The sequence below is a fragment of the Arachis stenosperma genome, chromosome 2, assembly GCF_014773155.1.
Source record: "Arachis stenosperma cultivar V10309 chromosome 2, arast.V10309.gnm1.PFL2, whole genome shotgun sequence".
Classification (NCBI taxonomy): Eukaryota; Viridiplantae; Streptophyta; class Magnoliopsida; order Fabales; family Fabaceae; genus Arachis; species Arachis stenosperma.
The window spans coordinates 36167465-36239553 of NC_080378.1; the positions used below are offsets into that span (position 1 = coordinate 36167465).

Sequence of the window (72089 nt, forward strand, 5' to 3'; positions counted from 1 at the left end):
AAACATCCCTAAAAGTAACTAGATCATACTAAAAACTACCTAAAAACAATGCCAAAAAGCGTATAAATTATCCGCTCATCACAACACCAAACTTAATTTATTGCTTGTCCCCAAGCAACTGAAAATCAATTAGGATAAAAAGAAGAGAATATACTATAAATCCCAAAATATCAATGAATATTAATTCTAATTAGATGAGCGGGACTTGTAGCTTTTTGCTTCTGAACAGTTTTGGCATCTCACTTTTTCCTTTGAAGTTTAGAATGATTGGCTTCTATAGGAACTTAGAATTTCAGATAGTGTTATTGATTCTCCTAGTTAAGTTTGTTGATTCTTGAACACAGCTACTTTTATGAGTCTTGGCCGTGGCCCTAAGCATTTTGTTTTCCAGTATTACCACCGGATACATAAATGCCACAGACACATGACTGGGTGAACCTTTTCAGATTGTGACTCAGCTTTGCTAAAGTCCCCAGTTAGAGGTGTCCAGAGCTCTTAAGCACACTCTTTTTGCTTTGGATCACGACTTTAACCACTCAGTCTCAAGCTTTTCACTTGGACCTGCATGCCACAAGCACATGGTTAGGGACAGCTTGATTTAGCCGCTTAGGCTTGGATTTTATTTCCTTGGTCCCTCCTATCCATTGATGCTCAAAGCCTTGGATCCTTTTTACCCTTGCCTTTTGGTTTTAAGGGCTATTGGCTTTTTCTGCTTGCTTTTTTCTTTTTCTTTCTATTTTTTTCGCCAAATTTTTTTTGGCAAGCTTTTGCTTTTTCACTGGTTTTTCTTGCTTCAAAAATCAATTTCATGTTTTTTCAGATCATCAATAATATTTCTCTTTGTTCATCATTCTTTCAAGAGCCAACAACTTTAACATTCATAAACAACAAGATCAAAATTATGCACTGTTTAAGCATTCATTCAGAAAATAAAAAGTATTGTCACCACATCAATATAATTAAACTAAATTCAAGGATGAATTCGAAACTCATGTACTTCTTGTTCTTTTGAATAAAAAACATTTTTCATTTAAGAGAGGTGAAGGATTCATGGAATTATTCATAGCCTTAAGACATAGTTACTAGACACTAATGATCATGTAATAAAGACACAAACATAGACAAACATATAGCATAAAATCGAAAAATAGGGAATTAAGAACAAGGAATGAGTTCACCTTAGTGATGGTGGTGCCTTCTTCTTGAAGGGGCAATGGTATCCTTGAGCTCCTTTATGTCTCTTCCTTGCTTTTGTTGCTCCTCCCTCATTGCTCTTTGATCTTCTCTAATTTCATGGAGAATGATGGAGTGCTCTTGATGTTCCACCCTTAATTGATCCATATTGTAACTCAAATCTTCAAGAGAAGTGTTGAGTTGTTCCCAATAGTTGTTGGGAGGAAAGTGCATCCCTTGAGGCATCTCCGGGATTTCTTGGTGATGAGCTTCCTCATGCGTCTCTTGGGTTCCATGAGTGGGTTCTCTTGTTTGCTCCATCCTTTTCTCAGTGATAGGCTTATCCTCCTCAATGGGGAAATAAGATAACTCCAGCTAAGTAACATAGATGGCAAATAAGATGAGGAAAAGCTAGCCTTGCCAAAGTAGAGGGCTTATCGACTATTTTGTAGAATTCAAGGGATCGACTTCATGAACTTCTACTTCGTCTCCATTCATGATGCTATGGATCATGATGGCCCGATCCACAGTAACTTCAGATCGGTTGTTAGTGGGGATGATGGAGCATTGGATGAACTCCAACCATCCTCTAGCCACAGGCTTGAGGTCTAGTCTTCTTAATTAAACCGGATTGCCTTTGGAGTCTCTTTTCCATTGGGCTCCTTCAACACATATGTCCCTAAAGACTTGGTCCAACCTTTGATCAAAGTTGACCCTTCTTGTGTAGGGGTTTGCATCTCCTATCATGGGCAAGTTGAATTCCAACCTCACATTTTCCGGACTAAAATCTAAGTATTTCCCCCGAATCATTGTAAGATAGTTCTTTGGATTCGGGTTCTTACTTTGATCATGGTTCCTAGTGATCCATGCATTGGCATAGAACTCTTGAACCATTAAGATTCTGACTTGTTGGATGGGGTTGGTTAGAACTTCCCAACCTCTTCTTTGGATCTCATGTCAGATCTCCAGAAACTCATTTTTCTTGAGCTTGAAAGGGACCTCGGGGATCACCTTCTTCTTGGCCACAACATCATAGAAGTGGTTTTGATGGGCTTTGGAGATGAATCTTTCCATCTCCCATGACTCAGAGGTGGAAGCTTTTGTCTTCCCTTTCCCTTTTCTAGAGGTTTCTCCGGTCTTAGGTGCCATTAATGGTAATGGAAAAACAAAAAGCTTATGCTTTTACCACACCAAACTTAAAATATTGCTCGCCCTTGAGCAAGAGAAGAAAGAAAAGAAGAAGAAGAAGAAGAAAATATGGAGGAGAGGGGGAGAGCTGTACTTGGCCAAGAAGGAGAAGAGAGGTTTATGTTGTGTGAAAATTAAGGGGAATGGAAGGGTTTATATAGGGAGAGGAGAGGGGGTAGGTTCGGCCATTTAGGGTGGGTTTGGGTGGGAAAGAAATTTGAATTTGAAGGTAGGTGGGTTTATGGGAAAGAGTGGAAGGATGTGAGTGGTGAAGGGGATAATTGGGAAGAGAGATTGAGGTGATTGGTGAAGGGTTTTTGGAAAAGTGTGTTATAGGATTATTAGGAGGTAAGTTGAGAATATGGTAGGTGATAAACCCCACTTTTAGGGTTTATCTTGTATTGATTTCAAGGGTTTTATCAATGATTCCACACGCTTTTCATATGAAAATACATGACTTTGTGTTCCTTTCCTAATTTTTGCCTCACGGATGAAAACATGCTTATTTTTCACTAAATTAGATACATTTCTAATCCTCTCTTGGTTCAATTCGATGCCATGACCTGTGTGTTAAGTGGTTTCAGAATATAGGGCAAGGATGACCCGGAGGAGAGAAGGAAAGTGGGTGCAAAGGAAAGGAGCATGAGAAATTGAGCTTTAGAAACTTCAGCAAGGGCGCGTGCGCGTACTTGGCACGCCCGCGTGGATTGCGCAGCCAGAAGCCAAAGTCAGCAGCCAAGCTACGAGCCGGCACGTGTAGCGGCTAAGCCATGACCCCCATGGGCGTGTCCGCATACGTCACGTTTCCGCACAAATTGCAAGACGCCCAGGGGCGCGCGCGTGTACTCTGCACGTGCGCGCAAATGCTCGAATATGATTTTTTTAGGTCACGTGACCTGGGCGTGGAGACAGTTGGAGATCCCATTTTGGAAAAGTGCCTTGGCGGGAAAAGCTTAAAAAAGACCAAGGGTTGAAGGGTTAGGGGACTTTTGCTCATTTTTACATTGTTCTAGATATTTTTCCAACCTCTCATTAGGGTTCATCTTCTTCAATTTCTCAATTCTCAACCATTCCTTGGTGAGATCTATTGCAACTCTCAATTTACTTTGTTCATGTTATAGATCCTCTTCTCTAATCTCACTTAGTGCTTATAATTGTTCAATTCTCATAGATCTTAGATTCAACTTTGTAGTTTTGGATTCTATCAATTCCTTGAAAAGTTCATTTCTATTGTTGTTCTTTGTTGATTGTTGTTAATTTCTTGTGTTGAAGTACTTTTAATTCTAATTTCTTCTCATTCTTACTATGTCTTTCATCCTTGCTCATCAATTGTTTGATAAAATGCCAACACCAGTTATGGAGTAAAAGTTTCTTATTTGGCATAGGGTTTGGACCATTAGAAAAGTTGAATAGTTAATGTCAATTGTTGATTGGAAAAATTAGGAATTGCTAATTGACTTAGAGTGCACTAAAGCTAGATTTCCCTAGGGTAAAACTAGGACTTGTGACTCAAGTTAGTTACCCTCATTTGACTTTCCTCTATACCGAGGGGTTAACTAAGTGAAGCAAAGCTTAATTGTTATCATCATTGAAGAAAACTATAATGATAGAATTTCTAATTCCAACCCTAGGCCAAGTCTTCTAATATTGATTGTTTGTCATCTACTTTCGCTAAACTCTAAAAGAATCATAACAAGGCTTCCTAATCAATAATATGCATTCTCTAGCAATTCCAAGGGAGGACGACTCGGGAGACTAGTACTCTCGGTTATAGATTGTAGGATTGTTTGATGCAAAGTTTGAATGTCGATTAGACTATACTCACGATTATATCCATTGTTGAATTCTATATCGGCATGCTAAATTGCGTTTATTAGTAGGTGGGGATCCTGTGGGGTACACAGATCCTGAGATGATCCTGTAGGGTCCACAGATCCTGAGGTGTCAATGATTTACATCCCTGCACCAATTAGGCATGTAAAATGCCTTTGCATGCAATTCTGGCATTTAGACGCCGAAGTGATGCTCATTCTGGGCGTTCAACGCCCATGTGTAGCATGTTTCTGGCGTGAACGCCAGTTCCATGCTTGTTACTGCGTTCAGCGCCAGCTTTCCTCAGGGCATATTCCTGGCATTCAAATGCCAGGATGTTGCTTGTTTCCGGCATTCAGCGCCGGATCCATGCTCTGTTCTGGCGTTGAACGCCAGCCAGATGCTCCTTACTGGCGTTTAAACACTAGTAAGTCCTTCCTTAAGGGTGTGATTTTTCTTCTGCTGTTTTTGATTCTGTTTTTAATTTTAATAATTTTTTCGTGACTCCACATGATCATGAACCTAATAAAACATAAAAGAACAATGAAAATAAAATAAAATTAGATAAATAAAAATTGGGTTGCCTCCCAACAAGCGCTCTTTTAGTGTCACTAGCTTGACAGTGGGCTCTCTTGGAGCCACAAAGGTGATCAGGTCAATGTTGTGGACTCCCAACACCAAACTTAGAGTTTGGATATGGGGGTTCAACACCAAACTTAGAGTTTGGTTGTGGCCTCCCAACACCAAACTTAGAGTTTGATTGTGGGGGCTCTGTTTGACTCTGTACTGAGAGAAGCTCTGCATGCTTACTCTCCCTTGTTACAGAAGGATAGCCGTGTGCCTTAAACACAAGGTAGTCCCCATTCAATTGAAGGACTAATTCTCCTCTGTTAACATCTATCACAGCTTCTGCTGTGGCTAGGAAAGGTCATCCAAGGATGATGCATTCATCCTCCTTCTTCCTAGTGTCTAAGATTATGAAGTCAGCAGGAATGTAAAGGCCTTTAACCTTTACCAACACGTCCTCTACTAATTCATAAGCTTGTCTTACTGACTTGTCTGCCAATTATAGTGAGAATAAGGCAGGTTGTACCTCAATGATCCCCAGCTTCTCCATTACAGAGAGTGGCATAAGATTTATGCCTGACCGCAGGTCACATAGAGCCTTGTTAAAGGTCATGGTGCCTATGGTACAGGTGATGAGCGGATAATTTATACGCTTTTTGGCATTGTTTTTAGGTAGTTTTTAGTAAGTTCAAGCTACTTTTAGGGATGTTTTCATTAGTTTTTATGTTAAATTCACATTTCTGGACTTTACTATGAGTTTGTGTGTTTTTCTGTGATTTCAGGTAATTTCTGGATGAAATTGAGGGACTTGAGCAAAACTCTGATAGGAGGCTGACAAAGGACTGCTGATGCTGTTGGAATCTGACCTCCCTGCACTCGAAATGAATTTTCTGGAGCTACAGAACTCCAAATAGCGCGCTCTTAACGGCGTTGGAAAGTATACATCCAGAGATTTCCAGCAATATATAATAGTCCATACTTTATTCGGGAATTGACGACGTAAACTGGCGCTCAACGCCAGTTCCATGTTGCTGTCTGGAGTAAAACGCCAGAAACACGTCACGACCCGGAGTTGAACGCCCAAAACACATTACAACTTGGCGTTCAACTCCAAAAGAAGCCTCAGCTCGTGGATAGATCAAGCTCAGCCCAAACACACACCAAGTGGGCTCCGGAAGTGGATTTATGCATCAATTACTTACTCTTGTAAACCCTAGTAGCTAGTCTAGTATAAATAGGATAATTTACTATTGTATTAGACATCTTTGGTCTCAGTTTTATTTTATTATTCATCTTAGGAGACTATTGATCATGTTTTGGGGGCTGGCCATTCGGCCATGCCTGAACCTTTCATTTATGTATTTTCAACGGTGGAGTTTCTACACACCATAGATTAAGGGTGTGGAGCTCTGTTGTACCTCAAGTTTCAATGCAATTACTATTATTTTCTATCCAATTCGATTTATTCCTATTCTAAGATATTCGTTGCACTTCAACTTGATGAATGTGATGATCTGTGACACTCATCATCATTCTCACCTATGAACGCGCGTGATTGACAACCACTTCCGTTCTACCTTAGACCGGGCGTATATCTCTTGGATTCCTTAATCAGAATCTTCGTGGTATAAGCTAGAATTGATGGCGGCATTCATGAGAATCCAGAAAGTCTAAACCTTGTCTATGGTATTCCGAGTAGGATTCTGGGATTGAATGACTGTGACGAGCTTCAAACTCCTGAAGGCTGGGCGTTAGTGACAGACGCAAAAGAATCAAGGGATTCTATTCCAACCTGATTGAGAACCGACAGATGATTAGCCGTGCTGTGACAGAGCATTTGGACCTTTTTCACTGAGAGGATGGGATGTAGCCATTGACAACGGTGATGCCCTACATACAGCTTGCCATGAAAAGGAGTAAGAAGGATTGGATGAAGCAGTAGGAAAGCAGAGATTCAGGAGCAGCACAGCATCTCCATACACCTATCTGAAATTCCCACCATGGAAATGCATGAGTAACTTTATCTTTATTTTATGTTTATTTACTGTTATTTGATTTTCCAAATTCCATAATTTATTTAAATCTGCCTGACTGAGATTTACAAGATGACCATAGCTTGCTTCATACCAACAATCTCTGTGGAATCGACCCTTACTCACGTAAGGTTTATTACTTGGACGACCCAATACACTTGCTGGTTAGTTGAACGGAGTTTTGTCCACACATAGCAAAGAGCCATTATCATGAAATAAATTCCATACAAAAACAAAGAGTACAACATTGATGATCACAATTTCGTCCACCAAGTTTTTGGCGCCGTTGCCGGGGATTGTTCGAGTTTGGACAACTAACGGTTCATCTTGTTGCTCAGATTAGGTAATTTTCTTTTTATTTTCTTTTCAAAAAAGTTTCCAAAAATCATTCAAAAAAATTTTTCTTTATTTTTCGTTTTTCCAAAAGAATATTTTCGAAAAAAAAATTTTGTGTTCTTGTTTGAGTCTTTAGTCAATTTTTAAGTTTGGTGTCAATTGCATGCTTTAAAAATTTTTCTTGCATTTTTCGAAAATTCATGCATTCATGGTGTTCTTCATGATCTTCAAAGTTGTTCTTGACAAGTCTTCTTGTTTGATCTTAATGTTTTCTTGTTTTGTGTTGTTTGTTGTTTTTCATATGCATTTTTCGTTTGTTAGAGTCCATGCATTAAAGATTTCTAAGTTTGGTGTCTTGCATGTTTTCTTTGCATCAAAAATTTTTTAAAATTATGTTCTTGATGTTCATCATGATCTTCAAAGTGTTCTTGGTGTTCATCTTGATATTCATAGTGTTCTTGCATACATCATGAGTTTTGATTCATAATTTTCATGTTGTGAGTCATTTTTATGTTTTTCTCTCTCATCATCAAAAATTCAAAAAAATAAAAAATAAATAAAATAAAATAAAATACATCTTTTCCTTTTCTCTCCAAATTTTTGAAATTTTGGATTGACTTGGTCAAAAATTTTTTAAAATTAGTTATTTCTCACAAGTCAAGTCAAATTTTCAATTTTTAAAAAAATCTTATCTTTTTAAAATCTTTTTCAAAAATCATATCTTTTTCATTTTTTTTCTTATTTTCGAAAACTCCAAAAAAAATTCTTTTTCAAAATATTTTCAAATTCTTTTTCTTATCTTTATATCATATTTTTTTTCGAAACTACACTAACAATTAATGTGATTGATTCAAAAATTTGAAGTTGTTACTTTCTTGTTAAGAAAGGTTCAATCTTTAAATTCTAGAATCTTATCTTTTAGTTTCTTGTTAGTTAAGTAATTAATTTTAATTTTAAAATTAAATCTTTTTCAACCATATCTTATCTATCTTATCTATTTATCTTATCTTTTTATCATATCTTTTTCAAAATTTTATCTTTTTCAAAATTTGATTTAAAAATATCTTATCTAACTTCTTATCTTCTTATCTTTTCAAATTTGACTTTAATATCTTTCTCAACTAACTATTTGACTTTTTGTTTGTTTCTTATCTTTTTCAAAACCACCTAACTACTTTTCCCTCTCTAATTTTCGAAAATACCTCCCTCTTTTTCAAAAATTCTTTTTAATTAATTAATTATTTTAAATTTTAATTTTAATTCTATCTAATTTTTAATTTTCGAAAATCACTAACTGTTTTTTTTAAATTATTTTTGAAATTCTCTATCTCTCCTTCTTCTATTTATTTATTTATTTACTAACACTTCTCTTCACCTCTCTTCATCTCAAATCACTACCTCTATCCTTAACCATTCTTCTTCACTCTTCTTCCCTTCCCTCTTCTACTAACAACAAAGGACCCTCTTTACTGTGACATAGAGGATTCCTCTTTCTTTTCTTGTTCTCTTCTTCCCTATATGAGCAGGAACAAGGAAAAAGACACTCTTGTTGAAGCTGATCCAGAACCTGAAAGGACTTTGAAGAGGAAACTAAGAGAAGCTAAATTACAACAATCCAGAGGCAACCTTTTTGAAATTTTCGAACAAGAGAAGGAGATGGCAGCCGAACCCAACAACAATAATGCAAGGAGGATGCTTGGTGACTTCACAAAACCAACGTCCAAATTTGATGGAAGAAGCATCTCCATTCCGGCCATTGGAGCAAACAATTTTGAGCTGAAACCTCAATTAGTTGCTTTAATGCAACAGAACTGCAAGTTTCATGGACTTCCATCTGAAGATTGATGATTGGATTTTTGATTGTTTAGAATTTCACTAATGAAATCTCGTTGTAAAGTATAGTTTCTAAACCAAACAATAATCCTTTCATACAAAAAGTTGTTTGTCACTAGTACAAACCCCTAAAATTTATAAACCGAAGTATTGGACCTTGGGTCATTCTCCCTAGGAATTGTAATGAAGTGTCTTGTTATTGGTTGTGAGTTATTTGGGGTTTTTTAAGATTTTGGACAAGAAATATAAATGGCAAAGGAAATAAACTAACAACTAACAAAGCTCTTGGCAAGATATGAGAACTAGAAGTCCTATCCTAATTATCCTCCTCAATTGTGATAACAAATTGTCCATTGCTCCCACTTAGTTAACCTCTAACTATGGAGGAAAGTCAAGTGGATGAATCAATTTGATTCCTCAAGTCCTAATCCACTCCTAAAGGAAAGACTAGCTTTAGAGGCATTCAAGTCAATTAGCAACTTCTAATTATCAATCAACAAAAGAATTAGATTACTCAAGAGTCACTAATTACTCTACCTAGGCCAAGAGGAACAAAACCTACACTAAAATCCAACCAAGCATTTCATCAAACACTTGGAAGGCACAAAAGAAAAGCAAAGCAAATTGACAACATGAATAGAATCTAACAACATTCAAATGTAAAGAATTAAGAACAACAATTAAAGGAAACAAGATCTACATGAATTACCTCTTATTGAATTGAAAGAAAATGGAAGGAACAATAGTAGATCTACAACAAAACATGAGAACAACATAAAGGAAATTATAACAAAAGAATAGAGGAAGATGAATGTAACAACAAAGAATTGAAAGGTAGAAGTAGAAGAAAGCAAAGATTAAAACCTATATCTAAGAACTAATCCTAATCCTAATCCTAGAGAGAAGAGAGAGCTTCTCTCTCTAAAAACTAACTAAAAGCTAAACTAAAACTAATGGTTAAAAGTTAGTTGATTCCTCTTCAATCCTTGGCTTAAATAGCATCAGAAATGAGTTGGATTGGGCCCACAAGGCTCCTAAAATCGCTGGCCACGTTTTGCTTTAAGTAGACCAGGTGGCAGCAACGGTGCGTGCGCGTACTATGCGCGTGCGCGCCACCATACGTGTAGCAACTATGGCAAATCTTATAACGTTTCAAAGCCCCGGATGTTAGCTTTCTAACCCAATTAGAACCGCATCATTTGGACCTCTGTAGCTCAAGTTATGGTCGTTTAAGTGCGAAGAGGTCGGCTTGACAGCTTTCTGGTTCTTTCATTTCTTCATGAGTTCTCCAACTTTTCATGCTTCTTTCTTCATTCCCTTGATCCAATCTTTGCCTCCTAAACCTTAAATCACTTAACAAACATATCAAGGCATCTAATGGAACCAAGGAGGATTAAATTTAGCTATTTTAAGACCTAGAAAGCATGTTTTCACTCTTAAGCACAATTAAAGGAGAAGTTATGAAACCATGCTATTTCAATGGATAAATGTGGGTAAAAGGTAATAAAATCCCTTAAATTAAGCACAAGATAAACCCTACAAATGGGGTTTATCAACTTCCCCACACTTAAACCAAGCATGTCCTCATGCTTAAACCAAGAATGAAGTAAGGGATATGACACTTATTCAAAGCAAAGAAACTATATGCATGCAACTAAATGCAAAATGATTCTACCTACTTGGTTAAAAAAATAAATCAATCTCCAAGACATGCACAAGTAGGGCTTAAGATCATATAACGATTGATGAGTCCTACCAATTTAAATATAAAAGTGAAGTTCAAGAAGACTTGCAAGAAGAACGCTCATGAAAGCCGGGAATCAAGGAATTGAGCATCGAACCCTCACCGGAAGTGTTTGCACTCTATTCGCTCGGTGTTTGGGGTTGATTCACTCAATTCTCCTCTAATCATGCTTTCCAAGATTTGTTTTTCATCTAACAATCAACAATTATTCAATGCATACATACAATTATTATGAGGTCTTTTCTTTAGGTTGTAATGGGGCTAGGGTTAAGGTAGGATGCATATTTGGTCAAGTGAGCTTGAAGTTTGAATCTTTGATAGGCTTAGACTTCCCACCTAACCTATGACATCCTATACAATTAAGTTCTAACCTAACTACCCATTCTTCACTTTTCCACATACTCATGTATCCCTTTTCATTTCACAACACTTATGCATTGATCTTTATTGGACTTTGCTTTACTTGGGGCATTTTGTCCCCTTTTTATTACTTTTCTTTTTCTTCTTTTTTTCTTTCTTTTTCTATATTTTTTTTTCATATTGTTTTTTGTTTTTTTTTTCTTTTTCTTTCTTTTTTTTTCTCATTTTTTTTCTTTCTATATACAAGAACCTCAATGCGTTAGGTTTTACATTTGATCAATACATGAGTATGTACCCAATTCCCAATATTTTCAATAACAATACAAAACTACCCTTTTATTCCCTCAATGTCCCAAGAGTTCCCACACTTGAATGGTACTCACACATACTAGCCTAAGCTAATCAAAGATCCAAATTAAGGACATTTATTGTTTTCCGCTTTAGGCTTGTAATGTGCTAAAATTAAGAACAAGTGGGTTAATCGTAGGCTCAAATTTGGCTAACAAAGGAAGATAAAAGGTAAGGCCATTTGGGTAAGTGAGCTAATGAAATTATGGCTTCAATCATATAAATGCATGAATACACAAAATAATGGACATAAAGAATCAAACAAATCAAGGATTACAATCATAGAAAGAGAATAATGCACACAAGAAGGAAAATAAGTGGTTATAAGATGTAACCACACAATTAGGCTCGAATCTCGCAAGCTTATGTTCTTAGCTCAAAAACCATGTTCCAAAATACATTCTTTCAAGCAAGTTCAACAAAAAATTTTCAAATTGGTAGGGTGCCCTAAAACGGTTTCTTGGGAAAGAAATCATCACTCTAACCAAGTAGTCCTAATAAGAAGAAGGTAGTAAAATATGTACAAATTCTATCTAACATGTAACCTATCATGCAAATGCAATAACTAACTAACATTGGTGTTGAAAAAGAAAATTGTTACCCATGGAGATCGGTTAAACGACCTCCCCACACTTGAAGATTGCACCGTCCTCGGTGCATGCAAAGAAGAGCAGGGTGGACGGGTTGCTACAATTGATGAGCTCCTCAAATGGTAGTGCGGATGACTTGTTTGTTGCCCCATTTAAAGGTATTCATTTCTCCCTTCTTGGTGGCCAACCTAAAAGGGGAAGAAAGAAGAACGACAATTAGGCCTACAACAAAGATATCAAAACAAGTATAACGTAGGCCTGGGCTAATGCCAAATAAGAGTAAGGTTCTCACTACATGTTAGCTACACATGTAGGTGAGAAAATAATATAAGCTAATGGCATATTAACTAATACTCGATGCAAGAGTAAAATCGAAGCATGAAGAGCATATGGCACATCAAGTTCACATAAGAAGAAGTGGGTCATGAAAGACAATATGAGGTCATATCAATGCACAAAGACATAAGAGTCATACAAGATGAAGCATTGATTTAAAAGTTTCATCACCCAACAATATCAAACAAGTCAAGAAGCACCAAAATAATGCAAGAATTTCTCAACAATTGAGTGTAAGAATCCAACACCATTATTGAAATGACACTTAGAAAAAAAACTGAAAACATGCTATAGAAACAAAATGAAAATGGAAAGAGTAGAAGTATGCGAATGCAGTGAACAAAAGAAAATGGAAGATGAGAAAAAAAACTCTTTTTTTTACCGACGCGTGCGCGTCATGCACGTTTACGCGTCGATGGCTATATTGGTCAAAGGACGCGTACGCGCCAAGTGCGCGCACGCGTGCGTCGAGTTAGGCGAGAGGCTTAGTGTTGGCCCAAAAGTGGCACAACTCTCTGGTAAAAGTACCAGGAGTGTGGATCGTGCAATCGACGCACGCGCGCAAAGTGCGCGTGCGCGTGCATTGCGAATTTCAGATCATGTGCGCGTACGCGCCAGGTGCGCGCACACGTGCATAGACTTGTGCCTTAGGCCCAATGTTCGCACAGCGCAGGCCTAACTCTCGGGTTTTTGGCTGGGGTAGAATTTTTGCATCCACGCGTACGCGTACAGTGTGCGTCCGCGTGGGTGGTTGAAAAATGCTCAGGTGGGCGTACGCATCATGTGCGCGAACGCGTGGATGGTGTTCTGTTTTTCAAAAATTTTTGCTATGTTTTTGCACCAATCCAAGCATTCCAAACCTCCAAGCTACTACCAAAACACCCTAAAACCTTATTTAACATGTTAAAATACTAATTAAACTCAACCAACTAATCTAAACATGAAATTAAACTAGTTCTACCAATATGTACAAAAGAGAAAATGAAAGGATTTTACCATGGTGGGGTGTCTCCCACCTAGCACTTTTGTTTATTGTCCTTAAGTTGGACTTATGGGGAGCTCCTCATCAAGGTGGCTTGTGCTTGTACTCATCTTGGAACTCCCACCAATGTTTGGTTCTCCATTGTGTTCCAAGATTTCTCATGGATAGAGCCAAGTGTTGATGGAGTTCTTCACAAGCTTGGGGCTCCCAAAGTTGATCCTCTTCTTCTAATCCGGGATCCCACACTTTATTTTCACACCCGTTTTGAAGTTGATTATCATTATTAGTCCATCCGGGTGGTGAATAAAGTGAATTCTCTATATAGTGGCCAACAATCCTCCTGGACCCATCTATTTGAGCACTACTCCAACCTTTATATCTCATGTTTGATGCATCAACCATAATGAGCCTCGATTTGCAACGCCCACCACAAAACCTTTTCCGCTTACGCTTCATCCCACAAACTTCCCTAAGTTGGCCATCCGTTTCAAGCGAACCATATTCAAGTGGGATAATAAAGCTAATAGAAATGAATTTCACCCACTCAAATGAAGGTGTGGATGGCAACCGAGGCAAAAATGCTTCCAAAGATCTTGACAAAGCATAGCCAACCCTTGTTCTTCTATTTCCAGGGACTTCCACCTCTTCATAATATCTCTTAATCTCAATCCTTTGTTTAACAATTTTATCTAAACCTTTTCCTTTACTCAAATCATAATAGGGAGGATGAGAAAAATTTACCTCCTCAACGCTTTCAAATCCAACCGAAGAAGGTTCTTCATGCTCAAAGGATTCTTTACCACTAAGACTTGATGCTTGATCTTCATCACCAAGGGAACTCAATTCTTTCTCTATCCCATCCAAGTCTTCATATGGAATATGCCTTGGAAGGTGTGAACTTTCCTCCCTAGCATCAATTTCAATCATCTTGGAGGGGTTTTCTTCAACTCTATGTTCACATGGAGGCTCCGCATCTCCTAAGTCTTCTGCCACTTCTTCCTTGTCTTCAACAATTAAAGCTTCCTCCAATTGTTCCAATACAAAGCAACTTCCCTTATTTCCCACCGGAGTTTCCAATCTCTCCTTCATGCTATGTTCTTCATTTGATTCTCCACATGTAGCCGTGGGAGTTCCTTGAGTGTTCAAGCATTGGGAGGCTAATTGATTTGTTACCGCATCCAAGGCGGCCATGAAATTTTGCACATCCCTTTTCATCTCTTCTTGCCCTTGAACAAGAACACCAAGGGTTTCATCCATTAGAGATTGGGGTGGTTGGAAGGATTCATCATTTTGGGGGAAGGGTTCATAGTAGGAAGGTGGTTCTTCTTGGTAGAGTTGTGGTGGTTCAATGTTTTCCATTCTTTCCACTTGTTGCACAACACACTCCATGGTTACTTGAAATTAATCCAATGCTTCCTTGAGATGATCCCTTGACTCTTGTTCCTCTTGGATAATATGATTAGGATCATGTGGCTCTTGGATCAATGGATATGAGTATTCTTCCATGGGAGGTTGTGGTGGAAAGTAGTATTCATCTTGTGGTTGAAAATTTTCGTATATTGGAGGTAGTGCATCTTGGTAATAATATGGAGGGGGTGGCTCTTGAAAATGTTGATGTTGGGGTGGTGGTAGCTCTATGTGTGGTTCATATGGCTCATATGGTTGTTGGTAGGATGGATATGGATTAGGGTCATATGAAGGTGGTTGGTGAAAAGAGGCTTGTGAGTATGGTTGAGAGTTATGTTGAGGATATGGTTCATAGGCATATGGTGGTGGTTCTTGAAAGTCACAAGGTGATTCACCATAGCCATTGGATTGATATGCATCAAAAAATGGCTCTTCTTCATAGTGCATTGGTGGAGGTTGTTGCCATGAAGATTGATCATATGCATATGGCTCCTCCCACCTTTGATTGTCCCATCCTTGATGCATCTCTACATTGAAGTTCTCATCACCTACAACATAGTTGTAATCACACTCATAGCCAAAATGAGAATTCATGATAGCAAGTGAGGGCAAAAACAAAAAATAGTAACAAATAAAGAGAACAAACTAAAAACTAACAAAGAAGCAAAAAGCAAACATATTCAAAATATTCACATATATACAATAGCCAATAACACAACACCATTTCAATTTCCCGGCAACGGCGCTATTTTGATGATTGGATTTTTGATGGTTTAGAATTTCACTAATGAAATCTCGTTGTAAAGTATAGTTTCTAAACCAAACAATAATCCTTTCATACAAAAAGTTGTTTGTCACTAGTACAAACCCCTAAAATTTATAAACCGAAGTATTGGACCTTGGGTCATTCTCCCTAGGAATTGTAATGAAGTGTCTTGTTATTGGTTGTGAGTTATTTGGGGTTTTTTAAGATTTTGGACAAGAAATATAAATGGCAAAGGAAATAAACTAACAACTAACAAAGCTCTTGGCAAGATATGAGAACTAGAAGTCCTATCCTAATTATCCTCCTCAGTTGTGATAACAAATTGTCCATTGCTCCCACTTAGTTAACCTCTAACTATGGAGGAAAGTCAAGTGGATGAATCAATTTGATTCCTCAAGTCCTAATCCACTCCTAAAGGAAAGACTAGCTTTAGAGGCATTCAAGTCAATTAGCAACTTCTAATTATCAATCAACAAAAGAATTAGATAACTCAAGAGTCACTAATTACTCTACCTAGGCCAAGAGGAACAAAACCTACACTAAAATCCAACCAAGCATTTCATCAAACACTTGGAAGGCACAAAAGAAAAGCAAAGCAAATTGACAACATGAATAGAATCTAACAACATTCAAATGTAAAGAATTAAGAACAACAATTAAAGGAAACAAGATCTACATGAATTACCTCTTATTGAATTGAAAGAAAATGGAAGGAACAATAGTAGATCTACAACAAAACATGAGAACAACATAAAGGAAATTACAACAAAAGAATAGAGGAAGATGAATGTAACAACAAAGAATTGAAAGGTAGAAGTAGAAGAAAGCAAAGATGAAAACCTAGATCTAAGAACTAATCCTAATCCTAATCCTAGAGAGAAGAGAGAGCTTCTCTCTCTAGAAACTAACTAAAAGCTAAACTAAAACTAATGGTTAAAAGTTAGATGATTCCTCTTTAATCCTTGGCTTAAATAGCATCAGAAATGAGTTGGATTGGGCCCACAAGGCTCCTAAAATCGCAGGCCACGTTTTGCTTTAAGTGGACCAGGTGGCAGCAACGGCGCGTGCGCGTACTATGCGCGTGCGCGCCACCATACGCGTAGCAACTATGGCAAATCTTATATCGTTTCGAAGCCCCGGATGTTAGCTTTCTAACCCAACTAAAACCGCATCATTTGGACCTCTGTAGCTCCAGTTATGGTCATTTAAGTGCGAAGAGGTCGGCTTGACAGCTTTCCGGTTCTTTCATTTCTTCATGAGTTCTCCAACTTTTCATGCTTCTTTCTTCATTCCCTTGATCCAATCTTTTCCTCCTAATCCTTAAATCACTTAACAAACATATCAAGGCATCTAATGGAACCAAGGAGGATTAAATTTAGCTATTTTAAGACCTAGAAAGCATGTTTTCACTCTTAAGCACAATTAAAGGAGAAGTTATGAAACCATGCTATTTCAATGGATAAATGTGGGTAAAAGGTGAAAAAATCCCCTAAATCATAATAAATAAGATAAATCGATTGAGCAATTAACAAATTTAATGGGTAAATGTTATTTTCTATTTATGAAAAAAATGAGGTAACATACATACATACGTATATTAATATAGGAAGAATATATATACTCACAGTTTTAAAATCTTCAAAAATATTTGATTGTATTCAAACAAAAAATTTCACCTTTTATTTTCATTAAATATTTATATTAATTCAATTAGATGAATATTTTAATAAAAAAAAGATGATGATTATTATTATTATTATTAAATAATAACGATAATTATCGTTATTAATATTAAATTGGTTATATATATATATATATATATATATATATATATATATATATATATTTTGTTGCTTCTATAATCGTGCAATAATATTTTTTTTCATTTGTTAACTAATTAAACTTGGTTATTTATATTAAATATATTTAATGATTACTAAAAATTAATCATATAATTATCATTATTAATAACCAATTATTAATAACCAATTTATATTGCTCTAAAATAATATAATTTTCTATCTTATTATTATTATTATTATTATTATTATTATTATTATTATTATTATTATTATTATATAGGTCACCATTAAAATAATAACTTGTCACTAATAATATTTTAGTATAATGAATAAAAAATAGAATTATATCAATATAATTAAAATAGTTAAAAATATTTTTGATTGATAATTAAGTTAATAATACATTAATTATTGATTTTATATAATTATAATAGAGATATTTTTCTAAATTAGTATAATTATGAATTATTCATTAAATGCTAAGTATAATATTGTTATATAATTATAATTAAGATAATTTTTTTAAATAAATTTAAAAGAGATTAGTATAATTATCTTTAATCATTTTGGAGGAAAAATGGATTCACGAGAAAATGATACCTCACCATCATAAGTTGGGAAAATATCCAGTTTTAGTATATTAAGTAGATTGGTATAAATGATAACAAATTATATAACATTTAAAAAAATAAAATGAATAAGAAGAAAATAAAAATAAATAGAATAGATAGAAGACTACATAAAATAAATTGAATGTGAGAGTTTTTTTGGTACATTTCATATCACATCCGTTTCAATAATAATAATAAATAAAAATACGTCAACTTGATATCTAAAACAAAATGATGAGATAAAATCATAATACAGTTCTAAAGTAAAAGCTTAAATTAGAACATAATATCGTTACATAACACATTGAAAATAATTTCACACTACAATATATCACAAACAGGTAAATGACTTAAATTTAAATACAAAATACTTTTTATTTATGCATACATGATAACACCATGGTCTATAAATACTTCATAGATAACATATCTTATATAGCTTCGAATGATGAGCAAGAAAGTTGGAGAGTGTGGTAGTTTGTGTTCACGATAGTTGCCTTCTTACAACGACGTCTCGTAGAAAGAAAAAATGGTTGTAAAAGCTATCAAATGAAAGAGTAATTGATAAATGAATGATATTTTCTTCTAGCATATATGGTCTTTTATAATGGTAAAATAAAAATAGAAGAAATTAATTTTTATATTTTTATATTAGGAATAGAATTATTTAATATTTATCCTAATAAAATTATTATTATTATCAATATAAATGGGTTAACAACTTGCCACTAATAAAATTTTTGGATAATGAATAAGAATTAGAAGGATATCAATATAATTAAAATAAATATAATTAAAATGTTTAAAAATATTTTCGATTGATAATTAGTTTAATAATGCATTAAATATTGATTTTATATAATTATAATAAAGATATTTGTCTAAATTAGTATAATTATGTATTATTCATTAAAATAATTAAAAATATTTTTTATTAATAATTGATAAGTAGTTTAGTAATGCATTAAATATTAATTTTATATAATTATAATAAAGTTATTTTCCTAAATTAGTATAATTATACATTATTCATTAAATACATTTATTTTGGAGGGAAAATGGGTTTACGAAAAAGTGACACCTCACTTTTATTAGTTGGGGAAAAATCCAATTTTAATATATTAAGTAGATTTTATTATATCATGAATAAAATCATTATTTTCCATTATGATCAGAAAAATCTCAGACAATGAATAACAATATTATACCTAATATACACAGACTAAAATAAAAAGGGATAGATATATTAATATGCACGATTAATCATTTATATATTATCATGCACGACTAATGAAAACACTATATATCTCTAATGCTAAAAAATAATTTTACCGTGATAAATTATTATATTTTTAAGTTGTTACTTTACTCACATGATAATTCTATTATTATTATTATTATTATTATTATTATTATTATTATTATTATTATTATTAAATAATGAATAAAAATTAGAATTATATCAATATTTTTAAAATTAATATAATTAAAATAAATAAAAATATTTAAAATTAATGTGCGTTATTAATATCATCATCACATTATTATCATACATTATTATTATTATTATTATTATTATTATTATTATTATTATTATTATTATTATTATTAAAATGATTAAAAGTATTTTTAATTGATAATTGATAAGTAATTTAATAGCACATTAAATATTGATCTGATATAATTATAATGAAGATATGTTCCTAAATTAGCATAATTATATATTATTCATTAAATTATAATTATAATATAATTTCAATAAAGATATTTTTATAAAATAATTTAGAATTAAAAAAATTTTCACTCGTTTTAGAGGAAAAATAGAAGCAGGAGAGAACGACACATCACCTTTAATAGCTGGAAAAAAACCCAATTTTAGTATATTAAGTAGATTATAGAGACTTACTATAATTATATCAAATTTAATTATGACTGTAAAAAAATAAAATAGAAAATAATCAAAACTAATTTTTTTCTTTTTATAGTTAAAATTTACTGTAAATATAAAAAATAAAATTACTAATGATTAAAAATTTGAGTAGAAAATAAAACTCCATAAGCTAAATTCAATTTGTTAACTAATTAATTTTATGTCTATATAATATTATTATTATTATATATTGATTAAAACTGTGAATACATACTAATAAAATTATTACATACGAATGAGAATTAGAATTTTATCAATTATATAAATTCGAAATTATTATTATTATTATTATTATTATTATTATTATTATTATTATTATTATTATTATTATTGAATAATGATGATAATTCATGTGATAATGAATATTACCTATAAAACATCTAAAATTAAATAATATTCAACAGTAATTATGTGAAAATTATAATTCAAAAATTACTGTATATGAAGTCACGTAAATAATTATTATAATTGATATAATAATTGCTATAATTGCTACATATTCTCAATCTTATCGGTTGTATCAATTTAACTATATCAATTATATTCAAATTAGTAGTCAATTATTTTTATGAAAATTCTTGCTATAATTAGGTTATACTTATGAGATTATCTTGTATTAATCGTTATAATTAATTTAATAAAGATATTTATTAAGTATATATGTTATCTATATTAATTATATGTCAATATTTGTAAGAATGAGTTTAAAAAAGTGATATATAAATATATATAATATTATTGTTATATAAAAATTAAATTTAAATAATATATTAAATATTGATTTGATATAATTATAATAAAAATATTTTTCTAAAATAATATAATCATATATTATTCATGAGCTAATTATAATGCAATTAAATGTATAATAATATTCTATATTATTTATTTACCGTCATAATTTGATTTGATTGTTTTCTAGTTTATTTACTTACATAAATGATTAAAATATATAACATAACTATCGTAATTATTATAATTTTATGATATAATTATAATTAACATATTTTATCATAATTAAATATTGATTTGATATAATTATAATAAAAAAATTTCTAAAATAATATAATCATCATATATTATTTATGAGCTAATTATAATGCAATTAAAGATATTATTATATCATAATATCTACTTATTATATTAATATAATATCAAAAGATACATGTTTCATTATTTTTTATAGATAAAATCGGTTTTTATTGGCAACTAAATTGTGCTTAGGTCAACGAAAACTATAAGTTTAGGTAGAGTTTTTTTTGTCAAATATAATAAAAATACCAATAAAAAAATAAATGATAAAAATAAACTTAAATAATATACCTGACACCACTTTATTTTATTAATTATTAAATTATTTAAAAATAGTACATCCACGAAAAATACGCATAATATATAAATTGAGACAATAATTTAAAATTCTCTAATTATAATTTAATCAAATACTAATATTAAAACCAAAATTACTTAAACAATATTGAATCTATTCTAGTCTTTAGTCACGTATAGTATAGATTCATTCTCGTAACGATAACCAACTGAAACATCGTAAGTATCAACATTTAGAATTTGTGCAAATTCAAACCATCCTTTTGATAAATAAGTTTCATCATCCGCTATCCATGCAATGCAGCAAGGTATAGAATTGCCACACCGAGAAACCAAACTAACCCTTATTCCTCTCAATGGCATTGCATGCATGCAAAAGAAAGCCGGTAATTTCTGGAAAAAAAATCATAATATGTTATAAAATTATTCTAATAATGAACAGCTTAAAATAAGAAAAATTAAATATATTACCAATAATTGAAATTGCATATCCGAATTTGTCACGAATTTAGCAAAACTGAACTTAAATTGAGGGAATTCAATCTCAGTATGTGCTCCAATTCGAAGATTTTCGGACAGACATAAAAAGCATGGAGGGGTTGGAGCTCCTCTCAAGAAAGCTAACTTTAACCACATTCCATTAGGTTGGTCATAATAGGTGAGTAGATCCAACCATCCTTCAATAAAGTAGAGATTATTGCCCCTTCTTTGAACGCTTACATCCATGTAGTTGGAACCGGAATCAGTGAAGACAACTCGATGAGGTATTTCATGGATGTGATGCATTGTAAACGATTGTGGTAAAAGACAATTGAACTGGAACATTAGACGATAAGAACAACTTAGAGTAACAACAATTAATAAATTATTAAAAGAATAATATAATAGAATGAGTAGATGAAAAATATTATAAAAAATTATAAATTGTACCTTAAAAGGATCAACTTCAATAAAAAACGAAGAATACATTCTTATTCTATGAAGTAGTAAAAAAAATACTAAATATAAAATTATGAGCTGATTCTCAAATTTAGATTTATGTACGACAGGAAAATACTATTTATAGACCTTAGTAAAACAAAAATAAATATGTAAATTAATTACTATTAAGGCAATTTGTTATTATGTACGGTAATTACGCATTATAATTGATAAGTAGTTTAATAGTGCATTAAATATTGATTTGATATAATTATAATGAAAATATGTTCCTAAATTAGTATAATTATATATTATTCATTAAATATTAAATATAATATAATAATATAATTATAATAAATAATTTAGAATAGATAGAAAATTTTATTCGTTTTTGAGGAAAAACTGACTCACGAGAGAGCGACACGTCACCCTTATTATCTGGGGGAAAACCCTGTTTTAGTATATTAAGTAGATCTTGTAGTGTATAATTACATATTTATTATATCTAATATAATCCAATTTCAAAATTCATATTATTAACAAATAATTTGAGATTGATTGAATTTGAGATGTTTGGACTTTTGATAAAATGTGCTTATTTGAGAACTTTTTTAGGGTTAATGTTACGAAGATTTGAAATTTTTACTCCGTTAAAAATTGCATAGTTATGGATGTAATAATAAGGAGTATAGAAGAAGAGTTTTTTTAGGATTTGATTTCACACAAAATTTGGGATTGATTTTGGTGTATTCCTCTAGTTTCTAAATAAAGAAAGTTTTGAATTTTATTATCGTCTTAACATTTTCAAAAAATGACTTATATATTTGAATATTTACCTATTTAAATATTAGAAGAATAATTAGAAGTATAAATTAGGAGTTCCAATCATCATTCTTAAACGAAAGAAAACGATTATGAAAGGAATTTAACTATATCAATTATGTCTAGAATGTGATAACTTTCTTGTAAACTAGATTTAAATTCGTGCAATGCTTGAAAAACTAATATTATAAATTTTTTGTAGATAACCTTTTAAATAATTAAAAATAATGGATGAGTTTTTATTTTAGCAATCTATATTTTATATATTAAAATATTTCCTTTAGCAAATATTTAAATTTGTAAATTGTTTTTTTCTACACAATCACATAAAGAGGTAATCCCTATTGTTTATATAATTATAGTTAAAAATGAATAAACAAAGTTTGTCATATATAATATTTTTAGCTATTTTTTTGTATGGCTATATTTGATTATTTTGTACATATATCACTAAACAAACTTAAAAAGCAAATACAAATATTGTCATTTTTGCTGAATGATGCTCTATGGTGTAATTTTGATGTTGTCGTGCCAAAGTTGAAAGTAGTTAGAGAAGTTTCTGGTAATTCGTGTAAGAAATTATGAGTTTGATAAAATAATTGTAGTAATTAACAGTGTTGTTAATTATATATATAAGTAGATCATAACAATACGTAATTTGAATATTTATAATTAAAAATTATTATTATTATTACAATTTTGATATAGAAGCTAATTGTATTTAGTCATTATTTTATAATTAAAATATTTAATGATAATGATTAAGGGATAAAGTTTTTTTGGTAAAGAAAGAAAATGCAAAATATAAGTGAGTATGCCACATATTTAAAATGGATGACATGGCTCAAGAGTTTTTTAATAATTGTCACCTATTTAAAATAGTTAACATAACACAATGGGAAGTAATTATAGGATGAGGAGTGTTAGGAGACTAACACTTTTGTTAAATTTTGGTCAACACTTAATCATCAAAAAGAAATTAAATGATTTTATACCATTAGATATAATCTCACATCATTAAAAGCATAATTGATAACTAATTGATGGTTAAAAACCACAAAATCTACTGGTTCCTAGATTTTCTCTTATAGGATATAAGTTTATTTCATAATAATTTGATATCAACTTTTATATAACAAAGATAGAAAGATGATTGTACTATTAAGTGTTTATTTTTTGTATTGTTTATAGATTGTTGTCTCTAGTATTACGGACGTACAAAAAAGTTAAGACCTATTTATCAACATTTGCAAACTAGAATTAAAATCAAAAGCATCTCTCTCACTCTCTCTCTCTCTCTCCAGTAAATTATTGTGCAAACGATAAAGTGTTTGTCCAAGAAGATACACAAGATTCATGACTAGTATCTACATTTCATTATTGAATATGGTACAAACACAAATTTCACTATTTAAGCAGTATTTCTCAACAGCATATTGTGTCCCAAATCTGAGTTACTATATAAATCCTACACAACAAATCTACTTCTCAAGAGACAAAATGGTTCTACTTTCTTCATACCTTTTTACATTAGCTAAAACTTGTGACTAAACCTCAACCATTAATTAGATAGAAACTTGTGGCAAAAAATTATTTTTCATTTTGGGTATAATTTCCTTGTGGGTCAACTTCTGGTGTGATGATCTTGCTCAACATCATCGAATTCCCATTCACTTATCTCTTCTGCTGAATCATAGTCGCTCATATCATCAAGTTCTACTTCCATTTGCAATGAATCTATGCCTGCCGATTTTGATCTTCTGTGGATAGACGGAGACATGATCGCTTCATCTTGCCTCATTCTATTGGTTAAGGAAATACTTGAAAGACTTCTCATAAATGTTTTCTTTTGACTTGGTGTTCTTGGTGTTTTTGGTGTTTTTGGTGTTTCTGTTTGAGGTTGTTCTTGCTTTCGAGGTGTGATCTCTATTTCCAGTTTCGGTCTCTTAATGGATTCATATTCTTCCTTTATTTTCTTGATGGCATTTAGGAGTTTTATGACATTGTCACTATCTTTCCTGTTATCAAATTTTTCACAGTTTAGTAATTAAATGGATATGGAAGCAACACTTACGTGGATGTTAACATGATAACAAAACTAAAACAAGAAAAAAAAAAAAGGAGAAAAAGACAAGAAAAGGAAAACAGACGAGGATAGAAGAATGCAAAAAATGACGAGTAAAACTTCATTTTGATTCTCGACATGGTAGGCATGAATCAATTTATTCTATGACATTTCGTAATAAGTAAGAAATTTGATAAATTAATAAAATAATATTTTAAAATCACTTTTAAATTTATAATTTTTATTATTTGTGAATTCCGTTATATTGATTTAAAGGTGGTCTTACTTTATTATTTTATCAACTTTTTTCATTTTAAAAGAGTTTGTTCAAGCATTTGAGTTCCTATTGTGTTAGTCACTAATTGCTGTCATTACGGATTTATTGACATGCCACATTAATTTACATGTGTCATGACAACGTGGCACCTCTATCACATAGCATTATCATGTATCCCCTTCAATACATAACAACTCCTAGTATCTGACACAGTACTTAGTCATGACACATTTCACTTACCGTGATATGTCATGGAGCTGTCATGACGAAACTAAAATAATGGATAAAATGCAATATCAGAAATCAAAATGTGAATGACTAAAGTGAAGCTTTACTCAAGAAACAAACCTATAAATTCCTTCCCTTTGGATGTGAAACTGATTATTTATGGTGTCCACTATGGTCAGAGTGGCCAAAAACTGACAAACAAAAAAGAAATGAGAGTCCATCTTAACTTTTAAGACCTCAAAATCTTACAAAACTATGGACTTGAAATTCACCATATCATGTAACTGCTCAAGTACAGATTGTAGTTGTCATACTTAGAGGCATATGATTTTCACCTCAACTCATGTGATAAAAAAACAATCATTGGAAAGGAAAAATACCTTGGATTCTATATCCAAAAATTCATCTTGAAGCTTTTTCCTTGGATTCACTTTAGAATCCTCATTATCTGGAGCTGTTGGATTCTCTAATCTGGTATGAGTAAAAAGTTATAGGTATAATTTTGACACAATATACAATTAAGAGAGACAGAGTGCCATACCCTTTATTTGAACTTAAATTCTCCACAAGCTTTCTCATTTGCTTAACTGATGAACCCAATTTTTCCTAACAGATAAGTAAGCTGGTGATGAGAAGATAAAGAAATGAAGCAAGTGAGTGTATAAAAAAATCTGAAAGTTATTAAGCTTGATGATTTATTACCTCATATGAAGACAAAAGCTGAATGATCAAATTCACATAATTTTCTCCATATCTCTGGAGTTCAACACTTTGTATAAGCAAAAAGAAAAAAATTAGATACTATGAAAATTAAAACGTAAGGCACACATCAGGCACTATTAATGACAGATATAAATTAGGTTCTAGAAATCCTTATAATTACATTTAGTTTTAAGTTAAAGTCCTAATAAATTGAAAGTTTGTAATTAAGTTTTTTATAGGGCAGCTCAGTGCAAGCATACTACATTCAACACGGTTTAGAAAAAAAGTTGCATCTAAAGTGTGTAATGTAAGTAGTCTAACCCAAATGTTGTAATTAAGGTCGCATATTTCATAAAAACTTTTAATTAGGCCCCTACTACCTAAACATTTTCAAGTCAAATCTCCATATTTTACAAACTCTTTTTAACTAAATTCTTGTAGTTTAAAAAACTTTGTGACCAAGCGTTTATATTGGATGATGAATTGCTGTTTTTCTTTTTTCTTTTTCTTCTTGAAAATTTTTGTACAATGTAGGACTTGATGACAAAATTTTAAACTAGAGCAACCTTTTTTATTGTATGAAGACTTAGAAGTATGTAAACTAAGACCTAATTAAACTTTTTCATAATGTAAAAACTTGATTATAAACTTTTCAACTTTAGAGACATAATTTGAAATTAAATGAAACTATAGGAACTCTTGGAATAATCAAAAGTGTATTCTTTCAAGAGTGTTAGTTGATTATATTTTATTGGCCAATGTTACTAAACTAGAGCACATACTTGACCTGCTCCTTCTCTTTCTTCGTATGGGAGGTTTGATGAAGCCATGTATTCTCTAGAAAATGCATCCATGTATCAACAACATTTGACTCCCTTGTGTAAGAAGCAATTGATCGAATCATCTCATCTTCCTAATATCAAAAAACTTCATAACAGATTATCAAAAATATCAAAAGGGTTCATAACACATTATTGGCTTCTGAGTAGCCTTTAAAATTAGTTAACTTCCTGTAGATGTCACCTTAAGCATGAAATAAAATTTTGTACCTTAGCCTTCAAATGTACAACAATTTCATTGCTTGCTTCATTGAATTGATCTCTTTCTTCTCTTGCATTGTGGAGGCGCATTCTAGCAGATAATAACAAGCTGTTGACCTGTAGTAGTAGGATTATGTAATTCAACCAAAATGTAACAGAAAGACGATATGTAAAATCTTGTTAGCATTTTGTGGTGCTGGGCTTCTATTGAAAGTGGAAATTATGTTCAATTAAACCTGATTGAAAAACCACGAATTATTTAGTGAACCGCTATAGGTTTGGAAGTGACACTGTGATTGAGTTTGGGTGAAAGTGAGTGTGCTGAACAGGAGTGCAGAAACCAGTGTAAACTTAAGCAATTGGTGGCTACTAATCTACTATTCCAATCAGTGTAATTATCTGATAAGAGGAATAGTCTAAAATGGAATCTCCTCAAACTATCATCTACAAGAAAGAATGTTTCCTTTTCTAAAAGAGGGTTCAGAGATTCATGAATATGATTTCTTGGTAAGGAAGATCCAACAAGTATGCACTGTTATTGGTTATTATTCTTATTTGGTTGGTATTCTATTCCTAGCCTTAAATCTGTTAAATTTTACAAATCATGCCTGCAAGTTATAGATAGGAGAACAGTTACTCCCCAAAATTACATTTGTGTATATAAACACAATAGATTTTATATATTGTAATTGGAACAAGACAATTACGAGCAGGCAAAATAGAAAAACCTTTTTCAGTTTCTCTTCAAGTTCATCCTTTAGCTTCTCAAGTTCTTCAATCTCCATTGTTACTTCCTGCAAAAGGATAGTGATAATTACCTAGAAAGAAATGAGAAAATTTTATTTGCTTCATATATATATATATATAGCAAATTTGGCCCAAAATGTAATTCTCATATATTACTAGTTGTATCACTTTTCTATAGTTCTATTGAACCTAGCATTGCTTACTAGCATTGTTAGAATAATGAAAATGAACTCTTCAATGTGAAAATTTTATATGATTTAGACGTGTAGATTTTCACATTTGATCAGGAAGGTTATGTATTATGCATTCTAGAAGACAATCTAATCAATAGTAAAAATCTTAAAAGTATCCTTTAAAGTAGGGAGAATTTCAAAGGGATAAAGTAAGCGGTCAATTACCATTGAATTTGTAATTTTTATCATGTGTGATACCTTGATTCAAGGGTGATTAGCCTTTCACTTTTTTCCTCTGCCAATATTTTCTCTTTAGAAGAATTTGATCCAAAATCTTCATATAAGGAAGTTATGTGAAATATTTACTCAAGAGAACCACAATAAGCTTGGATTGGCCAACATCTTCACTTTCGGATTACCACATCATAAGATCCCAATCTAGGTGTAATAATTTTTATGCCAACAGCCAAAATTGGCTCTACGCAAGGTCTAAGTCCAAATACTCTTCCCAAATGGATCCCAAGCCATCATCCTTCAACTCAATGCAAAAGTACAATATCCAAAGTTTGTTGAAATAAAACATGAAACCAAAGCACTTTGAGGCACAGGGTTTGGTGAACAAATTTTTTTTTTTATTGTCTACGGTATTTCCCAACTCGACAGACTAAGAACTAATATGTCGCGAATCTAAGCTCCATTTAAGGGTCCTGCCATTAGCTAATGAGTTATTGTATACATAAGACGGGATTCAAACCTCTGACACTTGTTTAAGCGGACAAATGAGCTGACCACTCGACTCATCCAAGTCTATTGTTTGGTGGACAATTTATCCAATTAAATATTCTTCAGCAAAGCATTTTTTGTCACAAGTTCACAACTATCACACAGTGTGGTGTTCTTAAATCACAACCCAATCTTAGTTAGAAAGTGAACCCTGGTGTAGCTTTTTAAGAGACAGCCAATTTGCTATCTGATCCAGGCCTCAGTTGGATGCCAATCATGTTCAAATTGATCCATAGTCATGCTTCAAGTCCAAAATAGTCCTCCAAAAGCCCAAATCATAAGACCCAAATAGTCCTTGCCAAGAAAAACAAGATTACTTGTTTGGTAGGTACTAGTTTAAGGGTTTGGTACGGTGCCTATAGAAAGTTGCCTAATTTACTAAAAAAAGAATAAATTTTAATATTTAATTTAACAAATATAGAAATAAATTATTTTTAAATATTTAAAACTTACCATAAAAGGTAACTTCGGCAAATTCGACACCAAACTTATAGGCATCAAAGAATTTGCCAAGGCAAGGGTAATTTGTTGATTGAAAAAGATCTAAGTATAGCACTCATTTTTATAAAGGGAAAGTATGAGGAGCTAATGAAATATTTGTACAATATGTATAATGGAGGTTTATGGAGTATTAGAGATATAACTATTAGTATTATCTTTTTTCATCAATTGAAACTTTTGAAATGAGTGGTATCATGACATAGTATTAGAGCTCTATATCCAAAAGGTTAAGAGTTCGATTCTTGGTAAACCCGAAAATTAGTTTAAGCTTTTGAGAAGATGTTTATTATTCCTATTACTCGGATGATTATTCTAGATAGTATGGGGATGTTCATTTTGTAACTCATATAGTATTATAACCCATTATACACATTGTACAACTAAGTCATTGTCTTCCTAGCAGGACTCTTTTATAAATGATAGGAGCGGATTCATTGGAACATGTAGATTTGGGCTATCATTTGTATGGGGCCGTAAATAGAATTTCATACTTTTTAACTTATTTCAGTATTTGCCCTTTCATGTGCTTTTCACTTATTTTGTATTCCATTATACAGATTTGGCATTCTTACATATCTTTTGTGGATTATTAATTTATTTCATTTAACCGCACTCTACTTGCAGACTTTTTTTGTGGTCGACGACGACTGAAATAGGATTCATTGTCCAAATACTAAAGTTAACTCTTGAGTTTTTAAGGTATCCAAGGCCAAATTATAATTCAACAAAATAATTAGAGAAGAATAAAATAGGATCATTTGTATAATAAGTTGGTCAAATCAAAAGTTTTTTTCAAGTTAAACTTTCTTAAGAGTAAAAGATAAGAGAAAAATTACAAAAATAACATTTAAAAGTTATGTTCTTCAAGAATAATAATAACCTTATAAAAATTATTTGGCATAAATTTTCTTTCAAAAATATCCCAATATTGTTTAAAGATAACAAAAGAAACCATGGAAATGGAAAAACACAAAATATCCCAACTACACATGTGAGAACCTAAAGCCATTAGGAATTGCAATACAAAAATGCTATGTGCACATAAAAAAAAATCACCCACTATGTATTTGTATATAAATAAATATATATAGTGTAGTCACCAAAATATATATATATATATATATATATATATATATATATATATATATATATATATATAGTGTTTAATTTATTTTAATATGTATTTTGTATTGCAACTTGTACTCTATAATTACTTTGATGACTACTTTTAGTGTATACGAAGTATAGTTGATTACAAAAACCTAATAAAACCATTGGATTGAATAAAAAAACTAATCTAACCTATCAAAATGAATGAACTGCAGCATTGCCCACAGCAAGGGTGACCAACGAATCTGCTCCCGTAGGTGATATACTAAAGAACTGCTAAAAGAATTCAAATCCTGGATTTTTGTTACTATTTGACCTTATTAACACAAGGCCACTCTATATTTTTGGGTTTGTGACCTAACCTACTACTCAAGGAAAGTACTTTCGATATCCCTCTAGATACATCTGATATAACGGGAAAGTGTTTTTGATGAAAACTCCCAGTCTCTTCTTCATTGTATCTACATAAATATATGTACTATAAAATTTTGACCGCAATTAAAGCGCATTTAATGCGTGCTTTAGGAGTGACTGTAACAATTTATTTCCATTCATAATAATTAGAGATTACATTTAAGAGGGAAAAAAAAAGCAAGAAGTGGTTATGATTTCTCGTGGAACAAAATACACATTATAATATGTTCCAAGAACATGTAAATTTGTACAAACATTTGGTGGGTTTTAGGGGTAGTGTACCTTCTCAATTTGGTCAACTTCCTTTGTCTTAGTTAGCCGAAAATTAAGTGCTTCTTCTTTTTGAGATCTGGTATTGAACAAAAATATACAACAAAATTAAAAAAAAAAAAGTCATTACAAATTTTAGTCAAGTAAACAATCTGATATTTCTACAATAAATTTCAACTCGCCAAAAGTAAGTCAGATGCATAAGTGTCCAATGTTCCATTGTTAAAATTTAATTTGTATCCTGCTAAATAGAGCTATTACACAAAGTATTTAACATCTTTGCATGAAACTCAATCAAGGGACAAATTTTGTGTTTTCAGTGTGTAACATAGGATAAGATACTTCATTTTTTAAAAACTTATAGAAAACTCAAAATAACTATTTTTAGCACCTGTTTTCTGAAATGCGATTTTCAGCTTTTGTTGCAGAATTTGCAAGAGACTCTGATAAGATTTTCAATTTATCAATCTGCAAATTATTCAATCACACATCATCAACCACAAAAAATGTAGTACTAGATGCAAAAAATAACATATCAAGCTTATAAAAGAATCGTGACTACATGCGAAAACAATTTGGCATTGAAAATGCAAAACATACAAAAATCAAACTGTCTTGCTATACATAATTAAAAATAAAATTAAACTTACCTATTATATATGGAGATTCCAAAGTTTTAGCTGAACATTCTAAATGATTGTTTGAAGAGTGCGTTCATGAAGATGATGAGAAATTGCATCATAAATATATTTTAGGGGAAAATAAATGCAAAAGGTAAAGCTATGTTGAATTTTCATCAGCTTGCAATAGCCATAATAATAGCCACCACTTGTTCTAGGAAGTAAGAAGAGGACCTTATTATGCACAAGAGTTGGATTGTATGCTCTGAAATTGTTTTCCTCCAAGTAAATCTGATAAAAAAGTTTTGCATGGATTGCATTTGCCTAGAAGGCCAAAATAAAAGTTTTAGAGAATCAAATGGTGGGTGACAATAGAGTGAAAAAAGTGTTGGGAGGGGAAGGAAGGGAGAGAGGTTAACTTTTGTGGGGGCTTTTTGAAAGAAATAATTTTATGTCAAGGGTTTTACTATATAAGAATATAATATATTTATATTTATTATAGTCATTAAAAATTTTGGGAGCAACTTTACCAAACACTATTTTTGTAGCTTCCTTATTGGAAGATACTTTTATAACTATTTACAACTTTTGGAATCAATTGCTTTTAAAAAATTAGGCAATACTAAACTCATAGTGAAATTTTGGCTTAACACAGACAAAATGCTAAAGGGTTACTTTCACAAATTTTTATGTTATATGTGATGTAAAGATTTAGAATTTAGATCCTCTAAAGTAAGAGAATTAGTAAAGTGATAAAGTGAAGAGTTAATAATAATTAATTTTATAACTTCCATCATATGTGAACCTCACTATCTTGATTTAAGGACTAAATCCCCAAAGTGGTCCTTCTTATTCACAGCTTTTACTATTTTAGTCTCTAAAATCTAAAATTCAATATAAGTCCCAAGATTCAGCTCTGGGTACCATATTACTCCCTAGACCCTTTCTAGCAGTGAGTTAGCGAACGAAGTTCTAATCTAGCTCACCACGTTGGACGCAAGGCTAATCGGCATCGTTTTATTTTGGCACTAAAATAAGCAAAAAAGAAAAGATGAAAAAGAGTTTATATGATATGCAAACGTTTTATCTCTCCTCATTCTCCAAAATGATCTCGTTTTTGCCTTAAGCATCAAAACAAAATGACGTCATTTAGCCCTACGTCTAGCATGGTAAGTCAGAACTAGCTCAACATTTTGTTCGTTGACTCGATGTCGGAAAGGGTCCAAGAACTAATATGGTGCCTAGAGCTTGATTTTGTGGACCAGTATAGTAAATTTTGAATATGAAGAACTAAAATGGTGAAAGTCGTAAATCTCAAGGACTACTATGGGGATTTAGTCTGATTTATGAGTGATTAACTCTGATTGAATGATGAGAGTAAAAAAGAATAAAATAAAACCATGAAAAATCAAAACCTTTTCAGCATGAAGTTCTGAAGAATCACCACAGGTGAAGTATTTCTTTTTGAGTAAGAGTTCCTCCAATTTGGAATACATTTGAATTTGTGCCAAAGCTTCATGATTAGCCTGAAGTAAATCAAAAGCGCAATTGTCAGTAAACTGCAAATACAAATTTTACATGATGATATTTAATGCATTAAAGAAGAGTAAAAAATTCCCTATACACCACTCGATGTATTTAAAAAATTAATAACTAAGGCACTATTCCAAATTAAGACAGTTCATGAGAAAAAAATAGATATAAAGTATGAAACTATTATAACACACCTTGTTAAGAGTTAAGGCATCATTGGGATGAATAATCCATTAATAAAAAAACTTATGAAATTAATAATTTTAATCTAATCTTTGATATCTTTTACTATTATTATTACTAATAATAATGTACTAATAATTTTTTTTATATGAACCAAGTAGAAGTAAGGATGCAAAATGTGTTCGTAAGAAAGGTGCACTGGTAGAATCATAGTTAAATTTAAGAAAACCGAGCTTACCTTTACATCTATAGTAGTTGTCTCATTAGATTTTGCATCAAAATTGCTTGGCTTAAACTTCTCAATTTTTTCCTTTAGACTGAAGACTTCATCTTCTATTCTGAGAGAGGAGAATGTATTCACATATGATAGGAAAAATAATGATCACAATATATTTGGCTTTTAATATAGTACATGTGGAACAAGAACCTAATACATTTCTTTAACCTATAGTAGAGTAAAAAGGCAGTACGGTATACAAGAATCCTGTGTTCACCTAGGGTTCGAGAAAGAGTTGCATCAAAAGATTGTAATATAGGCAACCTAACCTCATAATTGTATCGGTGGCAAATAATTCTTTTTTTTCAATATTTGAATAAAATATCAACAATCGAAACAGATGGAGTACATGTTACAACAACACATTAAAAGAAAAAGATTTTGCAAATGCAAGAATAAAAAAAATCAAAACATAAAATGTTCATTAGGACTTAGCAATGTTCAACTCATATAAGATATTAGCATAACATAGAGTAAAAGAAAACACACACACATCCACAGGTAACGAGCATCAAAGAGATATGATGTGCCACAACCTCATGAGATCAGCATTTACTTTTAGCCCTGAAATGGCAGCTTGGACATATTGAAGCAATTCTTCTCGCTTTGCCTGTTGACAATATAATACTTAAAGGTTTTTACGTTATCGAGTATGTGATCCTAATCAATTAGCATTCTTATAAAATGCATATAAGTTCAATACTTTTACAAAGACAAATTTTTTATTTGAAGAGTAATTAATTAGAGACCACCTCAAGCATGAAAATGGATGAGATATTTATTTTTGACAGATGAGATGTTAATAGTGAAAGCCTTACAGGAAATTCAGTTTAACATGAATTTTAAATATTTTCTCTGGTTAACAAAAAGAAAAAAAAAAAAAAAAACCAAAAGCACACTGTTAATGATTTACAATTCAAACAGACAAAATTGTAATCAATTTGAATGTTAAAGTTGAGGTGTATCACTTGTCCACACAATGCTAACATAGAACAGTGCCATTAACCATTGTTCCTAAATGAGAAGATGGGAAATTAAGTGACGACAAACATGAACAAGCATAGATCAAAGCATCTCTATCATTCTGATCTTTTTCTGGTCATTTATGTAATCACATCTAATATGATGTTTGGGTGATCTGAGTATATCCTTTGAAGACATTTTGGATGAAATATGGTTGAACTCAAGTATAAGTTATACTAGAAATTGAAAGTGTTAATAACAAAACAATAAAGATAAAGCTAAAACTAATCAAAATATCAAATAAACTAAATTAAATACTAGGGACCTAGATTTAAAATAATGACAAACTAGTTGTTGTCTTTTCTGTATCATCCTTATGTGTCCCTCATAGGATGCAAAACTAGGAGCATGGGTGAATATTAAGTTATTAACCACAAAAACTAATTATATAAGAAAATATTATATCATTACCAAGACTTCATCTTCATATCCAGCAAACGCTTTTGCCAAATCTTGTACACTGGCTAACAAGGCAGTGCGTTCCTCCTTTTCACCCTTGATACAGAGCCTGTTTAACAATACCATATCAAACCGAAAGGAGAACTGTAATCATACTATTGATTATATTTTAAGAAGTTAACTCAACTCCAGGTATAGCTCTTAATAGACATGTAGCTATAGGTGGGAACTCTTCTTTTTAGCAGTTAGGTATTGGCAATTAGTAGTAGTTCGGGGTAATATGTAGCACTTAATCCCCATATGCCAATAAGATTTTCTTCCCAAACAATATTTGGAAGCATAAATATAAACTAAAAGGAAAGAAAGGTTAAAGTAGATAGCCAAAATTACCCATAGATCTCTGAAAGTAGTGAAACTTCTTCCTCATTTGGTGCTTCAAGAATCTGAGTCACACAAAAGAGTTAACCTGCGGTTAAGTTTCATAAATCAGCAATTATGAAAGCACATAGTGAACAGAATATTACTGAAAAATATATAATTTGTCAATAGTAATGCAATAACACATAGAATTGTCTTAAAAGGGAAATAAACTTGAATGAAGGATTCATTTTGCATACATCTCGTATATTAAACATACAATTATCAGTGAACTGTAACCATAATTCAATCTTACAGTAGAACAAGAACTCTCTTCCTTGCACAAAAACTAATATTGTAGAGATAACTATATAGGAACTCTCTTTTTAGGGTATGATTGGTTGGGAAGTTAAAAAGGGTTAAAATTTACCCAAATGAGGTTTATGTGCAAATTGTACATGAAACTCAACTACACATGAAATTCATTCGGGTAAACTTTATTCCCACTTTATCCCCCCCCCCCCCCCCCCCCCCCCCCCAAAAATGAAACATACCCTCAGTTATCAACAAAAAAATTTAGGATATGTTTGGTTAGCACTTTTATTTTATATTTTCATTTTAGTATTTTCTATTTAATAATTTGTAAAAGAAAATGTGAAAACAATAAATTTATAGAAACCAATATGGGAAGTATGAAGTGAATATTGATTTGAATATTTGAATAATATGATTGCAAATTCATACAACAAAATACTATCTAAAACCTAATCCCCCTTGTAAAATACAAATCCTATGCTGAATCAAGATTAGATAATTGGCTATCGCATTCATCTAACAGGCTAATACTAATAACAGAAAAGTTTAGCACTATTGAAGTTGTAGGCAACATCATGTTGCTTCAACTCACCATTGATAATGTTATACCCTCAAGAGCTTGACTATGAAGAAAGACATCACGAAAATTTTTTGGTTCATCCACAATGTCAGGGTCTACATAATAAACCTGTCCATATTTATACACCGTGAGCATGAATTACCATTTTAAAAATGAACAAAAAACGTTCAAAGAAGAAGAAGAAGAAGAGGAGGAGAATAGCTTGGTTGATTGTCTAAGATGTACAATGGCCTACACTAGGTGTGATTTCACTGATTTGTGCTGGAAGTCCGGGCATAGTTGTGTTCTCTTCTTGTTTCTTTTATGATCTTGAAGCTTTTAGTTATAATGTGTTTAAGACTTTTAGTGGTAATCATCGTCGTTTATTTAGCAAGCAAAATGTTGTTTTTTTGGGTTTTTTAGGTGCTACTTTCTTTGGTTTTAGATAAGGCTTTGAGTAATATACATGACTAGGTTTAGGTGTTCTTGTTTAGCTCTTGTCTCTATTGGAGCTATTCATTTGTGGCAGAACCTTTTTTGGCTTTTTATATAGGGTTGGTTTTTGGGCTTAGTGCGCTGTTGTGTATCATCACTTAGGTGCTTGAGTGGGTAGTGAGGGATATGATAATGGGACTTGTTGCTGCATCTTTTTAGATATTGTGTATTATTTTGGCTTGCTCCTTTGTTTATTGAGCATGCCCATACCATCAATTTTAGAAAAACGACACACATACACACATATGGGAAATGAAACAATGCAAGAAAATATAATGTATGAGTGCAAAAAAGGGTTCATAGAAGCAAACTGGCTTCACATGTTTCAAATAGCAATTCGCAATGCAACCGTGTCAAGGTCGGAATAGGCTCAAATTCAGGTTACAATCGCGGCACCATGATTGGATTTTAAATCACTAGATACTAAAGAGGGATATGAAATAATGCTAGTAAATTAAATACAATGCTAGAGTGGCAAAAATAAGATGAATTTAACAAACCAAAGTGGGGCTTATAGGTAACTCCTTAATTTCATCAGGAAGGAGATCGTTTGGATTGCTGCCAGCGAAGGCAGCAACAAGTCTCTCGATTTCTTTTAATGCAACCAGCCACCTCCTTAGCAATTGAACTCTCTCAACCCCTCTACATGATACAGAAACTTCTTCTAACCTTTTTACAGTGTGCCTAAAGCTTCGCATATTTTGAGCCACCTGTTCAACAAAAACAACCCTTTACATACAATATTTAAGAAAGAAGCAACAACTTTTCTGAAGATACTCTATTCTTTTTATCTGTTACTTTAGAATTTTGGTACATTGATATATCCACACTTAATGTATCCAGATGCAATTCATATCCAAATGAATGTACCAAACTTTTAAAATGACAGATAAAGAAGTACAAAATGAGTAATAACAGAACAAATCTAATCATGAATGAGAGAATTCTTGCATACTATGAGAATATTGCATGAATATAACGATAATGTAATACTTTGGACTATATCATTAGGCCAATAGATGAAATACAAAAATAAAACAAAATTAATAACTCGAATATCAATGAGTGAAAAACTACTGAAGTGACACTGCAAATAATTTGTATAATGCACTAATGTTGTATAATAAGGTGAGCACAAGTAAGGCAGTTATCAAAGTATAGTTCATAAAAATATAAAGCGGCATGCTCAATAAACTTTGGAGAAAATAGATAATATACACAATACCTTATTACACTATAGATGCAATGAAATGAATAGATTCAGAGCAGAGCTTTTTTCCATGTTCTAACTTGTAGACTACAAATTACTGGTTACTTTAATGAATAATCTTAACTGTTTTGCAAATAATATAGTTCATTTCAAATCTTTCCTTGAACTAGATTTGTAATGTAGAGATTTCTTGCAATGCAAGGTATCATTCCCAAGGTAGAAATTTTTATCCAAACCAAGAAATATTTTGTTTCCGTTTCAAATCACACACATCCCTCAATCATAATTGATTCCGTTAGGATCTCTATTAGCTCTTGAAGCTCCCATTTCAGGTTTTCAAGCAACTCCATTCCTAGAATTCGAAGTCGGAACTTCCGGTTAACCTAGGACACCCCATTCAAATCTAAACAAAATCAAAAATAAAATTAAAATCAAAATTTTGGAAAGAAAATGTGGTTTACCATGCGATCGTGGAAGACTCTGGCGCCGCCGACGACGGCGGTGGTTGCATGGAGCTTCATGGAGTCGGCATAGTTACGAAGGCTGCGTCTGATAGAGCTTTGGCCACCCGCTTCAACGGCTTTGTTCACCGCCGATCTTACCCACGCCATTCTTCTTCTTCTTCAGTCTCTTATATAAACAATAATCGTTATTATCATATGCTTTTTCCTCTTTTCATCGATTGTACATGCTTGTGTATACATGTATCTACGTATATGTACATGTATATAAATACAGGATTTTTATGTCACGGATAAGGAAAGTGAATTAGGGGAAAGGAAAATAAGAAAAGAAGTGTATTGGGGGGGATTAGAAAAGAACGAATAAGTTAATAATGAAGTGGAAGTTAGTTACATTGTTGTTTTTGAGATGGGAATGGAAATGAGAATGGGAATTAAGTGAATGGATGAAGTGTGGGAGAAAAAATGGCGAAAGGAGAAAGGAAGAAGTCAATAATGCATCGGTGAACATTGATTGATGCCATTCACTTCGATTTCCTTGCCATCTGTTTCGCTTTCATCTTTTTTCAAAATCATGTGCTGATTTTCAATTTGTCCAGCTTATTTATTATGAATTTAATTTTGGTTTACTGAAAATTGTTTACATCACTGACATTGTTGGTCAAAAATCTACCAAACATACAAAAAAATATAAAGCTTTCAAAAATTTATCGTCGTTATAAGAGCACCTCTAATGATAACTTTAATCAGTAATTCAGTATTGATTTATGACCTATTTGTCACAAAAATAATTTAATATAAATTTTTGTATCATAAAAATTAAATAAAAACTAAAGAGTATATACCCATTTTAGTCCTTAAAGAATTTCAAACCAGACATTTTAGTCCCCAACTAAAATTAATTACTTGATTGGTCCCTAACAATTAATTCCGTCAGTCACTTAGGTCCTTGGCTCCGTCAACTCTAACGAAAGACAAAATGGTCCCTGAAAACTCTAACATGGGACAAAATAATCTCTAACAACTCTAACAAGGGACAAAATGATCTCTGACACCTTTATTCGAAAATGACACTGTTCTTCCCTAATTTTTATCGTATCTTGCATAACCCTAACATTCATACTCTCCTTCTTCACCTTCACAGGCTTCTTTTTCATCTTTCTCTTCTTTCTTTTCAGCTCCAAAATTAAGCCATGGTGTAATTGTCACATGTGTCACACCTACCTCAACATGTCATAGACCACACACTTTTTAAATCTTTGTGACTAGTACATCCACCTCCTCTACACTTCACCCACCAAAAGCATTCACTTTTACGTCTTTGATAACATCACCTCCAACCCGGACAACGTCCACGACATCCTTAAGACCAAGTTCCGCAACTACTCCAAGGGCACGCCTTTCTCCACTCTCCGGCAAGCAATATAGATTGTTGGACATTAGGACATCATGAGAAGATTCTCCTTCGACATCATATGCAAATTCTCATTTGAAATAGACATCGAGTGCTTCATTCCTTCTTTTCTAGCGTCCAAGTTGGCAGATATCTTTGACCTCGCATCCAAGCTATTACAACGAGCAATGTTGCCGTTGCTGCTCATATGAAAACTGAAGCGATTACTGAACATTGGTTCAAAGAAGAAGCTGAAGGAAACGATCGGAGTGGTAGACAATGTGGTCATGGAGATGTTAGGGCAGAGGAGAAGGGAGATGACAACGACGACGACGAGTCTTAACAAATCAAACTTGCTCTCTAGATTCATGGGATCCATCGAAGACGACAGCTAGCTAGTTGAGAGATATAGGCATTAGTTTTCTGAGTATGAATTGGTTGAGAACAAGTTGAGGATTTTTTTTCTTGTGAACATTAAATTTATAGAGTGTGCATTGTGTAGTTTGAAGTTATAGTATTAGACTGTTAGTGTGTTATGCGAGATATGATGGAATTTGGGAGAGAACAGTGTCGTTTCCGAACAGAGGAAATTAGGGACCATTTTGTCCCATGTTAAAGTTTTCAGGAACTATTTTGTCCTCCGTTAGAATTAACAGAAAAAAGGACCTAAGTGACTAACGGAATTAATTATTAGGAACCAATCGAGTAATTAATTTTAGTTGAGGACTAAAGTGTCCAATCTAAAATTCTTTGAGAACCAAAATGAGTATATACTCAAAACTAAAAAAAGGGACGAAATTTAGTCCTTATTAATGGTATTTAAAATTGAACAAAACCAATAAATCGAACAAAAAACCAGAAAAAAAAAAACACTCTTTATAATTTGGGCCATGTATCCAAAACCTAACTATATTTTTTCATCACATATGATTAGTTAATTTGTTAACTTTACGCAGATGAATTATTTGAAGAGAGACTTGATCGGATCCTAGTTGGTACAGCGTGACAAAATAGATCTTCTATTGCTGCTGTCTTGCGATTATGTGAATCTGGTTCTAATCCGGTGGTAGAACGCTCTGACATAACGAAACAAAAAATAGATATTGAAATAAATTTTAGTATTCTATTTGGTATAAAATAAGAGACAAAAATTAAAATAAAAATAAAATTTTAATTTAACCTACATATAGAATAAAATTAAAATTAATTAATTAAAATAAAAATATTTTAAATATAAAATATTATTAAAATTTCAGTATTTATTTTTAAAAAATTTTATTTTCTTGTGTCTTCACTTTTTAGAGTTATTGAAATACTGAAATTTTGAAAATAAAAATTTTAGTATTAATCTCTAAATTAACAAAATGATACTGAATCTCAATTTCTTATTTTATGTCTCAATACTTCAAAATAAACGCCACCTTAAATACGTTTTAAATTTCAAGAACGGTATTGCTCTATTGGGGAGGTTGGAAGCTTATAGAGGAGGTTTGGAGGGAGAGAGTAGACCGGTCAGCTATGTATATATTGGCCTAGAAATTGAAGCGATGTCCGCGCCACATCTAGTAGTACATTGGCAGCAGACTCACAACTAATTCTAAAGTTGAGATTGAAAATCTTCAAGCTCAATTGGAGGAGTTGCGCAGTTCAAGGACGCATGGGGGTGAAACTATTAGGTAGCGTTTGGTGGAGAGATAGAGACAGAAAGACTGAGACTGAGAGACAGAGACTAGGAGACAGAGATTGAAACAAATTTCAGTATTCTGTTTGGTGCAAAATGGGAAACAGGAATTGAAACAAGAATTAAACTCTAATTTAATTTGCACAAAAGGTAAAATTAGAATTAATTAATTGAAATGAAAGTATTTTAGGTATAAAATGTTATTAAAGTTTCAGTTTCCATCTCTAAAAATTTCAGTCCCTTGTGTCCCTACTTTTTGGAGGTACTGAAATACTGAAATTTTGGAGACAGAGACAGAAATTTTAGTACCAGTCTCTGAACTAACAAACACGATACTGAGTCTCAGTCTTTCAGTCTCTGTCTCAGTACCTGAAAACAAACACTACCTTACAGAACTAGAGAAGAAACACGAGACTGCTTTCCATAACGAAGAACAAAAATGTTACTTATCCTTTAAATTTCAGCTTTTAGTCCGTCTTTTATTTAAATAACAAAAAATATTATTCATCTTTTAAAATATGATTTTGTTAGATAAATAATATTTTTATAGACAATATAAATAATAAATTTTAAAATTAACTCAATAAAATAAAAAAATATTTTACTTTAAATTATTTTTTAAACCTTAACACTAGGATAATTATCTGTATACTTAATCAGTAGCGGAGCCACTTTTGTGAAAAAGAAGGCAATGGTCCCTCTCAAATCTCTAATTTTTCAGTTTAATTTTCTTTTAATTTTTAATTTTTCTCTTTTTTTAACATATATTTTTCATGTTTGCCCCTCTCAAAAAAATTTTTTGCTCCGCTCCTGCACTTAGTGAATTAAAAATCTCGCCATTGTTAATTGTATACGAGTAAATCGAATCAAAAGAAATAACCATTCAATTAAAAATAATGAATATAATTATCTGCATACCTATTAATTTGAACATCTGACATATCTATTGTTCACATTATTTAATATTCTCATTATCTACTTATACTTTTTCTTTAAAATATTATCCTTTAAACAGTTTTTAAATTTAATCATTTAATTTTAATAACTTTTTAATTACTAATTTTTTTATTTTTTAAAAAATCATATCTATTGAGATTTAGTTTAACTTTTATATCTTTTAATTCTCTTTTATTTTTGAACTTCCTATACTATTAAGCTTCAGTTACTTATTTTATCTTGAAATATTAAAAAATATTTTAAAAAAATATCCCAAACCAATTAAACACATACCACTATTTTTTTCTATGCACTTGTTTTCATAAATTTATTTTTTTTTTCTGTTAAGTATTATTAAGTACACATCTAAAATAGTATTTTTAAAACAAATTTAAAAATATATATAATATAATTTTTTTGCTAAAATTAAATAAATATATCTAAAATAACAAATAACAAATTGAATATTTTGTAAACATATCTAAAATTATCTATATTTATATAGCTATGATAGCTTCAAAATCATTCTTACAATAATGAAGCTTTCTCCCTCAAAAACAAACAAAAATAAAGACAGAATCTTTTACCACGAGAAGCCGAAAAATGTTTTTTTTTTATAATTTTTTAGTGGTGTCTTTCATAAAAAGTGATTTAGTTTTTTTTATATAATTTTTAATTATAATCAAGATACATAAAAAATAATAAATATTAAATAAAATATTTTTAAAATACATTCAAAACTACATATAATATAAATTTCTTTCATAAAATTAAATAAACACATCTAAAATAACAAATATCAAACCAAAAATTTTGTAAACACATCTAAAATTATCAAAAATCTTAAAAAGATGGATGTGAAGATATTAGTTACTATGTTTATTTAGTTATTGTTCATACATTGGCCCAACACTGACGTCCAGGACCAAATAAGACAAAGAGGCCCAATCCATAGATTGGCCTCCCCTCGCAACCGACCTCCATCCAAGAAGTCAGATTCTACGCAAACTCCACTAAAAGGAAGTCGGGAGTCAGATTAGCTGGCAGATAACACTTATTCAAATAAGTAACTGCCCCTAAAATCTCTCAACCCACTTCCAGGAGTCAAATCTTAACCTCCATAAGATAAAGGGACGGTTATCCTCCTTAAAAGGTAGAACCACTCCAATGGTGGTTATGGGTTCACCACTATAAGTACACTGACAACACTCAGGTATCTCTAAGTTCCCATACTCTCTAAACTTGTTTCGACCTTTGCTGACTTAGGCATCTGAGTGTCTTTGCAGGTACCACCCCCTTCTCCTTCCTTCGAATACAAGTCGGACGAAAGTCTCAAACGCAGGACCAAGCCTGAAGGCCTTCTTCCCAAGACGATTGGGCCAATCTCGCGAGTCCAGTCCATCAATCTCCGATTACCCAACGTAACATTGGCGCCGTTGTCGGGGACCCGAGAGATCATCTTTCGATGACAGACAACTCACCCGAAGATGGCCATGCCACGACCGATTCAGAACAGGAAAATTTGAACACAGGAAACAATGATGCGGACATGGCCCTTCGCCAGGAAGCGAATGACCAACACAAAGAAGGTACCTCTGGGTTAAAAAACCCAAAGGTAAATTCTTCGGAAGGACGCAAATCAGGAAAGGAAGGACCGCCCCATGCAGCCAAACTAATGGGATTGGTCCACGGCCACCAAGGATGTTTAGAGCAGCTAGAACAGGAATTATAACGATAACGAGAGGCAGAGAGGAACTTAAGGGAAGAGATAGAGTGACAAAAAGAGTTAGAAGAAAAACTCTTAAAGTTAGAATCTTCCCTTAAAAGCCAGAACTCTCACAGTGATCGAGAAGATTTGCCCTTGAGGGGAGACGACTCGTTTAGTGAGGACATACTGCAGGCAAAAGTTCCAAAGAACTTCAAAAGCCCTGATATAGACCTCTATGATGGGACCACAGATCCAAAGCATCATCTGAGCAACTTCAAAAGTCAGATGTACCTGGCCGACGCTTCTGATGCCACTCGCTGCAAAGCTTTCCCGACCACCTTGACGAAAGCAGCGAAGAAGTGGTTCGACAGCCTCCCTCCAAGATTGGTCACGAGCTTCGATGACCTCTCGAGGAAATTTCTGATGCGGTTCTCCATTCAAAAAGACAAGGTAAAAAACGCACCGAGCCTCCTGGGTGTGAAACAGGAGGTCGGAGAACCTTTAAGAAACTACATAAAAAGGTTCAACAAAGCGTGCTTGGAGATTCAAGACCTGCCCACGGAGGCAGTAATCATGGGCCTAGTAAATGGACTCAGGGAAGGCTCCTTCTCCCAGTCCATATCAAAAAGGCACCCTACCTCCTTGAATGATGCACAGGAAAGAGCCGAAAAGTACATCAACATGGAGGAAAGCACTAGACTACGAGAGCCAAGTTGGCGGCTTGGGCACTCTCACCTGTCGAAAGAGAAAGAGAGAGAGCCTAAAAAGAAGGAGGAGATCGGCGTAGAGAAGTCGAGGAGATATCACTCTTATACTCCTCTGAAAGTTTCCGTAGTCGATGTGTATAGGGAAATCTGCCATACTGAAAGGCTTCCACCCCTAGGCCCATCAAGAACAAAAAGGGGGAGAGTCGTGACGACTACTGCGAATACCATAAAATGTATGGTCACCCTACAAATGACTGTTACGACCTAAAAAACGTGATAGAAAAACTAGCCAGGGAAGGTCGGTTCGACAGATATCTCGTAGAAAGGTCGGACAATCATGGAAAAAGGAAGCGAGATGACAGTAACCAAAGAGACCCACCACCACAGACCCCAGAGAGACATGTACACATGATCTCGGGGGGATTTGGAGGAGGAGGCTTACTAAGTCATCTCGCAAGAGGCATCTAAAGCGGGTCTACCAGGTCAGGAGCGAGACTCCCGATCTCCCAACCATCTCATTCACCAAAGAGGATGGGCAAGGGATCATCCTCGGGCATGATGACCCGGTGGTGATAACCATGATCCTAGTAAATGCCCATCTCCACATAACCTTGGTGGATCAAGGGAGCTCGGCTGACATCCTCTTCAAGCCAGCATTTGACAAACTAGGGTTGGATGAAAGGGAGCTAAAAGCTTACCCGGAAACCCTGTATGGACTAGGAGACATGCCAATAAAGCCACTAGGATACATACCCCTCCACACAACCTTTGGAACGGGGGAAAAATCCAAAACTCTGAGTGTCGACTTTATATTCGTTGATGTTGGGTCGGCGTATAATGCCTTAATTGGCAGAACTACCCTAAACCGGCTCAGAGCGGTGGTGTCAACCCCTCACCTTTGCATGAAATTTCCAACGCCTAAGGGAATAGCGACGGTGCGGGGAGACCAGAAATTGGCAAGAAAGTGCTACAATGAAAGCTTGAACCTCAGAGGAAAAGGCAAGAAAGTTCACACCATAGAGCTTGGTGGGGTAAAAGCTAAAGAAGAGCTGCGGCCGCAACCGGGGGAAAAACCTGAAGAGGTTCAAATCGGAGAAGAGGAATGGAAAAATACTAACATAGGAGCCAGTCTAGGTGGAGATTTAAAACAGAGGCTGATAAAGCTCCTACGAGATAATTCCAACCTCTTCGCCTGGAAAGCTTTCGACATGCCAGGGATAGAGCCTCAACTCATATCCCACAAGCTTTCAGTACACCCCGGATCACGACTCGTACAGCAGCGCAAGCGTAAGCTCGAACCAGAACGAGCTCAAGCGGTGGAGGAGTAAGTACAAGCCCTCTTAGAGGCCGACTTCATCAGGAAAGTCAAGTATCCGGCATGGCTAGCAAATGTAGTACTGGTCAAAAAGCAAAATGGCAAGTGGAGGATATGCGTCGATTATACCGACCTGAACAAGGCATGCCCCAATGACCCATATCCACTTCCCAGTATTGATACTCTAGTAGATGCGAGCTCAGGGTATCAATACTTGTCGTTTATAGATGCCTACTCGGGATACAATCAAATCCCGATGTATAAGCCAGATGAAGAAAAAACCTTATTCATCATACCTAGAGCAAACTATTGCTATGTGGTCATGCCTTTTGGATTAAAAAATGCTGGGGCCACATACTAAAGGTTGATGAATAAGGTGTTCGCTTCCCACCTCAAGAACTTAATGGAGGTCTACGTAGACGACATGCTAGTAAAAACCAAGGAGGAGACCGACCTCTTAACAGATCTCTTGCAAGTTTTCAACACCGTAAGGTTACATGGGATGAGACTAAATCCTACAAAATGTACCTTCGCGGTGGAGGCTGGAAAATTTCTAGGGTTCATGCTAACACAAAGGGGGATCGAAGCAAATCATGACAAGTGCAAAGCTATTCCAGAAATGAAAAGCCCGATTTGCCTAAGAGAGGTTCAACAATTGAACGGCCGACTTGCTGCCCTCTCCAGGTTCCTGGCGGGATCAGCATTGAGATCCCTTCCACTGTTCTCTCTACTAAGAAAAGGATGCCAGTTCAAATGGACTCTGGAATGCAAAGAAGCATTCCAGGAGTTCAAAAGGTTTTTGAGCCAACCTCTGATTCTGACCCGACCCATAGTCGGGGAAGAACTCGTCCTGTATCTGTTCGTAGCAAACAAAGCTGTAGCATCAGCTCTAATACGGGAAGATGAGGTCGGGCAGCATCCTGTGTACTTCACCAGCAAAGTTCTACAAGGCCCTGAACTAAAGTATCAAAAGCTTGAAAAGTTTGTATACTCCTTAGTAGTAGCCTCACGACGGTTACGGCCTTATTTTCAAGCACACACAATAAAAGTGCGAAACGAACCAGCCCATAAAGCAGATCCTTCAGAAGACGGATATTACAGGCAGAATGGTTCAATGGGCAATAGGGCTCTCCGAGTTTGACCTGAAGTACGAAACTCGGATGGCAATAAAAGCCCAATGCCTCACCGACTTCATAGCAGAATACGCAGGGGACCAAGAGAAAAAATCTACTACGTGGGAGTTATATGTAGATGAATTCTCCAACAAGGTTGGAAGCGGTGCAGGCATAATACTGGTCAACGAAGGGGCAATGCAAATAGAAGTCTCCCTCAAGTTTGAGTTCCCAGCTTCCAACAATCAGGCAGAATATGAAGCCTTGATTGCAGGATTAAAACTGGCAGAAGAAGTTGGTACAACCAAAGTAATGATATTCAGCGACTCTCAGGTGGTGACTTCCCAAATAAATAGAGAATATCAGGCCAAAGACCCCAACATGAAAAGGTACTTAGACAAAACTGTTCTGAGGGTTACCTGAAACTGGAGGTCGATCTCGGATGAGATCTTTTGTACTGGTCGTAGCTGGTGTGTCCGGAAGGTGGATGGCAGCCGGAGCTGGTACCTCCGACTTGTTGGACTGATGGTGCTGCTGATCCTCTGCCACCGAAGGGTGGGGGGTACCTACAAAAGACTCTGATGCTTAAGTTAGCAAGGGTATTAAGCAGGTATTGAGTAGTATCAGAGTATGAGTTATACCTGGGTGCTCCAGTATATTTATAATGGTGAGATGTGGCCTTCTGTGGATAAGATAAGTTAGTTATCTTATCTTATCTTTAGGTGAGGTCATCTTATCTTCAAGGGAACCGCCCTTCTCTCTGTAGGCTTGGGCCGCCTTAGGACTTGGGGCGTGTTCCTCTATTTGGGCCCTTCTTTGGGCTTTCCTGGGAACTTGACCGAGCTCTTTAGAAAGAGGTCGGGTTGTCCTGACCTGAAGAGGTCGATCACTTTCTCTGTCGAACATCCTGGGTCGTACAACTCGATCCAGGGTATGAACAGTGTCCCTGCTTGAGCTCGGTTTTCTTTTTTGAGGTCGAGTCCTGGACTTCGGTCCTTCTTTTGGTGAAGCCGAACTCAAGCATCTTGTCGATTCCTTTGTAGAAGCTTTTGAATGTAGAACGTTTCCTCTAAAAGCGCGCATTTTTATATCGGCACTTTGGGAACGTGCAAGGGTTTAATACCTTCATTAATTGGTATTAATTGCCCCGTTTTCTTTTGGTTTTTATTTTGAATTTTCTCAATCGAAAACGGTTTCTCTTCTTCGCTCTTCTTCGTAACTTCTCCCTTTACTCTCTCATTTTCTGTTTCTTTCGTAATTTCTTCCCGCAACGTTTGTTCTGTTACTACTTTCTGTGGAAGAGGGGTGATTTCTGTCTTTGCAGTTTTCCGCTTCGAGGGGTGGCTTTGTTGCTTCTGTTCTTCGGCTTTCTTTCGAGGTTTTCTTCTATCTCTCCAGGTTCGATTTTTCTTCCTCTATTTCTTTATATATCTGTAGAAGGTTTGAATTTTGCTCAGAGAAAGTTTGGATCTTTCTGTTTTTACCGTGCCTGATTGTTGCATGTTCTGGACTTTTTGAGTCTTTTTGCTTTTCTCGCTGCTTGAATCTTTATTTTAGGGCTTTTGCATGTTGTCGCCGCTTCTGGTTGCGCCTTCGATGATGTTTTTGCTTGATTCTGAAAAAGTTTGCGTCTTTGATGATTTTCTGTTTGGCATTTTGATGTTTGACAATGCTTTTCGCTGATAGACTGTAGAAAGGTGGTGACTTTGCGTTTTTACTTCCTTTGTTTCCTTTAAGACTTTATTTTCTTTCTGATGAGTGCCGGGACGTAAGCTGTAGAAATTTCTTGAATCCTTGCTTTGTTAGTGCCTCCAAAGGATGCCCCAGGACTTCGGTTTGAATCTTGGGGCTTTCCTTTTTTGTTTGTCCATCGAGTTGTTTTGCCCCTCGTTCGAGATGCTTTTTTAGTAATCCACTCTTCTTTTCTTATTGTAGGATTTAGTTGGCCTTATGTCTTCTCGCAATAACGTTGTAGAGATGCCTTCCCGGGTTCCTGAGGGCATGGCTGATTGGGTGGACTCAATGGTTCTTATGTGTGCCTCTTTGGTTGATTCCGAGTTTTGCGCGCAGCTTAGGCAGTTTCATAGGGTCTGTAGTAATCCTGGTGATGAGAAGAACTATGAACTTGTCCCTCCCTCCTCTGAAGAGAGAGTCTGCTTCTCTACTCGGGTTGTTGACGATCGCCCTTTCTTCTATGTTTATGACTTTTTCTTTGGTCAGCTGGGTATCACCCTTCCTTTTACCAAAATTGAGGCCGACCTGTTATGGTCCTGCAATGTCGCCCCCTCTCAGCTTCACCCTAATTTCTGGGGTTTCATAAAGATTTTTCAATTGTTGTGCAATGGTTTTGGTATCCCTGCTTCCCAATCTCTCTTTTTCTATCTGTTTGTCTTGACTAAGCCCGGAGTGGTAAAAAAGAAGGCAGCTTGGGTCTCCTTTCGCTCTACCCAGGGAAAGAAGGTCTTTTCCATGTTTGATGAGTCATTCCGTGATTTTAAAAACTACTTTTTCAAGGTCTGAGCTGTTGAAGGAGCTCGGCCCTTCTTTCTGGATGAAAATGACGAGCCTGCTTTTCCCTTGGAATGGCAAAAGGATGTGAGGGTGTCCCGATATACGTAGGAAATGTTGGATGAGGCTGAGCGAGCCTTTGTGACTGTCTTGGAAGAACACCGGGGTCAACCTCCCCATCTTGACACAAAGACTTTTTCTAATCAATCCCTCTCTTCTTCAAACTGAGCTGGGTATTTTGTGTTTCCTTTTTTATCTGTTTATATTGCTTGTGACTGTCTTTTCCGACTTGAAGAGGCTTAATTTATGTTTTTATTTGCAGAGGCAATGAAAAATAATGAATCTATGAAAGCTTTTAAAAGAGCGCAGAGGGCGACTGCTGCTAGAAACATCTCGGCCAAGGCGGCTGGGAAAGGATCCTCCCAAGTGCGCGTGAAGCTGTCTGTGCCGAGTTCCCCTGGGGTAAAGAAGGTGATCCTTACTCCCCGAGTTCGTCTAGTGGAGCCTCACCCTACTTCTGCTGCTCCTTCTGTTGCTCCTCCCAATAAAAAACAAAAGACAGCTGAGCCTTTCGACCTCGATGTTCCCGATTTTAATGCCATTGAATCTGTGGATCAGCAAATCGGTCCCTATGGTGCCCTCTCCATGGACGATGTGTCCATCCTCCATCATTTGGAATTTATGGCCCGAAATAACGTAAAGATGGCACATATGGCGGCTGCTATATACCGGACTGCTCAGAATTTTCCTCTCCACGCCACCAAAGCATTTATGGAGGAGGCAAAGTAGGAGTTTGACCGGATGAGGGAACTGAAGGAGGAACTTGAAGTAAAGGTGACCAAGTTAGAGAAGGATCTAGAGAACGAGAAGGCGAGTTCCCTTTCACTGGCAGCTTCTTTGAGGTTGGCCGAGGACACAGCCATGATGCATAAGGAAAGTTACGTTACGTCTTATCGGGAGGTGATGCGCCTGAGGGGGGAGTTGAACAATGCCCGGGAAGATTATTCTGAGCTCCAAAGTCATCTCGGTGGCAGCGTGACTGCTGCTTACGAGAACTTGAAGGAGCAAGTTCGGGTCATTGCTCTCGAGGCCGATCTCACCCCTTTCAGCCTGGACAACATTGTCAGGGATGGCAAGATTGTCCCTGATGACGATGGTGATGATGATGCTGATCCTTCCCCTGTGTCCTCTGCCAAAGTGTCGACCTCTTCTGCTCCTCTGGTTGCACCTGATTTGGATTGCCAGGTTCTGAACCGGGAGGATGGAACTATAGATGCTGTGCCTATTCAGACTCGTCCTCCTTCTCCTTGTCCTGATGATGCCAAGAAGGCTCCTGATGCTTGCTGATCTCTTTCTGGATATTTGTGTAGTTGGCCTGGCTTGTGGGCTCTTTAAAACTTTTTTGTTTATTTGCTGACATTTTCTAGTTGCTTTGCTTTAGCAACTTTTACTTTGAAAAACAAAAAGTAGCTCGCTATCCTTTTAAGGTAGGTTCTGATGGCCTCCGAGGCTTTATAACTTTGTAGATTATACCAAGGTTTTTAACTTGTTATCTCTTCTGTTTTCTGAGAATGTTGGAACCTTGCAGCTCGACTTCTTTGGATTGCTTTGTTCGTATTGTTTATAGCTTGGATCCTTTGAAGGTGGGTCCGACTTGTTTCTCGGTTTTCTCGCTTTCGTACGTATTTTTGGCACTCCGTAACCGATTCCTTTGCGTTGGTCCCCTTCTAAGTTATTTCTGTAATCCCCTTTCTTGGACCTTTATCAGGTTTCTTTCGGGGATTACTTTTATAACTTTGTTTTGTAGGAGACCGACTTCGTTAGGTCGATATCTTTCTGAGTTATTTCTGTAATCCCCTTTCTTGGACCTTTATCAGGTTTCAATGGTAGCTAATAAGTTCGACCTATACCTACTTACCTACTATTGGATTTGAACCAATGACTACTGCCGTATGAAAGCAATACTCTAACCACTGAGTTAAGTAGGTCATTTTTTACAAAAAATGGAAAGAAAAGGGAAGGGGGGTACCTGTCTATCAGATCAATGGATTATAAAAGGAATATTAAATATACGCAATACCAAGGCAATATCAATAAAAAAGAATTTGATCACGGAATATTCATCTTGACAAGAATTTTTGGATATAATATGATCAAATATGTATCAAAAACGCAAACCGACTTCGTTAGGTCGATCTCTTTCTGAGTTATTTCTGTAATCCTCTTTCTTGGATCTTTGTCAGGTCTCTTTCAGGGATTACTTTTATAACTTTGTTTTGTAGGAAATCGACTTCGTTAGGTCGATCTCTTTCTAAGTTATTTTTGTAATCTTCTTTCTCGGACCTTTGTCAGGTCTCTTTCAGGGATTACTTTTATAACTTTGTTTTGTAGGAAACTGACTTCGTTAGGTCGATCTCTTTCTAAGTTATTTTTGTAATCCTCTTTCTCGGACCTTTGTCAGGTCTCTTTCAGGGATTACTTTTATAACTTTATTTTGTAGGAAATCGACTTCGTTAGGTCGATCTCTTTCTAAGTTATTTTTGTAATCCTCTTTCTTGGACCTTTGTCAGGTCTCTTTCAGGGATTACTTTTATAACTTTATTTTGTAGGAAACCGACTTTATTAGGTCGATCTCTTCTTAAGTTAAAGTAATCCTCTTTAATAGGATTGGCCAGTAATCCTCTTTCCAGGGTTTACTTATAACTTGGGTTGACTTGGTCTGACTTCTGAACGTCGGCCAGTCTTTAAGTTATTATTTTAGCTATCCGTAAGACCTCGTCAGGTTCTTTTTTTTGGATTACTTTCGATAACTTCTTACATTATTCTGTGTTCATCTTTGATTATTTGTAGAAAGTGGTTGGCATCTTTAGATCGTCTTTTGGGTGAATCGCGTTTTCACCTTTATCGGACGGTTATCTTTGTCGTGATCGTGCAGTGAAATTGTTTTTCACTTTCTGCCGATCTGTTGCTTTATAATCGGACAATGAATACTTCAGATTAATGCGTCTTAAAATCTTGCAGAATATCTAAATAAATTTTATTCAAAGAAAAGTGCGAATATATACATGTGGAAATTTTTTCATCCTTTTAAGTCGGATAGTGTCTAGGTCTCAACCTGGTGCCTCATTAAAAAACTTTTTCAGGAAAAAGAGTGCATTCAGTAATGAGATCCTTTACCTTTTCTAACTGTAGTACCTTCTTAGGTTGCAGGCGTGCCATGATCTTGGAAGCTCTCGTCCATCGAGTTCGGACAGTCTGTAGTAGCCCTTCCCAAGTACTTCTATAACTTGGTAGGGTCCTTTCTAGTTTGCTGCCAGCTTTCCTTCTCCTGGTCGAGTTGTTCCAATATCATTTCGGATTAGGATAAGATCGTTCTCTGCAAAACTTCTTGGTACTACCCTTTGATTATATCTGGAAGCCATTCGACGCTTTAGAGCTTCCTCCCTGATCCGAGCTCTTTCTTGGATCTCAGATAGTAGGTCGAGCTCTTCCCTCTGAAGTTGGGAGTTTGCTCCCTCATTGTAATGAACTACTCTAGGCGATCTTTCCTCAATCTCTACTGGGATCATTGCCTCTATTCTGTATGCTAACCGGAAGGGGGATTCCTTTGTGGCGGAATGTGGCGTCGTTCGATATACCCATAGGACCTGTGGAAGCTCTTCTGCCCAGGCTCCCTTTGCATCTTATAATCTCCGTTTTAACCCGGCCAATATGACTTTGTTGGCGGCTTCGGCCTGTCCATTGACCTGTGGATCTTCGACGGAAGTGTACTAGTGCTTTATATTCAAGTCGGCTACTAGTTTTCTGAAGCCTGCATCTGTGAATTGAGTGCCATTGTCTGTGGTTATTGAATATGGGACTCTGAACCTTGTGACAATGTTTCTATATAGGAATTTCCGGCTTCTTTGGGCGGTAGCGTTGGCTAGGGGTTCTGCCTCGATCCACTTTGTAAAGTAATCTACCCCTACTATAAGAAATTTAACTTGTCCTGATCCCTGGGGAAAGGGACCAAAAAGATCGAGGCCCTATTTTGATAACGGCCAAGGCGAAGTTACGCTGATGAGCTCTTCTGGCGGGGCGATGTGAAAGTTGGCATGTTTCTAACATGGTGGACATGTCTTTACAAATTCTGTGGCTTCTTTCTGTAATGTTGGCCAATAGAACCCTGCCCGAAGTACTTTTTTTGGTGAGGGCCCGTGCTCCAAGGTGATTGCCACAAATGCCGCCGTGTACTTCTTCTAACACTTCCTTTGTGTGGGAGGTCGGTACGCATTTTAATAATGGTACTGAGATCCCTTTTTTGTACAGGATGTTGTTTATGATGGTGTAGTACTGTGCCTCTCTTTTTAGCCTCTTTGCCTCCTTTTCTTCTGTGGGGAGTGTTCCTATTTTGAGGTAGTTGATTATAGAGGTCATCCATCCTTGGTCCTGGTTTACTATGGCTAGGACTTCTTTTTCTTCCGAGATTGGCGGGTTCTGTAACATTTCCTAGATGAGGCTTCTATTGTTGCCACCTGGCTTGGTGCTGGCTAGTTTCGAGAGTGCGTCAGCTCGGGCATTTTGTTCGCGGGGGATGTGGCAGATCTTATATTCCCCGATTTGTCCGAGCTGTTCCTTGGTCTTATCCAAATACTTTTTCATGGTGGGATCTTTGGCTTGGTAGCTCCCTGTTATTTGTGATGTGACCACTTGTGAATCGCTGTAAATGTTGAGTTTTTGAGCTCCCACCTCTTCAGCCAGCTTCAAACTAGCTATCAATGCTTTATATTCCGCCTGGTTATTTGAGGCTGGGAACCCGAACTTGAGGGAGAGCTCGACTTGGGTTCCTTGGTTGCTCTCTATTATTATGCCTGCGCCGCTTTCAGTTTTATTTGAAGAACCATCCACATAGATTCCATTCTGTGAGGGTTTCCATGACATCTGTGAATTCTGCGATAAAGTCGGCCAGATACTGTGATTTGATGGCCGTCCGAGCTTCATATTGGAGATCGAACTCTGACAGCTCGACTGCCCATTGTAGAATTCTGCCTGCTAAATCTATTTTCTGCAATATTCCTTTTAGGGGCTGGTTAGTTCAAACCTTAATGGTGTGAGCCTGGAAGTAAGGGCGGAGTCGTCGGGATGTTAAAATGAGAGTATAGGCGAATTTTTCTATTTTCTGGTAGTTCAGTTCGGATCCCTGTAGTGCTTTGCTGATGAAGTAGACGGGTTGTTGTCCATTCTCGTCTTCTCTGACTAGTGCTGAGGCTATTGCCCGGCTTCCTATTGCGAGATATAATATGAGTGGTTCTCCTTCTCGTGGTCGAGATAGGATAGGTGGCCGTCCTAAAAACTTCTTAAAGTCTTGGAAGGCTTGCTCACATTCTGTTGTCCATTCGAACTGTTTTCCCTTTCTTAAAGTAGCATAGAAGGGGAGAGATCTTATCGCAGCTCCTGCTAAGAATCGGGATAGGACGGCCAATCTCCTATTGAGTTGCTGTACTTCTTTGACACAGGTTGGGCTCTTCATGTTGAGTATGGCCTGACATTTGTCTGGATTTGCTTCAATTGCTCTTTGTGTGAGCATGAAGCCTAAGAATTTGCCCGCTTCTACTGCAAAGGTGCATTTCGCGGGATTGAGTCGCATGTCATGCTTTCTTATGGTGTCGAACACTTGGGCCAGGTCAGACAATAATGTCTCTTCGCTCTATGTTTTTATTAGCATGTCGTCCACGTAGACTTCCATGACCTTTCCGATGTGATCCGAGAAGACTTTATTCATTAGCCTTTGATAAGTGGCTCCTGCGTTCTTGAGACCGAAAGGCATCACAATGTAGCAGTAGTTTGCTTTCGGTGTTAAGAACAAGGTCTTTTCTTGATCTGGTGGGTACATGGGGATTTGGTTGTACCCCGAGTAAGCGTCCATAAACGAGAGATATCTATATCCGGAGGAAGCATCTACCAGAGCGTCAATACTTGGGAGTGGGTATGGGTCTTTTGGGCAAGCTTTGTTGAGATCGGTGTAATCGGTGCACATTTGCCACTTCCCATTTAATTTTTTCACCAAGACGACGTTGGCTAGCCAGAGTGGGTATTTGACTTCTCTTATGAATCCTGCTTCCAGTAGTGCTTGTACTTATTCTTCCACAGCCTGGGATCGCTCTGGCCCAAGTTTTCTTCGTCTCTACTGTACCGGCCGAGATCCTGGGTAGACCGCCAACTTATGACTCATTAGCTTAGGGTGTATTCCTGGCATGTCTGCGGCTTTCCATGCGAAGAGATCAACATTATCTCGTAAGAATTGTATTAGTAATTCTTTTGAATCTTCTCTTAGGATTGTGCCGATATTGGTTGTTTTTTCTGAAGTATCCCCTATCTGAATCTTCTCTATCGCACCTTCTGGTTGTGGACAAAGCTCTTCTCGTCGTTGGACTCCGCCCAGCTTGATTGTGTGGAACTCTTCTCTTCCGCCTCTGAGGTTTAGGCTTTCGTTATAACAGCGACGTGTCATTTTTTGATCTGCTTTTATCGTGGCTATTCCTTTCATAGTGGGGAATTTTATACATAGATGTGGGATCGAGACTATTGCGCCAAGTTGGTTGAGTGTTGTCCGACCTATGAGAGCATTGTAAGCTGAACTCACATCGACCACAATGTAGTCTATTCTGAGGGTCCTAGATTGGTTCCCTTTTTCGAAGGTTGTATGTAGTGGTATGTATCCCAGTGGCTGGACCGGGGTATCTCCTAGTCCGAACAGACTGTTTGGATATGCTTTAAGTTCTTTTTCTTCTAAGCCGAGTTTATCGAAGGCTGTTTTGAATAAGATGTCGGCGTAACTCCCTTGGTCTATTAAGGTGCGATGTAGATTGGCGTTTGCCAATATGATGGTGATGACCATGGGATCGTCGTGTCCTGAGATGATGCCAGAGGCATCCTCTTTTGTGAATGTTATTGCCGGGATGTTGAGTGCTTGCTCCTTTCCCTCGACATGATATACTTCTTTGAGATATCTTTTGCGAGATGATTTGGAGATCCCACCTCCTGCAAATCCGCCATGTATCATGTGGACATGTCTCTCTGGTGTCCGGGGTAATCGTTCAGTTCGTTCGGTATCTTCGTCCCTTCGTCTCTTTCTTTGATCATCATCTCGGGGGCCAGAAATCGATCTAATTTTCCTTCTCTCACCAATTATTCTATGATATTTTTTAAGTCGAAGCATTCGTTTGTGGAGTGTCCACGGACTTGATGGTATTCACAATATTCCTTCCAGTTTCCTCCTCCCTTTTTGCCTTTGAGTGGCCGTGCTGGGGGGATTTTTTCTGTATGGCAGACTTCTTTGTATATCTCAACCAGGGATACCCTGAGAGGAGTGTAATTATGGTATTTTTTGATTTTCTCCCCTTGTCGATCTTCTTTTCTCTTGGATTCCTTGTCTTTGTCTCGGTATGAGGTCCCCGATTTTGAGGTCTCTCCTAACCGAGCATTTTCTTCCATGTTGATATATTTTTCTGCTCGTTCCTGTACTTCGTCTAAGGAGGTCGGGTACTTTTTTGATATAGACTGGCTAAAAGGTCCCTCTCGTAGGCCGTTGATGAGTCCCATGATGGCGGCTTCTGTTGGTAAACTTTGTATGTCAATGCACGTTTTGTTGAATCTTTCCATGTAGTTGCGGAGGCTCTCCCGATCTCCTTGTTTGATCCCTAGTAAGCTGGGGGCGTGCTTGGCCTTATATTTCTGAATGGAGAATCTGGCTAGGAATTTTTTAGCCAGGTCATCAAAACTTGAGATGGACTTTGGGTGTAGGTTGTCGAATCATCGGATTGCTGTCTTTGTGAGAGTTGTTGGAAAGGCTTTACAGCGAACAGCATCTGGGGCGTCGGTAAGGTACATTCTGCTTCTGAAGTTGCTGAGGTGGTTGTTGGGGTCCGTGGTGCCATCATACAGGGTCATATCCGGGAGTTTGAAGTCTTTTGGTTTGGTTTTCATGATTTCCCTGGTGAACGGGTCTTGCTCTTTGCGTGAATTTTCTTCAGGATTGGCCCGGGGGGCTTTTATCTTCCAGACCTGAATCGTGGTCGTTATCATGGTCGTCCGCCATGGTGATGGGATGACTTCCAGGTTCCCCAGCAACGGCGCCAATGTTCCAAGGGTTACCTGAAACTGGAGGTTGATCTCGGACGAGATCTTTCGTACTGGTCGTAGCTGGTGTGTCCGGCAGGTGGATGGCAGCCGGAGCTGGTACCTCTGACTTGTTGGACTGATGGTGCTGCTGATCCTCTGCCACCGAAGGGTGAGGGGTACCTGCAAGAGACTCCGATGCTTAAGTTAGCAAGGGTATTAAGCAGGTATTGAGTAGTATCAGAGTATGAGTTATACCTGGGTGCTCCAGTGTATTTATAATGGTGAGATGTGGCCTTCTGTGGATAAGATAAGTTAGTTATCTTATCTTATCTTTAGGTGAGGTCATCTTATCTTCAAGGGAACCGCCCTTCTCTCTGTAGGCTTGGGCCGCCTTAGGACTTGGGGCATGTTCCTCTATTTGGGCCCTTCTTTGGGCTTTCCTGGGAACTTGACCGAGCTCTTTAGAAAGAGGTCGGGTCGTCCTTACCTGAAGAGGTCGGTCGCTTTCTCTGTCGAACATCCCGGGTCGGTCTCGACCCAGGGTATGAACAAAAACCTTGGAGCATCTTAGGCGCTTTGAAGAGACCGAGATCAAACATATAACTCGGGACCTCAACAGCAGGGCAGACGCCCTCTCTAAGCTTGCAAGTACCAAATCAGGAGGGAACAACAGAAGCCTAATCCAAGAAACTCTCCCAGAACCCTCTGTGGTCAAAGCAGAGGCCGTTCAAGAAATCCTTGAAGTCACCGGGTTAGACCTCGGGTGGATGAAGCCCTTAGTCAAATATCTAATATTCGACATCCTCCCCAAAGAGGGAAAATAGGCCAAAAAGATATGAAGGGAAGCACAAAACTACACCATGGTGAAAAATATCCTCTATAAAAGGGGAATATCAACACAACTACTAAGGTGCATCCTGAACTCAAGGACAACCGAGGTGTTAGAGGAGGTTCACAATGGAATCTGCGGAAACCATCTTGGGGCTAGGTCGTTAGCCAGAAAAGTAATCCGAGCTGAGTTCTATTGGCCGACCTTGCAAAAAGATGGCACAGAATTTGTGAAGAAGTGCCAACCATGCCAAATGCATGTAAACTTCCATGTAGCTCCCTCCGAGGAGCTCATTAGTATAACTTCCCCATGGCCTTTCACAAATTGGGGGTTGGACTTGCTAGGACCATTCCCCCAAGCGCCGGGACAAGTAAAATATCTAATAGTGAGAGTGGATTACTTCACAAAGTGGATAGAAGTAGAACCATTGGCCACCATCACCGCTCAGAGAAGTCGAAAGTTCATCTACAAAAACATTATCACCAGGTATGGAGTACCTCACTCCATCACTACTGATAATGGCACTCAGTTCACTGACTCAACCTTTAAAAACCTAGTAGCCAGCATGAAGATCAAACATCAGCTTACATCGGTGAAACATCCACAAGCAAATGGACAAGTCGAGGCAGCAAACAAGGTCATACTGACAGGGTTGAAGAAAAGGTTGCAGGACGCAAAGGGAGCCTGGGCCGAGGAGCTCCCACAAGTACTTTGGGCTTATCGGACTACACCTCAGTCTGCCACAAGGGAAACACTCTTCCGACTTGCTTACGGCGTAGAAGCCATGATACCAGTAGAAATCAACGGGAAAGTCCAAGGGTGAGCTTCTACGATGAAGTCGGAAACATACAAGGACACAAAGAAGAACTTGAGCTACTCCCTGAAGTCCGAGAACAAGCCCAAATAAGAGAGGCAGCATTGAAACAAAGGATGACAAACCGATATAACAAAAAGGTCATTCAAAGAAGCTTCACCCCAGACGACCTGATCTTGATCAGAAACAACATAGGAGTCAACAAATCTGGGGATGGCAAGTGATGAGCGGATAATTTATACGCTTTTTGTCATTGTTTTTAGGTAGCTTTTAGTAGGATCTAGCTACTTTTAGGGATGTTTTCATTAGTTTTTATGCAAAATTCACATTTCTGGACTTTACTATGAGTTTGTGTTTTTCTGTGATTTCAGGTATTTTCTGGCTGAAATTGAGGGACCTAAGCAAAAATCTGATTCAGGCTGAAAAAGGACTACTAATGCTGTTAGATTCTGACCTCCCTGCACTCGAAATGGATTTTCTGGAGTTACAGAACTCCAAATGGCACGCTTTTAATGGCGTTGAAAAGCAGACATCCAGAGCTTTCCAGAAATATATAATGGTCCATACTTTGTTCGAGATTAGATGACGCAAATTGGCGTTCAACACCAGCCCCATGCTGCATTCTGGAGTAAAATGCCAGAAACACGTCACAAACTAGAGTTAAATGCCAAAAACACGTTACAACTTGGCGTTTAACTCCAAGAGAATCCTCTGCACATGTAAAGCTCAAGCTCAGCCCAAGCACACACCAAAGTGGGCCCCGAAAGTGGATTTCTACACTTAGACTTATTTCCGTAAACCCTAGTAGCTAGTCTAGTATAAGTAGGACTTTTTACTATTGTATTTTCATCTTTGGATGCCTAGTCCTTAGACCGGTTCCTTTTCCCTAGTTTCGAATTTCATATCATATTTTGGGGGCTAGCCATTCGGCCATGCCTGGACCACCATCACTTATGTATTTTCAACGGTGGAGTTTCTACACACTATAGATTAAGGTGTGGAGCTCAGCTGTATTTCGAGTTTTAATGCAAAGTACTACTATTTTCTATTCAATTTATACTTATTCTTATTCTAAGATATTCGCTGCACTTCAACCTGATGGATGTGATGATCCGTGACACTCATCATCATCCGTCTTTATGAACGCGTCCTTGACAACCACTTCCGTTCTACCTTAGACCGAGCGTGTATCTCTTGGATTCCTTAACCAGAATCTTTGTGGTATAAGCTAGAATTATTGGCGGCCATTCTTGAGAATCCGAAAAGTCTAAACCTTGTCTGTGGTATTCCGAGTAGGATTCAAGGATTGAATGACTGTGACGAACTTCAAACTCGCAATTTTTGGGCGTAGTGACAGATGCAAAACAATCAATGGATTCTATTCTGACATGATTGAGAACTGACAAATGATTAGCTATGCTGTGACAGAGCATTTGGACCATTTTCACTGAGAAGATGGGAAGTAGCCATTGACAACGTGATGTCCTACATACAGCTTGCCATGGAAAGGAATATGAAGGATTGAAGGAAGGCAGTAGGAAAGCAGAGATTCAACAGGAACAAAGCATCTCCATACACTTATCCAAAATTCCCACCAATGATTTACATAAGTATCTCTATCCTTATTTTATGCTTTATTTATTATTATTTTTGAAAACCATTATAACTATTTGAATCCGCCTAACTGAGATTTACAAGATGACCAAAGCTTGCTTCATACCAACAATCTCTGTGGGATCAACCCTTACTCACGTAAGGTTTATTACTTGGACGACCCAGTGCACTTGCTGGTTAGTTGTGCGAAGTTGTGAGGAATGTGAGTGAACCATAGTAGTGTGCACCAAGTCCCTAGAGCCATTACTAAGAATTGTTCGAATTATAAAAAGAGTAAATCACAATTTTGCATATCAGCAAGATCGCGACAAATTGGAAAGGACATTACAAAATTAGGGAGGTCTTAGGAAAAGGCTACTATAAAGTGACCGAATTAAACGGCACGGAGCTACCTAGGTCATGGCATGCTTGTTACATGAAAAGGTACTATAGTTAAAAGTGAACTCCACTCCCTGATGTACTCTTTTCCCAACTTCATGGTTTTTTCTCAAAGAAAGGGTTTTCCTGAAGGGGGGTTTTTAACGAGGCATCAAAGTGGGGACTAAGGGGCAACAAAAATTGTCAAAACCCTTGGTAGCAAAAAAGTACCTTCAAATAAAGATCTTTTTCCCATATCTCTTTACAAAATTCCTTTTTATGCTTTCACTCTCTACGAAACACGCCGACTTATGCTCGACAAAGCGTAAAAATCCCATGAACCGACCTAGATGGTCGTCAGGATAAAATGACGAGGTACAAGTCGGTGTAAAGAGGTTATAAAAGTAGATCATGTAGGAACTCGGAACCTAGTCGACTTACAAGTCGTAGAGTCTGAGAAGAATGAAATGCATCGCGAAAATAACCTAAGTTATAGAAACTCAATAGAAAAATTGAGTACGAGGAATACCAAAAAAGAGGTAGGAAAATCCATAAAAAACCAAAGGCAAAGACTATCCCCAAGCCTTCAAGAAAAGTTCAAGATAACTTAGATAAGGGACAGCCAGCCAAGGTAAAAGTTTTCCCGAAATAAAGGGTTTTCAACAAAAGAAAAAGATCAAAAAAGGTTTTCTTAAAACCTGAATAGAAAGCATGCAGGCCAACGTAAATATAACCTAAAACCCTTATCCAAAAAATGGTATTTTTAATTTTGTTTTTGGCCACAAAGGGCAAAAAAATGTCAAAGTACCAACAGCCACCACCAAAAACAATAAATATAAAATTGTTTAAAAAATGGGGGACCCATAGGCCGGGCCCCCATATAGCCTCCATAGATTAATTGGAAGAAGGAAGGTCACCACCACCAAGAGGAAGATCATCGCCAGAGCCAGGAAGAGTAATCGGAGCACCATCAGGACCAGGGAGAGAAGTCAGAGCAGCACCAATAGAGGACGGATCAGGATGATCAGAACCTTTCTCGGAAGCCTTCAAGGAACTCGGGGCATCTCCTGGTCGGGGAGGGGATTCTATTATCCTCTGTCCCCGAGTCTTCAGCGCAGATTCGGACACAGGTCGGGGAGGAGAAACAATAGCCCCATCAACCACGACCTTATCAGGATTCAAAGGAGAGAGATCCAGGTCGGGAGCAATAACCCCGACCTGTTCTTTAAAAATCCTCCACGCCTCCTCGGCCCCTTCAGCAATAGAGTCCTCCAGCTCTACATAGGCATCTCGAGCTCTCACCAAATCCTTCTTCACCTCTACAAGGTCCTCGAACAAGCTTGTATAGCTCTGCTCCGCCTTCTCCTTCAGACCCTCCGCCATGGCACACTGGCCCATCAACTTCCTCTCCCTCTCCAGGATATGATCCCTCTCCTCCTTCAACTCAATGACCTCCTCCTTCAACCTCTTCTCAGCTTCTTGATATAAGAGAATCCTCCTCTCTAGCTCCTCAACCCTCAGGGACAAACCCAAAGAGTTGAGGAGAGTCTTCTAAAAAATATCCATAAGCTTAGTGCACACCCCCGCCGCCCTAACACTCCGCTGAACCAGAAAATTAAGGTGGTTTCGAATGGAAGCATCATCCATATTTATACGAGTATGAGGATAGATATAATTCTGAACGAACTGAGGCGCATTAGACTTGGCCTCACCCTCAAAAGAAGAGCTAGACTCTAAAGCCTTACGCTTCTTCTTCTCTGCCTCAGGGGAAGATCGGGGAGGAGGGGATGGAAGAGAAGAGGCTGAAGAGGATATGACAATAGGTCGGGTGGAGGTCCCTAAGTTTTGAGGAGAGGAGGAGGGGGAGGAGGAGGAAGAGGGCCAGTAGCCCTAGCACCATCAGTCCTGGCGCGAGACCTCGACTTGGCCTCCTGGACTCTCTGATAAGACTCCCGGAAATTCTTCTTCGCCATTTCTGCAAAAAACCATTAGATAGAAAGTCAGCATGCAAGTTGGAGAAGAAAACTCGAAAAAAACTATCAGGATTGAAAACAGAATATAAAAATATAACGCTACCTAATTGGGCCTGCACAAAGGTCAGAGACCCCTACAGGAACTTTTTCGTCTCTAAATAAGGGGCTCTTCCCCATGCTTCTCAGAAGAACCCCACGACGGCCGCCTCCACCTCATCCAGGTCATCCAACCCATATTTTTCACAGGGAGAAGACTCCGACCAGTATAAAGGAAAGCGAGGAGAAGAGTTTTGGTCCAGAAAAAAGGGGTGGTGACCCTCTACAGATTGCACTTTAAAAAAGAAATTTTTGAAATCATGAAGGATTCGTCAAAGAGGTGAAAACTCTCCGGCCTTGTATGGCCCGGAAAGACACCCATTGCTGTTTGTTATTTTGCCCACTAAAGGGCTTGGTCATATGAAAAAGATAAAAGAAGATCTTCAAAGAGGTCGGAAAATCTAGTGCATGGATGACAAATTGATAAATTTTTAGAAAACCCCAAGAATTGGGGTGAAGCTAGGTAGGGGCAACGCGACTGATGAGCGGATAATTTATACGCTTTTTGGCATTGTTTTTAGGTAGTTTTTAGTAAGTTCAAGCTACTTTTAGGGATGTTTTCATTAGTTTTTATGTTAAATTCATATTTCTGGACTTTACTATGAATTTGTGTGTTTTTCTGTGATTTCAGGTAATTTCTGGCTGAAATTGAGGGACTTGAGCAAAACTCTGATAGGAGGCTGACAAAGGACTGCTGATGCTGTTGGAATCTGACCTTCCTGCACTCGAAATAGATTTTCTGGAGCTACAGAACTCCAAATGGCGCCCTCTCAACAGCGTTGGAAAGTAGACATCTAGAGCTTTCCAGCAATATATAATAGTCCATACTTTATTCAGGAATTGACGACGTAAACTGGCTCTCAACGCCAGTTCCATGTTGTTGTTTGGAGTAAAACGCCAGAAACACGTTACGACCCGGAATTGAACGCCCAAAACACGTTACAACTTGGCGTTCAACTCCAAAAGAAGCCTCAGCTCGTGGATAGATCAAGCTCAGCCCAAACACACACCAAGTGGGTCCTGGAAGTGGATTTATGCATCAAATACTTACTCTTGTAAACCCTAGTAGCTAGTCTAGTATAAATAGGATAATTTACTATTGTATTAGACATCTTTGATCTCAGTTTTATTTTATTATTCATCTTAGGAGACTATTGATCACGTTTTGGGGGTTGGCCATTCGGCCATGCCTGAACCTTTCACTTATGTATTTTCAACGGTGGAGTTTCTACACACCATAGATTAAGGGTGTGGAGCTCTGCTGTACCTCAAGTTTCAATGCAATTACTATTATTTTCTATCCAATTCGATTTATTCCTATTCTAAGATATTCGTTGCACTTCAACTTGATAAATGTGATGATCCGTGACACTCATCATCATTCTCACCTATGAACGCGCGTGATTGACAACCACTTCCGTTCTACCTTAGACCGGGCGCATATCTCTTGGATTCCTTAATCAGAATCTTCGTGGTATAAGCTAGAATTGATAGCGGCATTCATGAGAATCCGGAAAGTCTAAACCTTGTCTATGGTATTCCGAGTAGGATTCCGGGATTGAATGACTGTGACGAGCTTCAAACTCCTGAAGGCTGGGCGTTAGTGACAGACGCAAAAGAATCAAGGGATTTTATTCCAACCTGATTGAGAACCGACAGATGATTAGCCGTGCTGTGACAGAGCATTTGGAACTTTTTCACTGAGAGGATGGGATGTAGCCATTGACAACGGTGATGCCCTACATACAACTTGCCATGGAAAGGAGTAAGAAGGATTGGATGAAGTAGTAGGAAAGCAGAGATTCAAGAGGAGCACAACATCTCCATACACCTATCTGAAATTCCCACCATGGAAATGCATGAGTAACTTTATCTTTATTTTATGTTTATTTACTATTATTTGATTTTCCAAATTCCATAATTTATTTAAATCTGCCTGACTGAAATTTACAAGATGACCATAGCTTGCTTCATACCAACAATCTCTGTGGAATCGACCCTTACTCACGTAAGGTTTATTACTTGGACGACCCAGTACACTTGCTGGTTAGTTGAACGGAGTTGTGTCCACACATAGCAAAGAGCCATTATCATGAAATAAATTCCATACAAAAACAAAGAGTACAACATTGATGATCATAATTTCGTCCACCAAGTTTTTGGCGCCGTTGCCGGGGATTGTTCGAGTTTGGATAACTAACGGTTCACCTTGTTGCTCAGATTAGGTAATTTTCTTTTTATTTTCTTTTCAAAAAAGTTTTCAAAAATCTTTCAAAAAAATTTTTTCTTTATTTTTCGTTTTTCCAAAAGAATATTTTCAAAAAAAAAAATCATAAAAACCAAAAAAAAAATTTGTGTTCTTGTTTGAGTCTTGAGTCAATTTTTAAGTTTGGTGTCAATTGCATGCTTTAAAAATTTTTCTTGCATTTTTCGAAAATTCATGCATTCATGGTGTTTTTCCTGATCTTCAAAGTTGTTCTTGACAAGTCTTCTTGTTTGATCTTGATGTTTTCTTGTTTTTTGTTGTTTGTTGTTTTTCATATGCATTTTTCATTTGTTAGAGTCCATGCATTAAAGATTTCTAAGTTTGGTGTCTTGTATGTTTTCTTTACATAAAAAATTCTTCAAAATTATGTTCTTGATGTTCATTATGATCTTCAAAGTGTTCTTGGTGTTCATCTTGATATTCATAGTGTTCTTGCATACATCATGAGTTTTGATTCATAATTTTCATGTTGTGAGTCATTTTTATGTTTTTCTCTCTCATCATCAAAAATTCAAAAAAATAAAAAAATACATCTTTTCCTTTTCTCTCCAAATTTTCGAAATTTTGGATTGACTTGGTCAAAAATTTTTTAAAATTAGTTGTTTCTCACAAGTCAAGTCAAATTTTCAATTTTTAAAAAAATCTTATCTTTTTAAAATCTTTTTCAAAAATCATATCTTTTTCATTTTTTTCTTATTTTCGAAAACTCCAAAAAAAAATCTTTTTCAAATTCTTTTTCTTATCTTTATATCATATTTTTTTCGAAACTACACTAACAATTAATGTGATTGATTCAAAAATTTGAAGTTGTTACTTTCTTGTTAAGAAAGGTTCAATCTTTAAACTCTAGAATCTTATCTTTTAGTTTCTTGTTAGTTAAGTAATTAATTTTAATTTTAAAATTAAATCTTTTTCAACCATATCTTATCTATCTTATCTATTTATCTTATCTTTTTATCATATCTTTTTCAAAATTTTATCTTTTTCAAAATTTGATTTAAAAATATCTTATCTAACTTCTTATCTTCTTATCTTTTCAAATTTGACTTTAATATCTTTCTCAACTAACTATTTGACTTTTTGTTTGTTTCTTATCTTTTTTAAAACCACCTAACTAATTTTCCGTCTCTAATTTTCGAAAATACCTCCCTCTTTTTCAAAAATTCTTTTTAATTAATTAATTGTTTTAAATTTTAATTTTAATTCTATCTTATCTTTAATTTTCGAAAATCACTAACTATTTTTTTAAAATTATTTTCGAAATTCTCTATCTCTCCTTCTTCTATTTATTTATTTATTTACTAACACTTCTCCTCACCTCTCTTCATCTCAAATCACTACCTCTATCCTTAACCATTCTTCTTCACTCTTCTTCCCTTCCCTCTTCTACTAACAACAAAGGACCCTCTTTACTGTGACATAGAGGATTCCTCTTTCTTTTCTTGTTCTCTTCTTCCCTATATGAGCAGGAACAAGGAAAAAGACACTCTTGTTGAAGCTAATCCAAAACCTGAAAGGACTTTGAAGAGGAAACTAAGAGAAGCTAAATTACAACAATCCAGAGGCAACCTTTTTGAAATTTTCAAACAAGAGAAGGAGATGGTAGCCGAACCCAACAACAATAATGCAAGGAGGATGCTTGGTGACTTCACAAAACCAACGTCCAAATTTGATGGAAGAAGCATCTCCATTCCGGCAATTGGAGCAAACATTTTGAGCTGAAACCTCAATTAGTTGCTTTAATGCAACAGAACTGCAAGTTTCATGGACTTCCATCTGAAGATCCTTACCAGTTTTTAGTTGAGTTCTTGCAGATTTGTGAGACTGTTAAGACGAATGGAGTAGATCCTGAAGTCTACAGACTCATGCTTTTCCCTTTTGCTATAAGAGACAGAGCTAGAACATGGTTGGACTCACAACATAAAGATAGCCTGGACTCCTGGGATAAGCTGGTCACGGCCTTCTTGGATAAATTATTTCCTCCTCAAAAGCTAAGCAAGCTTAGAGTGGATGTCCAGACCTTCAAGCAAAAAGATGGTGAATCCCTCTATGAAGCTTGGGAAAGATACAAGCAGATGACCAAAAAGTGTCCTTCTAACATGTTTTCAGAATGGACCATATTAGATATATTCTATTATGGTCTATCTGAGTTTTCCAAGATGTCATTGGACCATTCCGCAGGTGGATTTATTCACCTAAAGAAAACGCCTGAAGAGGCTCAAGAACTTATTGACATGGTTGCAAATAACCAATTCATGTACACTTCTGAGAGGAATTCCGTGAATAGTGAGACGCCTTAGAGGAAGGGAGTTCTTGAAATTGATACTCTGAATGCCATATTGGCTCAGAACAAAGTGTTGACTCAGCAAGTCAACATGATCTCTCAAAGTCTGAATGGATGGGAAAATGCATCCAACAGTACTAAAGAGGCAGCTTCTGAAGAAGCTTATGATCCTGAGAACCTTGCAATGGCAGAGGTTAATTACATGGGTGAACCTTATGGAAACACCTATAACTCATCATGGAGAAATCATCCAAATTTCTCATGGAAGGATCAACAAAAGCCTCAACAAGGCTTTAATAATGGTGGAAGAAATAGGCTCAGTAATAACAAGCCTTTTCCATCATCTTCTCAGCAACAGACAGAAAATTCTGAACAGAGCCCCTCTAATTTAGCAAACTTAGTCTCTGATCTGTCAAAAGCCACTTTAAGTTTCATGAGTGAAACAAGATCCTCCATCAGAAATCTGGAGGCACAAGTGGGCCAGCTGAGTAAGAAAGTCATTGAAACTCCTCTCAGTATTCTCCCAAGCAATACAGAAGAGAATCCAAAAGGAGAGTGCAAGGCCATTGATGTGATCAATATGGCCAAATGCACAAGGGAGGAGAAGGACAAAAATCCTAGTGAGGAAGACCTCCTGGGACGTCTTTCAAACAAGAAGGAGTTCCCCATTGAGGACCTAAAGGAATCTGAGGCTCATATAGAGACCATAGAGATTCCACTAAATCTTCTTCTGCCATTCATGAGCTCTGAAGACTATTCTTCCTCAGAAGAGGATGAAGATGTAACTGGAGAGCAAGTTGCTCAATATCTAGGAGCTATCATGAAGCTGAATGCCAAGTTGTTTGGTAATGAGACTTGGTAAGGTGAACCCCCCTTGCTCATTAGTGAACCAGATACATGGATTCAGAAAACTTTACCTCAAAAGAGACAAGATCCTGGTAAATTCTTAATACCCTGTACCATAGGCACCATGACCTTTAACAAGGCTCTGTGTGACCTGGGGTCAGGCATAAACCTTATGCCTCTCTCTGTAATGGAGAAACTGGGGATCATTGAGGTACAGCCTGCCTTATTCTCACTGCAATTGGCAGACAAGTCAGTAAGACAAGCTTATGGATTAGTAGAGGATGTGTTAGTAAAGGTTGAAGGCCTTTACATCCCTGCTGATTTCATTATCTTAGACACTAGAAAGGAAGAAGGTGAATGCATCATCCTTGGAAGACCCTTCCTAGCCACAGCAGAAGCTGTGATTGATATTAGCAGAGGAGAATTAGTCCTTCAATTGAATGGGGACTACCTTGTGTTTAAAGCTCAAGGACCTTCCTCTGCAACCATGGAGAGGAAGCATGAAAAGCTTCTCTCAGTACAGAGTCAAAAAGAGCCCCCACAGTCAAACTCTAAGTTTGGTGTTGAGAAGCCCCCTCATTCAAACTCTAAGTTTGGTGTTGGGAGGCCCTCATTATGCTTTGAATATCTGTGAGGCTCCATGAGAGCCCATTGTCAAGCTAATGACATTAAAGAAGCGCTTGTTGGGAGGCAACCCAATTTTTATATATCTAATTTTAATTTTATTTTATTGTTATTTTGTGTTTTATTAGGTTCATGATCATGTGGAGTCACGAAAAAAATACTAAAATTAAAAACAGAATCAAAAATAGCAGAAGAAAAATCACACCCTGGAGGAAGGACTTACTGGCGTTTAAACGCCAGTAAGGTGCATCTGGCTGGCGTTCAACGCCAGAACAGAGCATGTTTCTGGCGCTGAACGGCAGAAACAAGCAACATCCTGGCGTTTGAACGCCAGGAATGTGCCTTGAGGAAAGCTGGCGCTGAACGCCAGTAACAAGCATGGAACTGGCGTTCAACGCCAGAAACATGCTACACATGGGCGTTGAACGCCCAGAGTGTGCATCACTTCGGCGTTTAAACGCCAGAATGGTGTGCATAGGCATTTTACATGCCTAATTGGTGCAGGGATGTAAATCCTTGACACCTCAGGATCTGTGGACCCCACAGGATCCCCACCTAACATATTCTCCGCTCTTCTCAACATTCATTCTCTCTTTCCAATAAACACACTTCCCAACAACTTCAATCTCTCTTCCCAATTACCCCCTTCACCACTCACATCCATCCACTCTTCCCCATAAACACCAACCACCTTCAAAATTCAAAAATCCTTCCCACCCAAACCCACTCTAAATAACCGAAACTACACCCACTCCCCTCCCTATATATGCCCTTCCATTCTACTTCATTTTCACACACTACAAACCCCCTATTCTACACCTTGGCCCAAACACCTTCCCCCACTCTCCTCCATATTTTCTTCTTCTTCTTCTTCTTCTTCTCTTCTTTCTTCTCTTGCTCGAGGGCGAGCAATATTTTAAGTTTGGTGTGGTCAAAGCATAATCTTTTTGTTTCTCCATTACCATCAATGGCACCTAAGGCCGGAGAATCCTCTAGAAAAGGAAAAGGGAAGACAAAAGCTTCCACCTCCGAGTCATGGGAGATAGAAAGATTCATCTCCAAAAGCCATCAAGACCACTTCTATGATGTTGTGGCAAAGAAGAAGGTGATCCCTGAGGTCCTTTTCAAGCTCAAGAAAAATGAGTATCCGGAGATCCGACATGAAATCCGAAGAAGAGGTTGGGAAGTCCTAACCAACCCCATGCAACAAGTCGGAATTTTAATGGTTCAAGAGTTCTATGCCAATGCATGGATCACTAAAAACCATGATCAAAGTGTAAACCCGAGTCCAAAGAATTATCTCACAATGGTTCGGGGGAAATACTTAGATTTTAGTCCGGAAAATGTGAGGTTGGCATTCAACTTGCCCATGATGCAAGGAGATGCACACCTCTATACTAGAAGGGTCAACTTTAATCAAAGGTTGGACCAAGTCCTCATAGACATATGTGTGGAAGGAGCTCAATGGAAAAGAGACTCCAAAGGCAAGTCGGTTCAACTAAGAAGACTGGACATCAAGCCTGTGGCTAGAGGATGGTTAGAGTTCATTCAACGCTCCATCATCCCCACTAGCAACTGATCTGAAGTTACTGTGGATCGGGCCATCATGATTCATAGCATCATGATTGGAGAGGAAGTAGAAGTTCATGAAGTCATCTCCCATGAATTATACAAAATAGCCGAAAAGCCCTCCACCATGGCAAGGCTAACTTTTCCTCATCTTATTTGCCATCTATGTTACTCAGCTGGAGTTATCATAGAAGGAGACATCCTCATTGAAGAGGATATGCCCATCACCAAGAAGAGGATGGAGCAAGCAAGAGAGACCCTCCACGGATCTCAAGAGATGCATGACGAAGCTCGTCATCAAGAAATCCCTGAGATGCCTCAAGGAATGCACTTTCCTCCCAATAACTATTGGGAACAACTCAATACTTCCCTAGAAGATTTGAGCTACAATGTGGAACAATTAAGGGTGGAACATCATGAACACTCCATCATTCTCCATGAAATAAGAGAAGATCAAAGAGCAATGAGGGAGGAGCAACAAAGGCAAGGAAGGGACATAGAAGAGCTTAAGGACATTGTTGGTCCTTCAAGAAGAAGACACCACTAAGGTGGATTCATTCCTTGTTCTCACTTTTCTGCTGTTCGGTTTTTATATTATATGTTTATCTATGTTTTGTGTCTTAAAGTTATGAATAATTCTATTAATCCTTCACCTCTCTTAAATAAAAAATGTTTTTAATTCAAAAGAACAAGAAGTACATGAATTTCGAATTTATCCTTGAATT

General features: G+C 36.1%; 1 protein-coding gene and 1 non-coding gene across 2 annotated transcripts; both read right to left on the reverse strand.

Moving 5' to 3' along the window:
• Nucleotides 1-24540: 24540 nt before the first annotated feature.
• On the reverse strand, nucleotides 24541-36809 carry LOC130963669 (uncharacterized). The gene is made up of 16 exons (XM_057889770.1): nucleotides 36723-36809; nucleotides 36500-36595; nucleotides 35626-35678; nucleotides 35248-35344; nucleotides 34350-34423; nucleotides 33775-33874; nucleotides 33236-33346; nucleotides 31592-31668; nucleotides 31213-31279; nucleotides 27931-27996; nucleotides 27212-27319; nucleotides 26945-27075; nucleotides 26163-26229; nucleotides 26002-26066; nucleotides 25841-25931; nucleotides 24541-24908 (listed from the first exon to the last, which is right to left on the reverse strand). The coding sequence occupies exons 1-16, from the start codon at nucleotides 36762-36764 to the stop codon at nucleotides 24900-24902; spliced, it is 1254 nt and encodes a 417-aa protein (XP_057745753.1). The 5' UTR covers nucleotides 36765-36809; the 3' UTR covers nucleotides 24541-24899.
• A 31229-nt stretch (nucleotides 36810-68038) lies between these two features.
• On the reverse strand, nucleotides 68039-68142 carry LOC130964251 (small nucleolar RNA R71). Its single transcript, XR_009080352.1, has one exon. It is a non-coding gene; the product is annotated as a small nucleolar RNA R71 (small nucleolar RNA).
• Between the last annotated feature and the right edge of the window lie 3947 nt (nucleotides 68143-72089).

Bases quoted from the DNA above. Each gene is read 5' to 3' on its own strand.
- LOC130963669 (XM_057889770.1), bottom strand. From the start codon at position 36,764: ATGCCCGGACTTCCAGCACAAATCAGTGAAATCACACCTAGT. The intron at 33,875-34,349 runs GTTGTGGCACAT...CTCCTCTCTCAG, and splicing joins GTAAATGCTGATCTCATGAG to AATAGAAGATGAAGTCTTCA. The intron at 27,076-27,211 runs GTACAAAATTTT...TTTTGATATTAG, and splicing joins TTGTACATTTGAAGGCTAAG to GAAGATGAGATGATTCGATC.